At 32.1% G+C, this 72,089-nt stretch overlaps 4 protein-coding genes and 1 long non-coding RNA gene across 8 annotated transcripts; 2 read left to right on the top strand and 3 right to left on the bottom strand.

Annotated features, from left to right (window-relative positions):
* Nucleotides 1-3,282: 3,282 nt before the first annotated feature.
* Nucleotides 3,283-4,450, bottom strand: LOC8287284. The gene has a single exon (XM_048370292.1). It carries the CDS (start codon nt 3,997-3,999, stop codon nt 3,820-3,822), a length of 180 nt encoding a protein of 59 aa, XP_048226249.1. The 5' UTR covers nt 4,000-4,450; the 3' UTR covers nt 3,283-3,819.
* A 3,069-nt stretch (nt 4,451-7,519) lies between these two features.
* Nucleotides 7,520-12,119, bottom strand: LOC8276453 (nuclear transcription factor Y subunit B-6). Its single transcript, XM_048370291.1, has 2 exons — nt 11,904-12,119; nt 7,520-8,300 (listed from the first exon to the last, which is right to left on the bottom strand). Exons 1-2 carry the CDS (start codon nt 11,965-11,967, stop codon nt 7,699-7,701), a joined length of 666 nt encoding a protein of 221 aa, XP_048226248.1. The 5' UTR covers nt 11,968-12,119; the 3' UTR covers nt 7,520-7,698.
* Nucleotides 12,120-24,390: 12,271 nt separating this feature from the next.
* Nucleotides 24,391-27,046, bottom strand: LOC8261745 (tRNA (guanine(9)-N1)-methyltransferase). The gene is made up of 3 exons (XM_002533353.4): nt 26,409-27,046; nt 25,970-26,329; nt 24,391-24,778 (listed from the first exon to the last, which is right to left on the bottom strand). Exons 1-3 carry the CDS (start codon nt 26,835-26,837, stop codon nt 24,569-24,571), a joined length of 999 nt encoding a protein of 332 aa, XP_002533399.1. The 5' UTR covers nt 26,838-27,046; the 3' UTR covers nt 24,391-24,568.
* Nucleotides 27,047-48,784: 21,738 nt separating this feature from the next.
* On the top strand, nt 48,785-64,460 carry LOC8261747 (sister chromatid cohesion protein PDS5 homolog A). Of its 4 annotated transcripts, none has more exons than XM_015727915.2 (33): nt 48,785-49,185; nt 51,204-51,407; nt 51,520-51,701; nt 52,361-52,487; nt 52,627-52,845; nt 53,170-53,386; nt 53,463-53,608; nt 53,706-53,851; nt 54,038-54,187; nt 54,311-54,359; nt 54,445-54,636; nt 55,814-55,996; nt 56,316-56,470; nt 56,550-56,676; nt 56,780-56,929; nt 57,025-57,084; nt 57,792-57,928; nt 58,052-58,169; nt 58,289-58,423; nt 58,555-58,751; nt 58,893-59,049; nt 59,206-59,358; nt 59,602-59,682; nt 59,790-60,389; nt 60,496-60,591; nt 61,330-61,409; nt 61,900-61,951; nt 62,034-62,120; nt 62,232-62,269; nt 62,439-62,501; nt 62,583-62,710; nt 63,215-63,837; nt 63,944-64,460. In XM_015727915.2, the coding sequence occupies exons 1-33, from the start codon at nt 49,093-49,095 to the stop codon at nt 63,989-63,991; spliced, it is 5,193 nt and encodes a 1,730-aa protein (XP_015583401.1). In that variant the 5' UTR covers nt 48,785-49,092; the 3' UTR covers nt 63,992-64,460. The 4 variants fall into 4 exon arrangements, with proteins under 4 accessions (XP_015583401.1, XP_015583403.1, XP_015583400.1 ...); XM_015727917.3 differs by having other exon boundaries at nt 48,787-49,185; nt 59,206-59,349; XM_015727914.3 differs by having other exon boundaries at nt 48,788-49,185; nt 60,493-60,591.
* A 3,863-nt stretch (nt 64,461-68,323) lies between these two features.
* On the top strand, nt 68,324-70,326 carry LOC107262394. The gene is made up of 3 exons (XR_001536255.2): nt 68,324-68,788; nt 69,189-69,253; nt 70,073-70,326. It is a non-coding gene; the product is annotated as an uncharacterized LOC107262394 (long non-coding RNA).
* The last annotated feature ends 1,763 nt before the right edge of the window (nt 70,327-72,089 follow it).

Here is a 72,089-nt window from a genome sequence, read left to right as displayed (position 1 = left end):
CATGATGACCTCTGGACCTAAATAGAAATAGCTTAGCCTGCATTATAAAAAGAAATAACTTTTAGCTGTCTACAAAATCCATCATTGAAGTAAGAAAATATATCGTTAAAGGCCATTAGCGACGGATCAATGACGAAACATGTCTTCGCTAAAATGATCCTTGCAAATGCTTTAGTAATGATGTTTGCAATGACCTTTTATATTTAGTAATGGATGCAAGAGTCCCTCCATAAGCTAGGGACTTTCCTCATTCATGACAAATTAGCAATGAATGGTCCGAAAATCCCTTACTAAAATTATTAGTTTTAAGAAATACAAAATCTATTACTAAGTTATTGCTAAAAAAAATTCCTTTAAAAATATTTTAAAATAAATAAATTGTCATTTTCTTTATTTTTATGTTAATGTTCAATTAATTTTCATCAATATAATAATACAATGATAAAAGAGGAAAGAAGAAGAAGAAGAGATGGAAGACAGATGGAGAAAAAGTAAAAGTGAGAGCAAAAAAGAAACAATAGTAAGAAGTGAAATAGAGAAAGAGATGATAAAGAGTAAAATGAAAGGAGAGAAGAAAAAATAATTACAGTAAAAGAAAATGAAAATGAAATGAAAACAAAAAGGAATAATAAAAAAATGATAAAAAAATAAAATAAAAATATGATAAAGAAAAGGGTAACATACATTGATGGTATTCAAAATTTAACAAACAAGTGTTTCAACTAGTTCTATAATAATTAAGTATTTGAACCTATATATTATAGATCTTTTAGAGCTTTTTACTAAACCAAATTTTATAGAAGAAAAAGAAATAGATGTTATTGGTGATATATGTTTTTTGTGATAGACAATGTGTTAAAAAGAAGTTATAGAGAAATCGAAATTTAAGACATGTGAGAATGGTTCATGTGCATACTTCAGGTGGATTTGTGATAAAGCAAGACAAATAATTCCTAGGAGGATTAGAAAAATTAAAGGTGAAATACAGAGGAGCTGAAAAAGGGAGTACTGCCTGCATGCATGGGCAATTTTCTCATTATCTTTAAATGATGTCACTAATGGTTGTAGTGTGGAGCATTGATGATAATGATAATGTGGATTAGGGATTGTTATGACTTAGAATTTTAGTGCTAATATAGTTAGCAAGTACATATTTTAGTTGTAGTGTAATAAATTATGAATGAAAATTACGAAAGGTTTTTCTTTAATTAAATTTGACTAAAGTTTCTTCTATATATTAGATACTATATGTTTAATAGAATGCACAAGTGAAGGATAGTTGCAAGAAAACTAGTTTGTAATGTAGGATACTGGTAAAAACTTGAGACCATTATGAGTATCTTATAAACATTGAACAATAACTGAAAAAAGTATTGCATTGTTAAGCATACACACATGGATACAAATAGTAGAAAATGCATAAAATCTTCAATCAAAATAAGCTTTCAATTTTACATTAGGACAAAATTACCTAAGCTATTTAGCAGACAAGCAAATTGTTCCATGTCCCTTCACAATGGACATAACTGTTACACAAAATGCATCTAATTTGAAACAAGACAGCGATTAATAAGTTTTTCACTGCAGCTTTCATGACATTAGGCAAAGCAGTCGGACCTAGACTAGGCAAAATAGATATAGTGATCAAAGTATGGGCAAATCCAAAATCAACCAAATATAGTAAAGAATATAGCTTTTCGGGACAATAATATAAATAGTAATTTAAATTTGCACTTAGTTTTATTTTGGTCGTAAAATTTTAATTTATTTTATTTCAATCATTTAATTTTAATTTTTGTTGCAATTTAGTCATATTGCCAGTAAGAAGTTGACGTGTCACATTTTTCTTTTTTTATTATTCTTATCTTATTAGTTGTTTTCGCCACGTGTCAATCTTTTATTTACAAAGTAAATAAATTGAAATAAAATTAAAGTTGGATAATGAAAATGAAATAAATTAAAGTTTTGTGACTAAAATGTAACTAAATGCAAAGTTCAGTGACCATTTATATCATTATCCCAATTTTTTCCTTGATGAAGTTCGGTCATTGTAGATTCTTGAGTTAGAATTGGAACTTTTGAATTGCTTGAAGTGGTTCCACCGTTTTTGCTCTTGTTCCCTTTTTCTTTTCTTTTCTCATCACCATTTGAGGAGGGTCTGTTTCTCTTTGTCCTCTAATTGAACTCAATTTTGCAACTGAAATTGTCCATCTCTCAACTCTATTCCAGCTGCAAACTGTTGTTTCCTTTTACATTTGGAGATCCTTTATTCAGTTGTCTAAATGTAGATTGTAATAATAAATAGTATTGTACATTAAAAATTATGGTTAATCATATTTTATTGAATAAATGGAGATTGGGATAATAAATATGATTACCTGTAATTGCCTTTTTGTTATGAAATTTTTACTCCTTGAAGTTCCCTTTCTTTTACTTATGAAAGAAGGTTGAAGTTCATTCTTAGTTCTCCTCTAAATCCATCACTAAAAATATAACAAGCGAGTGAGAAAAGAGAATCAATATGGAAAAAGAAATTAACATTAGCGACGGACAATTCCATTACTAATTTGTATTTAAGTGGAAAAATAAAAAATTAGATAAAAAAAAAAAGACAAAAGATGCGTTAGTGTTGTATTAAGTGGGAAAAGAGAAAAAAGGATGGGAAAATTTTTTAAAATTAGCAGAAAAATAAAAAAAATGGAGAAAAATAAGCAACAGATTAAAAAATTTCATTGCCAAAATGGAAAATATTAAAAAGTTTATGTTAAATTTTGCTATGAAATTTGAAATCTATCACTAAACTCAACATATACTAAAAAGATTATTTGAATTTAGTGATAAAATTTGAAATATGTTGCTAATTAGTGATAAATATGCTTTCTATTGCAAATTAGTGATGGATATACTTCTGTTACTAAATTAATATATACCGAAAATATTTTATGTTAAATTGAGTAACATAATTTGAAATTCCTCGCTAATTAGCAACAAATATATTTTTCATAGCTTAGCAACGGACAATCATATCTATTGCTAAATTCAATATATACCAGAAAATGATATTAAGTCTAGCGACAAAAGATTTAACCTGTTGCTAATTATCAACAAGAATATTTGTCGCCAATCTTAGCGTGTATCACATGCCAAATTATAGCAACAAATAACTTCCATGACAAAAGTCAATTCAAAGAATTGGCACATGTGACAGAGATGAAATCTGTCCATTTTCAATTTTCCGTCATCTTCCATTACGAATCTGTTACTAAATTGCAATGATTTTTATAATGTGTCATTTCATCGCAATTTCGTCATTAAAATTGTCCTTCACTGCTATTCTGATGATATTTTTTTAATGTAAATAGTAGTGTTGTAGTTCTTACTCCTTATTGTTGAGAATAATATATTACACATAAATATTACTGCTGGCTTATCATATTTATATGTTAATATTCCAACATATTAGAAGGGGGGGATACAACCCTGCCAATATACAAAAACATTATATACAATTTACTTGGCTAGCCAATCTGCAATGTGGTTACAGGGTTCCTCCTAGCAAAGTTGAAGAACTAAGTGCAGCAGAATGCATACAAATAAATGTAAACAGGAACCAAAATGGGTATATTACCAATATAATCATAGAAAAAGTAAACAAAAAAAAAAACATCATTTATAAAGAAACAACAGTAGTTCTGACAGTAGCCCCACTTTGTTAATATATAGAACAACAATAACCCCAAAAAAAAAGGAAAAGAAAAGAAAGAAAGAAAAAGAAAGAATTTGTAATTGAAAACATATACATATTACAAATGCATGTATTTACTTAGAGGCTTGATGGAGGAAGTAGAAGAGAGCGACCAGCGTGACAGGGAAGAATAACAACAAAAGAGCAGGCGGTGGCTGCAATGGCCCCATTCCTAAAGGAGCAAACAGCAGAATCAAAGCAACCAGCACAAGTGCAATGGTTGAACCAGTGCCCCATCCATATTCTTCTTCCATTTCTTCTTCTTCTTCTTCTTCTTCTTTTTCTTCTTCTTTTAGTTTTATATTCTCTAAGATTTGATGGTTTGATGTGTGCTGTTGTGGCGATAGACAATGTTTGGATGTCAGGGTGGTTTATATATGTATATATACAGTTGCATGGTGACTCTTCATGAACATAACAACGGTTTATTGGGTTGTGTATCTAAATCATTTGATTATTTTCCTTTTTCTTTTCTACTTTAATGGCAAAAAAGGTCCTAATATGTTAACTGACTAATTGAAATTTTGGCAAGAAATAGCTTTGGTTTTTTCAAGGAAAAATAACTGTAGTTTTTTGCTAATATGCCCGAAGTACTTTCGCTTGCGTGCATGAAAAATCTTTTGGTTTTTGAAGTATTTATTATTTTCTCTTCTTAATCATCTGTCACTATTATTACTATCTTGAGATGCATAGAAATTGACTTAATTTCCGGATAATGTGGGTACTACCAAGTGTTAATTTAGTGTTAGATACTTTAATAATATCTCATATTTAAATTTCCCGCTCTCAATTAGAAAAGAGAAAAAAAAAAAACTCTTTCCCTTTTATATATATATTATTCTTTTTAGATATTTTAAAAATATATATTAATTATTTGACTTATTATTATATAATAAAATAAAATAATATATTTTAAATTTTAATATTATAATTATACAGATTATTATTCTCATATAGTATCTCTTTATATTTATTATTGACGTATGTTATTTTAATTATTTATTTATTACATCGATATAAAATTAAATATAAAATTAGTATTTAAAATATAATTAATATAATATTTTTTAGAAATAGAAATTATTCTATAGCTAAAAATTAATTTATATACTTAACATATATTTTTTTTAGAATTATAATGTTTATTGATTAAAATCCTAAAAGGTTGAACTTTTAAAATTAGATTTGTACTAAAAAAATTAAATTACATTAATAAATGACTAAATTAACCTAATTAATTAAAAAATTTATCTATCTTCCTCTTTTCATATAAACTTGAAATAATCTATTAATCATAACATATATAGAAGTGTGAAGAAAGAAAGATAGAGACAAATGAATTTATTTATAAGATCTCATTAATTTGTATAATTAGATTAATTTAATCTTTTATTATATAGTAAATAGAAAATACTCGATGTTCATAAAAAGAATCATATTATTTCTTTTTAATAATTTTTATAGTAATAATTTTTATTTGTACAAAATTAGTTTAGATAAAAATATAGCCGGGAGATTTTAACTAACTTAGAATTAATTATTAATTAATCACAATTTCATATGTGATTAATTTAATTTTCTAATCTCATTATAATTAATAAATAATTAAAATAATTCATCCTAATCCTATTATAATTTTTATATATAATTAACTTAATTTAGTATATTTTTAAATTTCATAAGTAATTAATAATTGTAATATTACACTATATATAAGACGGGTTCGAATGTTCAATTTCGTAACGATTAAAGATATAAAATAACAGAAAGATAATAATTTATTAATTTCATTATATTAATGTATTAAATCAATATATTCATAATACTTATTTTTTATTATAATACTTATTGATAGGATAAATGAATTATTTAATATGATCAAATTTTTATATATTAAATCAATTATCATTACATTATACATGTATAAAAGTTGAGTTTTACTATTATGTCTTATTATAAATTTAATTTATAAAATATGCAGACAAAATTTTAAGATATTTTAAATTAAAAAAAAAATTATTTATATTTTGTTATTAGTAAACCCAAGCTAATATGTCAAGCTATGTAGAAGAAAAAATCATCTCATTTTTTAATGTTATCATTTATTTAATATTTTATGTTTATTTTACTCTTTTATCGTGATGATTTAAAAATATCTTTTATTACTGTATTCATTATTTTTATCCAAAATTCATATATTTTTACATTCTTTTTTTTCTTGATATCTTATTCTTAAAGTATAAGATTTTATTTTTATTTAAATATGGAAATTTAGTATTAAATGTATTATTATTATTATTATTATTATTATTATAAAATTTTAAATTTATAAGATTGTTGAAATAAAAGTAATAAACGTGTTTCATATTTTTTATTTTTCAGAATTTATTAAATATATCTAAAAATACAACAAATATTCATTTAAAAATAATATATTTTTCATAAATAATACAGAATTCTAATAGTATTAACAACATATCAATAAAAAAAAGCAAAGAATTAAATATTTAACTTTTATAAAATTAATTCTAAAATATAACAACAGGATGCTATTATACGGAAAAGAAATACACATAAAACAATTAAATTTGAGTAATAAAATATAATATTATATAATAATATTATAATTTTTATAACGTGAATAATAATGACAAGCAAAATAATATATATATAACCTTTTTGGTGCAAATGAGGTGATTTCATTTTCTAAAAGCAGTAATTACTAATTACCTTCTAATTTTTATTTTAATGCATGAATTGCTATTTGTATCTTTTCTATTATATTAAAAGCTTTACTATATTCTAAAAATAATTACTATTCTTATATCTAAAGTCAATATAATCAAAAAGAACTAATTAATAAATAAAATTTTAATTCTTAATTTTTACTTTTTTTACCAAGTATGAAACTCATTCAAAATTGATATTTTTATCATAAAAAAAAATATTAATTTTAATGGGGTAATAATTAGTTTTACAACATATCAATTCTATTATCTAATAAAATGACTAATTCTTTTACTTACTTCAGTTTTTTGCATAATTTAAACTTAAAGATTTAAATATTTCAAAAATATTTATTTTTAGAACAAATATTATCTTTTATTATTATTTTGTTAGATAGTAGAATTAAACTATGCTAGAATTAAATATTATATCTAATTTAATAAAAATAATTAATAATTTTAAACAAATCTAATATTTTATAAAAAGATTCAGGATCAATTTTATTTTATTTTATTAATTTAGCCTTTGACCTTATTGACTTTGAATAAAAGAAATTAATATTTAAATTTTATATAAATATAAAAACGATGTAATATAATAAAACAATAAAGCAGTATTAAGCCAAAAATCAAATAGTTTTCCCAAAATTTAAAAGAAAAAATCAAGCAGTAAAATAATTATCCCTTTCCAAAAACAAAAATAAATGTAGTGTATATATTGTTGAATGGAATTTATACATGCTGAAATGAACTGATGATATACAATAATATGTAAAATTTGTACCATATTAATTTTATATTAGTCAAAAACAATAACTGTAATAATTTATTTATTTATTTCAAAAGATTTGGCTTGGGCTCAATTCATCAAAATTGAGTCCAAGACGAGCCCACCCATTTCAGTCTTTATTTTATCTTTTATAGCTAAGTTTTACTTGTCTTTTTTTTGTTCTTAGGTTAGTATATATAATCTATGGGTTTGTAAATCTATCAGGATATTCAACAATGGGAGAGAATTAAGAGGATGGAAAAATGCGAAAAGGATCACTAAAATAAACAGTCATAAAGCTACCCGAGAGCATCTGATTAGGGAAGACCTTGATGTTTTGGTACAGTGCCAACCAAACAGAAACAAGTGCTAGGTTCTTCCATTACACGACTCACAATAAACACTAACCTACGTTAGCAATACATCTGGTTAGTGTAGCGTTCTTCGTTATATATACCTCATTTTGGATGCGGGAATGCTTCGGTATTGGCCATTGCAGCTTGGGAAGAGCTCGCATTGGAACCATCCCTCATGTATCCTCCCACAGCAGCTCCACCGAAAAACCCGTGCGGGTGCCCCATGGGATATAACCCTGGTGCATATGCAGCTGTTACCCCCAACGTACCGAATTCCACACTCCTCTTCACCAACGGCTCGCTTCTTATCGAGTTACGGTCACCTTCCAGCTCACGGTAACGGTGAAGATACACAGTCAGTGGTTCAATGTAGTCATCAAACCCTAGCTTGCTCATTGCATAAAGAACGTCCTCAGCAGTGATGGTCTTGCGCTGCTCGCGCTGGCAGCGTTCATTGGCTTCGCTAGTGATGAAGCTGATGTACTCTGAGACACATTCTTGGATTGTTTCTTTGGCGTCGTCGGAGATTTTGGCATGCGGAGGAAGTATCCTTCGCATGATCCTGATAACGTTCGCAATTGGCATGAACCTGTCTTGCTCCCTCACAGTGCATTCATTGTCGTCAGCAGTATTATGATTGTTATTGGTGTGGTTACTATGATTGATCTCATCTAGTCTCATGTTCATCTCGGATAACTTCAACCCTGAAACAAATTCGTAAGTAACTAAATCTAAGAAATAGTCAATATCAGGATTAATAAAATCCTGCTCATTTAGCTAGTTCCACTTGTTAAGTGAGAGGGAGGATGTAATATTACTTTAGGCCTAGGCCATTTTTTCCTGACTGCCTCCGGATATTGTGTTTGGAAAACCTGAAGACCAAGCCAAAACCTAAATGTCTAACGAAGACTAGAGCAGCAGTAACAAGGCTACACGCACAACACCAGAACTGGTCAATTAAGCATACTTACTAAAATTTTCACCCACTTTCATTGTAGTTACAAGGCTCCAATTCATTTCAATTTCGTCATTTTCAAGTTTCTTGCAAATTCGGTGGCACCATATTTTCATTGATTCAATGATTAAACTGTGATAAATCAAGTTTTTAGCTCAAGCTCAGAGACGTACTTGAAGCTTGAACCCTGGTTCTATACCCATTACCAGAAGTAACAAATTTAGTAAATACAAAATGTGAAGAAAGAAAAATAACAAATATCAATGATATATCATCATAATGATATAGTATACCAATTGACCATAAGAACAAGGCCTTGCCACATATTTATTAATATTAAATTATTAATTGCGCTTTGAATATCTAATATAAAAATATAAAATAATTGTATATGTATTATTATTCACCTGTGAGTTAGGTATGGCTATGATTGAAATTGTCCAGACTTGGTTAATATGAAAATGTAGTGACTTCTGTTAAATCCTCTACCAGCTAGCAAAATACACTTATATACGGTGCTCAACTCCACCATACAACAGTTGCATACCATGAAATTAAAAAGCTTAGGGCTTTGATTGTTTAAATTTATTATTTCATAATTGGAAAAGTCTAAGTTTTAGAAATAATTAAAAAAATAAATAGTTTTCGTTTTTCATTATTAATATTACTTCGCCTTAAATAATCATTTTGTAAATAAGTTTAGTATACATAATGGTCTATTTGGTTCATGAATTTATAATCCTTATGATTAGACTTAGTCCTAGACTTAGTTAAATCATAGAATTTATTTATATTAAACTTTATTTCATACAAATATTCTAAACCATAGCGTTATTAATTCTTTTTTATAGTCTCATGTTTGGTAGAATATTTTAACTAACGAGATATATTATTAAAATGACTATATAACCTCACTTTGGTACATATATGAAATATATCTCTCTAATTTCTTATTTTTATTTTTTTCAAAAAGTCTTTAAGTCATCTAGTATTAATTAATTTTTATAATATTTTTATGTTAGTTATTCTTGCATGTTCTATTGGATAAATTTTAGTGAATTTTTTTATTGAAACTTAATAAATCAATCATAATTCAAATCTATTGTATAAATAAAATAAAATAAAAAATTTATTACGAACTATTTTAAAAAAACTTGTAATATAAGTGCAACAAAATAAATTTTAAAATTGAACCACTATAGCCACGTTAGCGGTAAAAGATTTCATATAAGTTTTGGTGAATAAATCAATTTAATTTAGCTTTAACTTAGCTTTTCAACTAAAACGTAAAAAGGAAAAAGTGAAATTTGTAAAATTATATTAAGAAAGTGAAATTTGTAAAATTATATTCAGTAAAAAAAATAAAAAATATAAGGCTAATTTAGAAATTAAAATCTTATTATTTGTAAAATTAATAATCCCATTAGAAATGAGTTACTGAAAATATAAAAAACTTAGTATTAGATAAAACTGATCTCATAAATTAGCTAAAACTCTTGAAATTATTAAAATAATTTATATTATATTTTTTATTAATATTATAGCTTAGTTAAATAATTTCTTGAATTAAATATACTATAGTATTTTTATTCTAAAAAACAAATGCTATGGAACTACTAATTAGCCAGACAAATGGTTTAGTTAAAAATTCAATTTTATCAATTAACATTGTGCATACACTTCAATACGCAATATTTTTTTTATATCCTAAAATATTAGAACGTGATAATTAAAACACATCAATTATTAATTTTTTAATATATATATATATATATATATATATATATATATATATATATATATATATATATATATATATATATATATATATATATATATATATATATATATATATATGATTTAGAGCGTGTCAACTCTTACAAATAGCAAAAATATTCTCTTAAAAGTTTTAATGTTTAAACTTAAAATCTTAATTAAATTAAAAAAAAAATTTTATCATCTTATCTATACACTTTATCATTTATTAAACATAAGCTCACATGTTAATGTTAAATAATCATGGACAAATAATTATATTTATATCACTTTAATATGATTTGGGACTTGCAAAATAGATTAAAAAGTTGCATTAATCTGATCAATGGCGGCCAGAGCATGTAAAACTTAATATGAAAGGCAATTTTAGGAGGTTATTTATAGGAGTGCAATTAAGGTAATACAAATGCTGAATCATAAGAATATATATATATATATATATATATATAAGAAAGAAAAAAAAAAATAGACAGGAAATTCTCAGATTGGTAAAGACCAGGAAATTCTTTTTCTTAGAAAAAGAAGAATTTCCTGAAGAAAGGAAGTGGTAAAATAGATCACGTTTGAATTGATTTCAAATGACTGTTACTCTTGTTGGTAATCCAATTTCAAACAGAGGAAAAGGACAAAATTGCAAAGGTAACAGCAGATTGGAAATAGGCGACGAGTCACTCGAATAGACGACAAAGGAAAAGTGAGTCCTTTTTGAAGGCCCAAAATGCATGGATGCCACCTGGTACTGTGGGGTCCTATGTTGCATGGACAGTACATACCACGTGTAATCAAAAGTTTGTGTGTGTTTGTGTGTTGTTTCTTTTTTTCTCTCACTTTTCAGGTCTTGACAAGAACACTGGACTTTTTTATTCAACAAATGCACATTAATAATAATTTGAAATATTTTAAAAGAACATTTAAACATGTAAACGACAAGGACTGCGGTCTCGTTTGGTATTGTATTTGAGATGGGTAAAAGAAAAGCCATTTTAAGAACAGAAAAGACAAGACCGGTTTACGTTTAAAAGCAGATTTAAGAAAGAAACAATCCCAAACACATTTGAGTTAGAGCATTTATTTTTTATTATCAGAGATTTTGAGTTGAAATCCTATCCTTGTTATTACGAAGAAGAAGCTAACCCTCGTTAGGTAAGTTTTCGGCTCTACCAGAGGAACGTGCTTATCCTTGTTAAAACAAGTAGTTCAAGGCTTGAAAAGAAGAAAATATAAATGCATCGCTCGACTTGAAAAGAAGAAAACATGAGCATTTGTTAATGAAATATTTCGAATTCCCTTCGGGTAAACAAGAAAAATACAAGAGATTTGACAAGAAAGGAATTCAAGAATAAGGGTCAGTAATCTTGCAGCTAATTGCTTGGCATATAGAAATGGAAGAAACGTAACAATATAAATGAGAGAGAGACACGCACATATAAGGATGGAATCGTTTGCATGCAAGGGAAGATGATGTGATTTTAACGAGAAAGAAACCAGTTGCATTTTTGTTTTCTTTTATTTTCATATGCAAGAGGCAGCACGCAAACAAATTCATCAAATGTCATAAATAATTAACCGACATTACCTGCAGAGGAGCTTGTGGTGGTGGGCAGCTTGCGGTAGCCATGGAAGCCTCCTCCACGTTCCATCTTCTTCTCTTTCTCTTTCTTCCTCTTTGGGCTCAGAAGTGAAAACTGATCAATCAAGAAGGAAGGAAGGGTGTGAAGATGCTGAAAATAATAAGTAGAGAGCAAGTGTACACATTTCTATAGTCTGCTGATATATATATATATATATAAATACTCGCAGACATATTACAGAAAAAGAAAAAATAAATAAATAAGAGAGAAGAGGGAGCACGTGGCATGAGGCGACGTCAACGAGGATATATTAATTCAACCAGCCATCCTGTGGTTGATTAGGATTCCAACAGAAAATAAATAAAAGGATGGGTTCTTTTCTTTTGTAATGGCTTCTCCGTTTCACACTATCAGTAAAATCCTCTCCGCTTCCACCATTGGTTCGGCCATACGGTGGCAGTCAGTAATCTAGCCACTTATTGCTGCTGGGAGCCAAAACGAGCCTATACGATTTCAAGCATTTCATTGTTTTTGTTTGGTTACGTGAAGTTATATTAATTTTTAAAAACTCGACTTTAATTTGAAATATTATAATTTTTCGTAAAATATGTATTTAAAATTAAATAAAATTTATAATTATAAAGAATAATTTAATAGATATTTATAAATTAAATTATTTTTTAAAATTTAATATTTAATTTTAAAATAATATAATATAAATTAAAAATAAAATATGTTAATATTTTTCTATCATATAAATAAAATAGATGAGATAAAATGATATTATAGTAAGATAAAATATAATATAATATTTTTTTTAAATTTATATATATGAATATTAGTATATAAAAGAATTTTTTAAGTAAGATTTAAAATATTTATGACGAATTACAATAAAGAGTTTATATCTATTTATAACCGATTCAAATTGAAATCATAATTTTTTATTATTACATAAAAATTATTTCTATATAAAATATTACTATATAAAAGTTACTATGTAGTTATTTTACATATTTTTAAATTTAAATATAAAAATATTATTATATAGAGGAACATTGTTTTTAAAAAAATTTATAACTTATTATGATAGTTATTCCTATTAATAACTGACCCAAATTGAAATCATAATTATTTATCATTATATAGATATTATTTTTATATATAGAATATCACTATATGGAAATTACTGTGGTTTTTTTTTATATATATTATAATGTATAAAAGTCAAATAAATTTTTTCTAGAATTAAGATAAATTTTATTAATATTATCATTAATTGGAAAGAAAATTTTAAAAGATAAAATCATATTTCAAAATGATTTAAACAAAGTCTTAAAAATGTAGAGAAAAGAATATTAACATTTTCTAATATTATCAGCAGTGTATTCTTTTTATTTCTCAGTTTATTAAAGCTCACATATGAGTCTATCTAATATTAGACACAAAATTCATGATTTTTCATTTAAAAAATCATTTAACTTTATTTATAAGAAAAATTATTTAACTTTATCTTTAATTAATAGATAAAATCTATATTTATATGAAAGCAGTTTTCTAACATGTTTTTTCTTTCTTATTTAGCAATTTATATAAACTAGTTTTTTATTTAGGTGCTTAGCATGTGAATATTAATTTCTTGACTCATTATCATTAAAAATAAAATTATATTTTATATATATATATATATAAAAATTTAACATCATAAATATTTTTAGCATTAAAATATTGAAAAAGAATTTATTTATTATAGTAACTTCATCTAATAGTTAACCTATTTATAACTTATAAAATTTGTGCTCATTACTTTTATAACTAATAGTAAATAAATTTAACATATATTGTTAAAAATTCAAGATTTATAAATACTATAATATCTATTCAATAAAGAAATTATATCCTGATAATTTTATTTTATTTTAATAAAGTAAAATATAGAAAGCACTTTATAGTATGAACTATATTTCTCTACTTTAGAAAGTTATAAAATTAAACATGTTAATTCTAAGATTTTATTTAAATTTAGATATTTAAAATACATTTACGATAAATATAATTAAATTGAAACTTGATAATTTACTTTCAAGATTTTTGAAATGTAGCAAAAGATTATCAAAATTACTATTTATATTTTATAAGACTTTTATGTTTACAATATATTAATTAATTTGAAATTATTATTAATAATCTAATGATAGAATCGTTAAATTGAAGATCCTATATGCTATGTATAACTTATATTATATATTAATAAAAATATATTAATACATAAAACTCTTACAATATACATATTTTATTAAGATAAAATAAACATGCTTACATTTTATTAAAATAATAACTTAATGCCATATATAAATACACTTTACATGCTACTACAATTTTTTTCTTAATTTGTAATAATAATCTTGATATATAAATATAAATATAAACATAACATATTTTACATTTAAATATAATACTTACTAATTTTAATGTTAGTAAGCTAAATTGACTCATTGTAAAATTTTAAAAATTATTATTGAAAAGTGTTGTTGAAATTAAATTGGAAGTATAAATATTTATTTTAAAATTTTAAAACAATTAGATAAAATTATGTGTAAAGTTCATGATTTAATTAGAAATTAGACCTTTATTGTATTATCTCAACATACTTGTTCTTTCTACTTTTAATGACCTATTAAAAATCGTGCATATTATTTCCTTCATATAATATCCTTTTTATTTATTATTATTACTATTTAGTATGTTATTTTAATTATTTACTTATTATATTAATATTAGATTAAATATATACTTAATATTGAAAATTTAGTTACATGCTATTCTTTTTGGATTCTAATTCTAGAAGTATTGTAGTATTTTTGTACTTAACCTGTTATATTTTATAAGTTAAATAATTAAAATGTATACATATGTTTTTTCTTTATTATAACAAACTAATTTTACCAATTTAAAAGAATCGATTATCATTGTTATTATTATTATTATTATTATTATTATTATTATTATTAGAGTTAATGTAATATCCAGAATTTTTATATATTTAATAATGAGTATTTTCATTTAAAATTAATTTAATTTAATTTTTACTTGGTTTAGTTGGAATAATTCAAATGCAAATTTTGAATTTTAATATTAGACTAATAAAGGAGTCATTCTTTCTATATCCTATTAGTTTGAATTTTTAAGAAATTAATTAAGTAAATTAATTGAGAAATAATTATATTTTTAAATTTTCTCCAAATGCATATTTATATAAATAAAATTATATATTGAAAAATTATGGAGAAATTGTAAAGGGTGTTTTTATAAAAGGAATTTAGAAAAAATAGATATTTTAATTAATTAGTGGTATTAAATTTTAAGTTGAAAAATATTTAGCAAATTGATTATTTAAATTAATTGTGTTAATACTAAATAGAAAATTTATTTTTGGATGAGGATTTAAAAGTGTAATTTCATCAATATGGGGTTTTAATGGAAATTTGGATGTTTGGTATTTTTATAAATAAATATGTCGGCAGGGGTATTTATGTAATTGTGTATTTTCAATAATTCTAATTTGGCCTAAATTAATTAGCTAGGGGCTTAATTGAAAGGCTAAAGAAAAGTTTAAGGGTTAATTGGAAATTCTGCATGATGAAATTGTAAGTAATTAAGAAAGTTGAGGGACCAAATTGTAATAAGGAAACGTTCAGGGGTCAAATGCCGGTATTGAAAGGAAAGGAATCGGGGAAGAAGGAAAAGGAGAGAGAGAGGTGTCGGGGAGAGAGAGAATCGTGCGGGGATGAGAAGATCGCTGAGAGTGGCTGGTGTGGCAGCGGTGTCGGCGGAAGGCAAGAAGGGGCGGCCGACTTTCAAGAAAGCTTCCTTTTGGCGGTAGCGGCGTCGGTTTTGGTGGCCGAAGGAGGGAGTTCCGGCGAAGTAGGTGGCGGCTGCATTTTTTGATTTTTTTGGCGAGCTCCGACGGAGAATGGACGATCAGAGGACGTATCCCGACTCTCCTCAGCTCAAGCTTTGCAATGACACCGGTTTCGTGGCGATCGAACTTCGTTTGCGAATCGACGGCTAAGATCGTCCAAAAATCTCTCTGGATGATCGGGTGTCAAATCGGAAAATCAGAAGCAAGGATCATTGTCAATGCATCATTTCGAGTCCGATGGTGTGTTCAGATCGTTGATCGGACTTCGGCGGCTAGAGGCGAGTCGACCGAGCAATCAAGCGTCTCAGTAATTTTCTCTAGCCCGTTAATTTTAGAATTCTTGGTGTAATTGTATGCCTATTAATTGTGTTGAGTATTTAGATGATATTTGTGAGTCAAAAATAATTGTCTGTTAGTTTGCCTGCCTCGTGTTTTGTGCTGTGTAGCGGAGTCAGAAAAAATAGTGAAGTTTGGGGACTCGACTCCCGTTGTTTGGATTGTTAGATATTTGAAGTGTTTTTCTGGCAGGTCTTGGACTCGTTTTACGGAGGGTAAATGTTCGTGTTGTAGGGGAGGTTCTGCCGAATTTTCGGTAGAATTTACCGAGTCGAGATTCTTAGACAGGTAGTCATAGAAATCTAGACCTAGGGTCAATTGAAATTGTTCAACATATTTGATAAATCATTTTCCGTGATTAGATGATCTGTCTGTTCGGCTCGCTCCAATCGAGGCACCAGAGCAGAGCTAGGAGGTCGCCCAATTCTATGAGTTAAAGTCATTTAATCATTGCACTATTGCTAAGTCTGATTTTAATATGTTATTTTAGAATTTATGCTTAATATGATTATTAGTATCGCAATATAAATGATTTTACTTGATTATTAATTATTGAAAATAATATAAATATTATTATTAGTAATGTTATAATAATACAAACGTTATTATTTTTCCTCACGAATTGCACGTTGCTTTACCTTAAATTTTTAATCTTTATTTCAATATGTATTGAATGATTTCATTAGACAATGATATTTATTAAATGTGATGATTGCGATTTGGGAATGTGGCTTTCGTAGAACATGCCACCTAATGGGTTACATCAGGACCGCGTGCGCACCGGTAATGATTATGGACAGGTAATAAGATTATTATGAGTTTTGCCCTGGTCGAGCATGGCTTTCTGGGCTGATTTGAGTAAATTGCCGGAGGTAAGGTCCCTAGTCGAGCATTGCTCTCTGGGCACCAGCTTATTTGGATACTTAAGTGACCAGACTAGAGGTAAGGTCCCTGGTCGAGCATTGCTCTCTGGGCTCCAGTCTTATTGGAATAAGAGAGCTGAAAGGCTTAGGCAGATAGTGAATATTAAGTGACCAAACTGGAGTTAAGGATCTTGGTCGAGTTTCGCTCTCTAGGCGTCGGTCCTATTGGAATGAGATGCCGGAGTAAAGGTCCCTGGTCGAGCATTGCTTTGTGGGCGCTTGCTTATTTGGATACTTAAATGACCAGACTGGAGGTAAGGTCCCGAGTCGAGCATTGCTCTCTAGGCATTAGTCTTATTGGATTAAGAGAGCCAAAAGGCTACTAGAATTTGGGGTTAGGGTTCTACTGAGCCACTCGTCCCATAAAAGTAAAAATATATTTTTATTTATTTATTTATTTTTCTATTATGGTATGATGATATTATGATTTGTGTTTATATTCGGGATTTGATATATTGATTCGAATAACTAATATTTTCTGTGAAGACTGCAATAGTCTTTAGATTATTTGATTTTAACTCACTCTTGAGACTGACAGTCTCCATTTACTGTTTTTCAGATTCTTGATTGTTAGTCTTCCCACGACTCTTACTCAGTAACCCGACTTCTTCATCATCGGGTGGTGTTTGATTTGGTATGTCAAATTGTAAAAATCTTAGATTCTCCGCAGTAGTAATAGTAGAGGTATCAGTGGTAATTTTCTGAGTTTCGGGCTCGCCTAATTTTTCTAACAGACCGAAGTAATTATGTAAAATGTAACTATTAAGATAATTTTTGGCTTTAATAATATTAATTTGAGATGAGATTTGATTGAGTTAATGAGTGTCATGCTTACTACGGGATTCGGTGGCCTTAAGCCTACCCATTCCCTAATGTCGGTTACGGGTCCACAGAGTGAGTCGTGATAGTTAAATTTCTAAAATTATACTTGTACTAATTGAATTATTAATTAAAACTATTAAATATTATAAATTAAATTAATGCCAAAATAACCTGATTAACTAAAAAATTAATAAAAGTCTATTAATAAATTTATCGGTTCCTTTTTCACATTTTATACATAGTAATAATATAAAAATTAAAAATATTACCGTGGAACACTTATTAATAGTTAATTATTAAAAAAACTATTAAACTAATTGATATTTATTTGTTAGTACGTGAATCTAATTGTAATTTCTTCCAGCAACTAAATTTTATACTTATATAACAAATTAATTATATGAATAGTTGTTTATTAAATATAAGCAATCAGACTTTAGGTTGTCATTAATTTTTATGCGGTTAGACTTCTCATTTTCATTGATTTTTATACAAGTACATCTATTGCACTAAGACTAACATTATTTTCTTAATCCAAATTAATATAGTTTAATTAAAATAATTATTAAATTAAATTAATAAAAAATAAAATAAAATATATTAATTAAAAGGAATAGCAAGGTCTTTTACTAAATTTATATATACTTCCTCTCTTCGAACTTTTAGATATGTTATGATTTGAGTTCTATTTATTTAATTATGAGATATTTTTAATTTTATGGAACATAACAAGAGCATCATATACATTAATAAATTTATTAAAGTGCTACAACATATTTAAGTTGGAACCTTTCAACTAACATAAAATATTTAAGCTATTAAAATTAAATTAATATTCATTATTTACTATTCATAATTTTTTTTAAAATAATTAATGCTCAAGATACTTTAAATATAATTTTTTTTACTTCCACACTTATTTTTTCCTTTTTTTCTTTTTTTTTTCAGATTTTTAACCATTAGTAATGACATTAATAGCGGATTGTAGATTGTACATAAAAGCTATAAATTTTTAATCAATTTTCTTTTTACTTGTTGAGTTTGATGTCATAATTGATTTTTCTACACTTGGTTCAAGAGACAGGCACTGTATTTAGGTAAGCCACATCTAATTTAAATGATTTATCTACGAAAATAGAAGAGATACTTATTAAGGTCGCTTACTAACATTTCTATTATGCTGCAATAAGGTTTAAAAATTTGACTTTTGTAGTTTGAATACTTTCGTTTTCTATTTAAATTTCATTTAAGATTGCTTTTAAGGGTGCAAATGAGACAAACTGAGCCGAGCTTTTTAATATTCAGGCTCGGCTCGCAAATATTTAATTGAGCTCTAGCTCGGCTGGAGCTCGATACTTTTTTATATTTTAAGACTCGAATTCAGCTATTGTAATTTTGATATGTTCTAGCTCGTCTCGTAGTTGGTTCAATAGTACATATAAATGAGCCGAACTCGAGTTCGACTTGTTATAAACGAGCTAAACTCGGGCTCGGCTTGATTTCAAACTCGTTAAGCAAGTTCGATTTTACCAAATATGTAACTGTAAATTTTGCAATTATAAATAAATTCTACATAAAAGCAAAATATGCATATAAAAAACTAAAATAATTAAATCAAGTCCTTGATAAAAAAAAAAAAAAAGAAGAAAGAGTTCAACAAATTCCATAGAATTCCATCTTAAACTCATTTAAAATCCATTTATAAGATTTCAAGCTCGATTTTAAGCTCATTAAACAAGCACATTAAGCAAGTTCGATTTTACCAAATATGTAACTATAAATTTTGCGATTATTTATAAATTATACATAAAAGCAAAATATGCATATAAATTCAAAAGCTAAAATAATTAAATCAAATTTTTTATTAAAAAAGAGTTCAAAAAACCCCATAGAATCTTATCCCAAACTCGTTCCAATTTCATTTATAATTTAGTCAAGACTAGTGATGCAAACGAGTTCCTAGGACTAGGGATGCAAATGAGTCGAGTCTAGCTTCATAAGCTTCGCATTAAGCATATTACAAAAATTTACTCATGTTAATTTATAATAATTCTTACTCCAGTACATTTTCTTTATCAGTTAGACTATAATACCTTTTATGTTAATTTATAAAATTCTTACTCTATTTACAAGCTTCACATTAAGCATAGTGTAAAAATATTTACTCATGTTTCGTTAATTTATAAATTTTATAGACTATAATTTTTAAATACCTTTAAGCAATTACATAATATATGCTTGTTTATTTGATGCTAAAACTGTCACGACCCCACCCGTGGGCCCGTGACCGGCACTAGGAAATGGGTAGGCGTAAGGCCATCGAAACCCGTAGTAAGCCTGACACTCACTGACTTAAACAAATCTCATCTCAAATTAATATTATTAAAGCCACAATTTATCTTAACAGCTACATTCTACATAAATACTTTGGTCTGCCAGAAAAACTAGGCGAGACCTGAAACTCAGAAAATTTACAACTGATACATCTACTATTATTACTGCGGAGAATCTAAGATTTTACAACTTAACATACCAAATCAAATACATCACCCGATGATGAAGGAGTCGGGTTACTAAATAAGAGTCGCGAGAGGACTAACAGTCACGAATCTGAAAAACAGTAAAAATGAGACTGTCAGTCTCGAGAGTGAGTTAAAATCAAATAATCTGGGAACTATTGCATTCTTCTCAGAAAACATAGATTGTTCAAATCAGTATATCAAACCATGCACATAAATACCAATCATACCATAATCATACCCTATTACTTTCTTCACAGAAAATATTAATCATTCGAATCAATATATCAACCATGCACGTAAATACAATCCATATTATAATCATACCATAATAAATAAATAAATGAATAAATAAAAATATATTTCTAATTTTACGGGACGAGTGGCTCAGTAGAACCCTAACCCCAAATTCTAACAGCCATTTTGTCTCTCTTAATCCAATAAGACTGGCGCCCCGAGAGCAAAGCTCGACCAGGGACCTTACTTCCAGTCTGGTCACTTAAGTATCCAAATAAGCCGGCGCCCCGAGAGCAATGCTCGACCAGGGACCTTACCTCCGGCAATTTACACAAATCAGCCTAGAGAGCCATGCTCGACCAGGGCAAACCCATAAAAATCTGATTACATGTCCATGATCATTACCGGTGCGCATGCGGTCCTGATGTAACCCATCAGGCGGCATGTTCTATGAAAGCCACATCCCCAAATCGAAATCATCACATATAATAAATATCATTGTATAATGAAATCATTCAACCATATCAAAATAACAATTAACAATTAAGAGTAAGACATCAGGCAACTCATGTGGAAAACTGATAATATTTGGTATTATCATAACATTACTATAATAATACTTATATTACCTTTAATAATTAATAATTCAGTGAAATTATTTACGTTGCGATACTAATAACCATATTAAGCATGAACTTTCAAAATAGCATATTAAAATCAAACTTAGCAATAGCGCAATGATTAAATGACTTTAACTCACAGAATTGGGCGACCTCCTAGGTTGGAGCAATCTAGTCACGACTTAGCAATCGGTTGGAGCGAGCCGAACAAACGAACAATCTAGTCACGGAAAACAATTTATCAAAACGCTGAAACAATCGATCTTTAATCCTAGGTCTAGACTCCTAGGACTGACTGTCTAAGAATCTCGACTTAGGAGAATTCTACCGAAAATCCGGCAGAACCTCCCCAACAACACGAACATTACCCCCCGTAAAAATGGGTCCAGGACCTGCCAGAAGAACACTTCAAATATCCAACAATTTAAACAACGGGAGTCGGGTCCCCAAACTTCACTATTTCCCGACTCCGCCACACAACACAAAATACGAGGCAGACAAACTGACAGACAATTATTTTTGACTCACAAATATCATCAAATACTCAATATAATCCAATAAACACAAATTTAAAATCAAAGGATTTCCAAGATCAACGGCCAGAGAAAATTATCGAGACGACCGCTTCTGGCCGGAGTCCGATCGATGATCCGGACACACCATCGGACTCACAATGACGCTACCGATGACGATCCCCGCCCGATTTTTCAATCGACACCGATCATCTGGAGAAATTTCATCGACGATCACGGTAGCCGATTTGCAAACGGAGCCCGATCGCCACCAAACCGTTGCCATTTCAAGGCTTGAGCCGAGGAGAGTCGGATACGTCCTCCGATCGTCCATCCTTCACCGGAGCTCGCCGGAAAAACCAGAAAACACGGCTGCCACCACTTCGCCAGATCTCTCCTCCCGGCCACCAAGCCGCCAAAAGGAAGCTCTCCAAGGGAGAGCCGATCGCCACCGAGATCGGCCGGAAGGCCACGGAACGGCCTTGGCCGCCACACGTCGCGCGATTCCTCACGCTTGCCGCCGGACGCCGGCGCTCCCGCCCGGAGCTCGACGCCTGCAGCGTCCCTCTTCTGCGCGCGACGCCCACTCTCTCTCTCTCTCTTCCTCTCTTCTTCCCCGATTTTCTTTCCTTTCAATATCGACATTAGGCCCCCGAACTTTTCCTTATTACAATTTAGTCCCTCAACTTTCTTAATTACTTACAATTCCATCCATCAAAATTCCAATTTAACCCCATAAAAATAACATTATACTTTCAATCCTTATTCCAAAATAAATTTCCAATTTAGTCCTAACACACAATTAAATTAAATAATCAATTTCCAACTTAAAATTTAATACTACTAATCAATTATAATACCAATTTTCCCAAAATTCTTTTATAAAAACATCCTTTATAATTTCTTCCAAATTTTTTCAATATATAATTTTACTTATATAAATATGCATTTGGGAAAATTTTGAATAACCAAAATATAATCATTTCTCAAATAATTTACTTGAATAATTTCTTAAAATTTCAAACTAATTGGGTATAGAAAATAACTCATTTATTAAATATATAAAAATTCGGGGTATTACAAAAACTATGTAGTTTAATAGTAATATCTTTAAGTATTTGCATAATACTTATTTATTTAATAATAAAGCTACGTAGTTTAACAGTAAAACAACATTATTTATGTTAATTTAAGTTAACTATATTATACCAAAAACTATATTATTGTTTTCATATATAGTTTTTATTTTATATTCTACTTAAATTAATTTTTGACAAAAAAATAAATTGGCAAGACATTAATAATAATTAAATGCCAACTTAATTAACAATGTTATTAAAGTAGCACTTACTTAAGTAACACTAAAATTATTCAATTAGAATATTTATAATTAAAATCTAATATGTTGATATATATTGTCATTATAACGTAATAAAAGTTGAGTTCTTATGATCTTTTTATTTATTTATTTATTTTTCAATTAGAATATGTTATTTATTTATTAAACTAATGTACGAGCCAACTCGCGAGCTCAAACAAGTCGAGCACTACTAAGCTTGAACTAGGCTCATTTAATAAACAAACTCGAAAATGAAGCTCGAACTCGACTCGTTTATCTTAATGAACGAACTCGAACGAGCTTTAATTGAACCGAGCTTTAAGTAGCTCGACTCATTTGCAACTCTAATTGCTCTCTATATGCTTGATAATTTAAAAAGCGAGGACCATTAATTTTATGCTAGAATATTATCATTTTCTATATTGCAATTTAGTTGAATAAAGCTATTTATTCTAATTTTGAATTTATAATTATCTAAACTTTGAGACTTATTTTATGACATTTTTCAAATAAAATTAAATATTTTATAGTTTTTTAGTATATAGAACTGTTATTTATTAAATATATATAAAACTTAATTGCTTAATATTAAAGGACTCATTACTAAAAAAACAACGGTTTTCATAGAAAATAACTTTAATTTATTTTTTTCTAGTTAATGGAGTTAAAAAGCTGATCATATTTTGATAAAATAATTTAAGAATATCGTATATATAATAGTTATAAATATTTCAAAAATTATTAATCAACAATATAAAATTATTGAGATTTATCTAAAAAACAAAAAATATTACATAATATTTTAAAATAATCTAATTAGAAGTTAATTTTATTGTAAAATATTTTTATTTTATTTTATTTTAAGAGATTTTATTTTGAGAATAAATATGAATATTCTATTAATGAAAACTGATAAATGCATCTTAATATGAAATATAAATATAAACATCAAAGATCAAGAGATACATGTAAAAAAATTTACTTCTAACATTCATAAGTCATGTTAATGAAACAGTAAATTGCAATTATGCAAAAAGAATACTCCATTTGGTAGCATTAAGTCACATATCGACGATTGGTTGAATGTCAGATTTGATATTTTTCTTTTACTTCACCACTCGCATAGAAGAAGAATTCAACACTCCTGTAATGGAAAACCATAAAACTCCTAGAAGACCATAAATCTCTTCAAGAAAAACACGAATATTTATCTATAAAAATTAATTAATAACAAAAAAAGAAAAAAGAAACCACCGCTGATCTAAAAATGATAGACGATGAGCCAAAAATAAATTTCTTAAAAAATAAATTTTTGATAAAGAAAAAATAATAAAAGAGAAAAAACAAGGGACGACTAAAGTTTTTTTTATCCCATTCAAAAATGTTACAGACTACGCACTTCAATCGTTGACAGAAAGTTCTAGGTTGTAAGTTCTTCTCTTAGCTGCAAGGAACCTCGAGGCATTTCTTTTTCTTCTCATATGGCTCATCCTTATTCTCCTCACACTCTTCGCCATCTATTTCTTGATCTCCTGTTGAACCAGTGTCGTATCTTTTCCTTTGAGGAATTACTTGAAAGAATGAAGCCTTCCAATCTCTTGTTTCCAAGAACTTGAGCAGTATCTCTATCACTTGATTTACTGTAAGGACCTGCAATGCCAGAAAAATATGCAGAATTAAGAAGAAAATCCAGAGATCATTTCAATTCCATTAGTAATGAGGATTCGGAATATCACACAATCATCCAATAAGATTTCTATCTTGAACAAAAATCGCAATTTTGATATATTTCATAAAGCCAGTGAGACTTGAGGATTTTTGCTTTGCTTTCATTTTTCTTTCCGCCTGATAAGAGATTTGAGGAGTTTTAACTCATTTGGTTTATAAGAAAAACTGTTGCAAAGAATTTGACAATAAAAAGGTGTCATTTAGTAATATTAGCAAATCTAGCTTTGAAATGGAAACCGAATAGATAGAGAGAGAGAGACAAACATTATCAAATTTTTTCTGTAAAATGAGCCTGGGTTGGTTCTTCAGTTACAAGAGCATCAAAATTTATATCATGAAATCACAGTTCTCTTAACATAGCCTTCTTACTTCTATCCCTAAAGAGTAAGGACAGTGGACTAGGACAAAGCAGAATATTGCTTGCAAATTAGATGCTAGTAGACTAGCCAGTGTGAACTTCACAGAGAAAACTTGCTATACAGCCTCTTTATGACTAAATAGCTCTTAGATGTTCGTTCATCTCAAATCTGAATTACACAAAATGTGGGCATGGAAATCGTAAGGGACTGGCACCACATGCTAATACCTAATGTAGTGGATGAAGACATCAAGAATATAAAGTAAAGCAGCAGCACTTGGGGCAGTTTGGTTTGTTGCTCTAGAAAAGCATGAATCAACTAATATGGAACAGAATGATCGTGCAGAACAGAACAGAACAGCTTTCTAAGGGTGAAAAAAATCCCAGTAACAGATGAAGCCTAACAAGACCTTTCCAAAGTCTTATTTCTTTTCATCCAGATATTTTAGTGGAAAGATTATAGTAATTTCTTCTTCTTCTTTTATAATGAAAGGTACAGAAAGCATTTTCATTGTTTTAAGCATCAGCAAACAAAATTCCAGGTTTTTCTTCTTCCTAATAAAACATATGGCAATCCCCTAATTTTTTTTTTGAAAAAAAAATACTGTTTCACTACTGGTTTCCAATTTGCCTAAAAGATTATAGAATATATCCAATCAATGAATACGTGAAATAGAAGCAAGATTTATAAAGCACGACGTAATGACACATAAAACATGAATTCAATAAGTAAAATTGAAATGAAATATTAGCACCTGAGAAGATGACATCTTCATGTAACTCCCTATAGGTAATTTTGCAGTTTGTATTCCTTGCTCTTGTGCTTTTTTCATAGTTAACCCTTTCCAACGATTCCTATCGACTAACCCACCAACAATATACACTTTTTTCAAATCAAGTTCATCAAGCACAGTCTCAGCATCCGCAGTAAGATAAACCAAACTCTCTTTATGATCTTGCAACGCTTCCATATACGATCGACTCTCTTTCTCAATCATCCATTTATCAAACCCCGGCAGCCTTCCCAATTGATTCTCCATTTCTCCATTGCATCCCGTCAACCAAAGGTGACAAGGCAACGCACATCTTCCATTCACCGCATAACAATACATTATCTGTAATAATCAAGTTAATTCATACAAATGCATACTTATTAATTAATTGACAGTACAATTTGAAGATTATTTAAGAGACCTGTTGAACGAGGCTGTGAATCTCAGAGGAGGTCATGAGATGAGAGAATTCGAGATCGACGACGATTTTTTGACCGTTAGATTTGGCTTCTGTAAGTCTTTGGATTTTGTTTTCTCTTTCCTCTGACCGTTTCTCCATTCTTTCCTTCCTCAGTTGTTGTCTCGACTCTATCAGTTTGGTTCTCTCTTCTTCGGAGACGGTGGCTAGGGTTTCTTGCCATTCTTTTCGCTTTCTTTCGGCTTCTTTTTTCTTATGTTCTTTTTCTAATGCCTTCTTCTCTGCTTTCTTTGCCTCGTATCTTTGCTGCTTTAATAGCTTCTTTTGGGCGTTTTTGGACAATGGAGGTTGTTGCTGATCTTGTGGCGGAGGATTCGGGTGGTTCTCGAGGGCGGATTGGTCGATTTGAGTAGCGTCGTCTTCTTCTACCATTTCTATGGTTGCAGTTGCAGGTATTATACAGATTTCTAAAACAGTGTTTGTGCAGAAGAGGGTTTAGGGTTTCTCCATTTCTTCAGTTCAGACACGGTTGCGAATTGGAATCCATAATCGTTTTGAAACGACGACGCATGAGGATTCCCTTTTTTTTTTTTTTTCCTTCCTGTATAGAATTGGCAAATGAATAGGAGAAAAAACATATTTATGAAATTTTTAATATCCTCTCGAGCAATTATCTAAATTATTTAGTGCTTTTCTGGCTAAATTGTTGCCGGCAGCTGAAAGTCGATATCTGTTGGGCAACTGATAATTGAACACTAGGTATCTCATATACGAATATACAGTGATCGGGACTATTGTCACAACACTTAACATCGAAAGTGTTGTCCTGACTTTTTTCCCAAATTTTAATTTATCTCTTAATGATCCTTACTTGTCCACTGTACTCAAAGTCCAAGTTCAAATCAATGGAGCTAACCAAGTGATTGATGCTCTCTCCGCAACCCTGCACCACCAAATTGTCTATAGACTCCAAGATTATGTCTTCAATTTACAAATCTCAGGCTTCCAAGCCACTTCTGATGTCTTATTTATCATGGCAGATTCTGGCCAAGTCCCTACAATACTTCAAGTCCCAAGGCAGCTGGAAAGAGAAGATCTACAGAAGCTAATTCTAACTGAATGGGTGACAAATTACGAGAAACTCCATGCATCTCAAGCCAAGCCTGTTCAGGCTACTGATCCTCTTTTTGTCACACAAAAGGATGGTACTATGAAATTTTTTTTACAAAAACAGAAAAATCTTCTTCTGCTCCCTCTATTTTCCAGACTTCGATGACTCAACCTGTGTCCAGACCTAGAGAGAAGATCCTCATTCATTCTTTCCAATCATCTTGTCATCATATCTACATAGCAATGATTAAGGGACATTTCATCTGAGATATTGACCCAGAAATGTGTGAACCAGGCTGCACCTGTAAAGATGACCTTGATTTTGTTGAACCATGTTCTCAACACCCCAGGAAAACCTCAAGAGCCATGTCTCTAGAGACTCCGCATTCAGTTAAGAAACCCAAGCAAGATGACCGAGATCCAGACGGTCCTTGGATTGGCATCCACAAAAAACAGCAAAAAAGAAAAAGCAGGATAAATCTTCTCTTCCTATGTATAAGGAAGCTTTGGAACTTCTTGCAAAAGAAGGAAAGGCCATCCTTGACATTACCTATGATGAGATGAAGATATTTTTGGCTCAAAAAGGAATTGTCTTTGGACAGAAGTCTTCTACTACTTGCAGACAGGAGATTTACTCTGATTTGCCAGCAGTCCAGGCACCCCAAATAATTCAAAACTGTTTCATGTTCCAGCCTGAAGATTTCCTTCATTTAGGGAAGTCAGAAAATAAAAGATCTGAGATCACCCCCTCAAAGGTTACTTCATCAGGAACTTTAGAGCCTCTTACTCCGCCAGAAGAAGTACTGAATTGGCAGACTTCTAATTCAATAGTCCAGAACTCTTATTTAAAGAAAATTAATGAAAAATTAGATCAAGCTCTCCATTTGGTTCACAAGATAGATCAAAAGCTTGATAGTTATTCAACGGAAGTCTTCCAATTGTATTCTTCTCTGCAAAACAGATACCAGGCTTTAGATAAGGAATTGAGAACTCCTCAGTCGATGTCATCAGCCTTCCGACAAAATGAAAAAGAGATCATGAACCTTAAACGTCAGATAGAGAAGATTGAGTATGATCTAAAGATAAGGTCTCCAGAAATTCCTATATTTTCATCTGCAGCCTCATCATCCTCAACTGTGACTCCTCCCTTCCGACAAGGTTTCTCTCTGTTCTCACCTTCACCATCAAAACCAGTAACCAAGTTACCTTTTGAGACTTTCCACCATCTAAGTGCAAAACCATAAACTTCTGCCCAGAAAACCCAGGCTCCAGATAAGAGCAAAGCACCACAACAGTTGATGATTGGAGCTTATGACTCTAACACTTCAGAAGATTTTGAAATGGCTGATATTTCAAAAATCTTAATGAATACTCAGCAATCACAACCTGAACCTGTCGTTGAAGATCCTCCTGATGATTATTCTCCTTTTATGCTTACATCGACTCCCAAACCTAGTGCCTCCTCAGGACCATGGTTCACATTGGATGATATTCCACCTTCCAAATGGAAGGATAGGATATCAGAATTTCTAGCATGGATTGACTTACAAATGTCCTACAAAAATGCTAGCCTCAAAAAGGTCCTTACTGAGTTTACCACCAGGTTTAATGGAAGTATTAGAGATTAGTTCCAGAACCAATCTGAGTATGTGCAGATGCAGTTCATTACTATGCCTTCAGCAGCGACAGCAATCGTATTACTTCACAACCAATTTCTTAGAGATGTTGATCTGATTATCAAGCAGCAGAAGCAGGAGTACTTTGATCGAATGTGCTGTTCTTTGAAGAAAAAGGATCTAGAAAAGCATTATATGGCAATGTCAAAGCTGTATTATGCGATTAGTGAAAATGAAAGTGATGATACTTTAAAGTATTCTTTTATTTCGTCCCTTCCAGAAGAACTTCAGCCTGAAATTCATTCCTCCATCAATGCAACTAAAAGAGCAGTAAATGCTATAACTTTTGGAGAAATATGGCAATTTACAAGACTCAAAAGCTATAAGAATTCTTCAAGTCATCATAGCCCCAAAGTACTCAGACAGAGGCATGTAATAGAGATCATCTAAAAATCAAGTGTAAATCTTCAAATTGTACATGTTCAAGGTGTTCCAGTACGAAAAAGTAAAAATCCTCTTCCAAACATTATAAAGAAAGCAAGAAGAGGAACAAGACTCATTCTAAAAAGTTCTGTTACTTTAGAAAAAAGAAAGATAAAAGCACCAAGTCCTACAGATGCTACATTTGTAAAAAGAAAGGACATTTTGCAAAAAAATTATCCTAAAAACCCAGATAAGGCAGCTAAGATGGTCCAACATGTAAGCATGATATTGTCATTGCCAGAAGATTTCAAAGAAGATATTGAGTCTCTCCTCTCTGAAATTCCAGTTCTAATGATGGATTTACAGGTGGAAAGTATTGATAACATCCTAACGGATGTAATGTAATATCCATTATCTCCCAGCTTGGCTCCTGAGTCTACCCAATTTGCAGCTCAACCAGAGCCTCCCATTCCTTATGTGCCTGTTCAGGTCTTGCCTTCAAAATATGCCAAGCTAGTGACAATAATTGCTTTCTTTGACACTGGGGTACAAAAAAGCATGATAAATCCGTCTATTCTTCCACAAGAATGTTGGCGATACCAAGAGAATAGATTTAAGGTAGCTAATGGAGAGATTTTTAGGACAACCCTGATTACAAGACAACGGATAGGTATACGATTTTTCTCAAATTGTGTTATCTGGACACATGTTATTGGATCAGAATTGCCAAACAAGGACCTCTTGATCGGATTTGACATTTATCATCAGGCTGCAAAGTTACAAATCCTCCCTACAAGTATTAAATTCAAGAGGCAATTCCGTCCATATACAGATACCAGTAATTTGTTTGCTATCTCAGATGTAGAAGGACCTTTCCTAGAATACAGGGAAAAGTTCTTATCGTTTTGTCCTGAATCACATGCTCATTTTCAGCATCCTCAGCCACTCTGGAAAAACCCACAATTTTTCATTAAGCTACCTTTCAAACTTAATGAAGATGTGAATCCTACGAGGGCGACCTATCCTGGAATATCTCCATAAGATTTAGCTCTTGCCAGGTCAGAATGCTTAGCGCTTCTTCAGCAAGGTCTCATTGAACCCACAACATCTCAGTGGGCTTGCCAGGCATTTTATGTTGAAAAAAGATCGAAAAAACTTAGAGGAATAAAACGGTTTGTTATTGATTACAAGCCTCTAAACTATTTTCTGCAGGATAACAAATTTCCTCTTCCAAGGATCTCAAACCTCAAAGTCCACATCCAGAAAGCCTGATACTATTCAAAGTTTGATTTAAAGGCAGGCTTCTGGCAATTGGGCATAAACCCATTTAACAGGCATAAAACAACATTATGCATTCCGAATGCCCAATATCAGTGGACGGTCATACCATTTGGGCTCAAAATAGCCCCATCACTATTCCAAAAGACCATGGAGCAAGTATTTCAACCCATTTACATTCGGCCCTGATTTATATTGATGACATACTATTATTCTCAGAAACAGAGGATGCTCATCATGAACTTCTACAGCATTTTTTGGCAATTGTCCAAAAATATGGAATCATACTTTCTAAAAAGAAGAGCATTATTGGACAAAAGGAAATTGAATTTCTTGGCATGCATTTCAAAGATGGACAATACACTTATGGTCCCCATCTCACTGAAGAATTGAAAAATTTTCCTGACGAGAATCTTTCAGTAAAGCAGATCCAGAATTTCTCGGGATTCTTAACTATGTCAGAGATGTCCTGCCCCATTTGTCCAAATATACATATCATCTCTCAAAAATGCTAAAGAAGAATCATCCTCCATGGTTTGTAGAGCAAACTATAGCTGTCAAGAAATTAAAAGAACTGGCCCGGGATCCGCCTGCACTGACGATACCCTCAACAGGAAAATTAATACTCTAAATAGATGCATCTGACTATGCATGGGGAGCAATATTGCTCGAGAATCTTGACGGAAAGGAAAGGTTGTGTGGATAGGGATCATGAACCTTTTCTAAAGCAGAGACATATTACCATTCAACGTACAAGGAGATTCTTGCAGACAAATACGGCATAAAAAAGTTTGAATTCTTTCTCATCAGCCAATATTTCACTGTAAGGATGGACAACTCCTTTTATCCAAAGATTCTTGAATTCAATCAGAAAACTATTCCTGAAGCACAGTTGCCAAGATTGAAGTCCTGGTTCAGCAAATATGACTTTGAAGTCCAGCATATAAAAGGGACAAAGAATATGATTCCGGATTTCTTATCCAGACTCTGTAAGCCTAGTCCCCAACCAGTGATTCACCTGACGTCCACTTTTGATCTTCCAATCATCTTCATGGCCTCACTCAAAATAAAGGATCATCTTCATCCATGCCAACTCAGCCACCATCTCCTCCAACCCTACCTCCAGGACTGATTTCAAAACAAGTCAGTAATTTTGCCAGAAATATGATGTTCCATTACCTCTCCGTCATTCAACAAACTTTCAAAATCCCAATGAGTCCACATTTCTTTTACCCTGACCATCCATGGAGATTGATTTATCACCTCACCCCCTCACATCCTCAGATACAAGAAGAACTTTGGTTCTTATGGTGCATCTCTACCCTTTATTATCATGCAAAAGAAGTTCCTCTTATGGACCTCCTGTACTTTCTTAATCTTGACACCAATAACATAATATTGCCTTGGTAATATCTTACCTGGTTTCATACTGAATATCAGTGGAAGGTTGACCTGTTAAAATTAATCCACGAAAATAAACTTTTCACTGATAACAATGCTCGAGCATCAGAATATCGAGTAATTTTCATTATCCACAGGCCCTATTTCCAGGTCATTGAAGGAGCATATGCCACTCAAAATATATGTTACCATTGGAAAACCATTGATCGGCCTCTGCATAAGGCACCTCAGGTTATGGCGGAACTGGATCTTGCACTCAGAGTTAGGAACCAGCAGGAAGACATGGTCATTTCCACTCCACTCATCTACATACAGCAATGGATGAATGTTGTGCCACGATCTCCCACATTGCCGACCCTGGGATGACCCCACACTCTCTCAAGAGCAGCAGGATGCATTAATGCAAGATTCCCAGCCACTGGATGATAATGAAGAGCTAGACAACATCAGCACTGGTCCATGGTACATACATCTTTATGGTGATATCAATAATGAAGACTGGCAGAATCTGAACCTCTCTCCCTCTCACTCTATGTAATACATTAAGTGTTGTCGTGTCTCAGTTATAACTATCAAAAGTTGGGGTAAAATTATGTATTGTCATAGTCTTTATGTATTGTCATAGTCTTTATATATTGTCATATCCTAGAAGCCAATCACGTGGTGTGAACAGTTAGGCTATTGTCATAGTCTTTATGTATTGTCATGTCCTGGAAGTCAATCACGTGGTGTGAACAGTTAGGCTTCCTTGAAATGTGTAATGTACAAGCCCTGTCACTTAGTGTCTTGGGTGAGCCTCAAGTCCCTATATAAAGAGGCCCTGGTTGTAATGAGGAGGCAAGCTTCCTTCCCTCTTCTGATAAATAAAATCTCTATGTTCTAATACTTATGGCTTTCTGAGCTCTCTCTCTCTTTTCTGATCCTTTGGCAATGGTTCCTTAGCTAAGCTACGATCTGTTTATTCTTGAATACAAAAGGGCTAGCTCGGCTCATCGGGATTTAAAGAACAAAGGATCCCCAGGCTAGGTGTGCTATCTTGGTCGTAGTTTGCGATCCTTATCCAGCCTCGAGCTTACAGCATGAGTATCTGGGAATAAGCAGCTCTCGGCTTGTTTTGGTATTTAATAAACTTATTTATAATTATTGTTGCTTATATATTCAATGACCAATAATTCTTATTAATTTAAGATTTTTTATTTTTATTAAAATCCCATATTTATTTTTTTAAGAGACTTTTATTAAAGGAAGAATAAAAATATTTGATTTCAGTATTAAATTAGTATTTTTAAAAGATATAAGAAATAGTTTAAATTATTATTTATTTGTAAAGGAATTTAAATTAAATTATTATAAATTAAAATCAAAAGAATATAAAATAAATAATAAAAAGATTAATTCACTCTATTCATTTAAAATAAAAAAAATTGTTGGTAAGAAGCTTTAAATTAGCGTTGTTGTGAATAGGGATGATAGTCGGGCCGGTATTTTTGAGTATCCGACACGCCTAAACCCTCACAAAACAGATTCAAATAATAATAAATAAGTTTGGAATGGATTTGGAATTTGATTTTACTAGCCGTGTTGGGTTGATTTGAACCCATTATCCAAACCCGATATGTTAAATTTTATTATATTATATTATAATTTTACTATTTAAATTATTATTTTAAATTTTACTAAATCTATGCTTGGATTATATTAATATATTGAATATTTAATGTGAATATTTGAATTCAATTAGTCTATATTTCGTATTTTTTATTAATATATTATAGAATTTAATTATTGTAAATAGATTTAGTAAATGAGTACTTATTTAATTATCTGAATATTTATACAAATGAATAGGGTACCTGCTACCCATTTAAATATCTATAAATATATTTAATAGTTATTTAATCTAACAAATTATAATCGGGTTCAAGTAATATGCAGGTATTTCTATTTGGATTTGGGATGGATTCGAATAACAAAAATAATTTCTTAAATGGATTTTGGATGGATTCTGATAGGTGTCTTTTAATCTGGTTTGAGTTTGGGAATCCTTAAATTGGGCGGTGTTGTATCTGTTGCCATTTCTAATTATAAACTGAAGCTGTTGGATGTCCAAATAGCTGCTAATTGTTGTTCAAAAAGATTAACCAAATACTTTGATATAGTTGTTGGGAACTAAAAAGCTATCATACCCCTCCTAATTTTTCACACATATAACTTACGTTAATTCTAATAATGTCCAAATGCATATGCAGCCTCTTCAACTTGTTACTTTCAGTGAGTTGGCGTCCTAAACTAATGTATTAACTATTTTAACACTCATGATTAAAAAAGGAACTACTTTAACACTTATATTAACAATATTTTATCATTTAATAACTCATTTTGCTTCCCAAGCACTTGATTAAAAAAAGAACAATTTTAATACCTATACTAACAATATTTTATTATTTAATAACTTATAGCTCCCAAGCCAATGCTTGGGATATATTCTCGTTGCAAATCTTTTATGGAGTTCCAATTTTTACAAATATATTTTGATCCTTATAAATTTTCACCGACTCAACTTATGGACCCGTGACGAGCACTAGAGAATTGGTAGACATAAAGCCTCTAAAATTTGAAGCAAGCCTAACTTTAACATAATCCCAAACATATATAATTATTCATAAAATTCATAACACTAAATCCACAACTAATAATCATAGGTAAATATTAAACTCCTAATATCTAGAGTCACGCTACAAATATTAATATCTCAAATCATCTTAACGCATGCATGCTTAATATTGTTTGCTAGACGACTAATGCTAGTTGCAGAGTATCTAGATTGCAAATACAATTAAATATAAAGTAAGATATTTTACATTAAAGCCCTATGATGAAGGAAGAAGAGCTGACAATATATGGATGTTGGAAATTCTATCTGTCACCCAAATAAATAATTTGAGTTTGTCAGTCTCGAAAATGAATTCAAATCATATAATTAATAATAATATACCGATAAAAATTCATATAAATATACACACATCATATTATTTATATAGAAATGTTCTTAAACTAGAATAAGGACAAAAATAGTAGCATAACTCTAAATTCTAAATTTACTAGCCAATAGACTCTCTTATTCCGATTTGACCGTTGCTCAAAAAGCAAGGCTTGACCAAAGACCTTAAATCCAATCAGGTCATTTATTTATAATACAGCCAACACCTAGATAACTAAGCTCGACCAGTGACCTTTATCCGGCAACTATCAGTCCTTATAAGCCCAGAAAGCTCTACTCGGCAATAACATCTCATAATTACCATATTCTACTTGTCTCAAATTTTCATCGCTGCGCATACGGTCCTAATATAACTCATCGATGGTAGATTCTACTGAAGCTTTCATCCTATTGCACAATCACATTTCATTGATAAAAATAACAATTCAAATAATAAAAACAATTATGAAAAATAGTAGCATATCAACATCAACACAGTAATGAACATTACTAATAATAATAATAATAATAGAAAAAAATAATATAATAAAGACATGACATGAAATGTAATATTATTAACTATATGACTTTAACTCACCGATATGACGTCCTTTTGTATGCTGCTTACGCGTCTAGTGTAGCTGCTAGATGGAACGAAGAATCTAGAAATCCATAAATATTAATTAATTTTTATTTTATATAAAATAATCCACTTAAATTTAGACTCTCTAAAAAATTTGGATTATCCCCTACTGAAATTTCATCTAACCCGTGTCAGTAGAGTTTCACTCAAAGTTTGGATTAGGATCAACTACTATAATTCTGCAATCTCTAATATATTCTAGAATCACTAATCTCAATCATTATACAAGCATAATTATTATTATTTAGTGAGTCCAAACTAATCTCGATATTATTTTCTTAGTCCAAACTAAAGTTTTTAAAAATAATACATTGACTTGATAACTTAATTATCAAACTGTAATTAACCATAATTAGCAACAAACTAATAATTAATTCTAAAATCAATAAATCAACTAACTAAAATAAACTAACTAATAAAATTATAATTTCTCAATTAATCTTTATTAGTCTAGATGATTTATCATAAGGCTAAAGTCCCTAATTTTGATCTTGACACTTAAATTGAATCTTGAACTAATAAATTTTTTTGCATAGCAAAGATCATTGTCACGACCCGACCTGTGGGCCCGTGACCAGCACTAGGGAATGGGTAGGCGTAAGGCCACCGAATCCCGTAGTAAGCCTGACCATTCACTAACTTAATTAAATCTCAACTAATAACACTGATGTCACAATTTGTCTTAATCATTAAATTCTACATATTTAATTCGGTCTGCCAACATAATTAGGCAAGACCCGAAACTACATAAAATTACAACTGATAAGTCTAAAATTTCTACTGCGGAGAATCTAAATTTTTTACAAGTCAAACGTACCAAAATCAAATACATCAACTTGATGATGAAGGAGTAGATAAGAACAAAGACTAACAATCACCGAAAAGAAAGCGGTCTAGAGTGAGTTAAAATCATATATACAAAAACAAATTCAAACACTTCAATAACACATTTATTTAATTTGAAATAAAGTCATGCAAAAACATGCGTGACATGCCATGCTTAAATAAAGATAACTTTCACATACTACGGGACAAAGTATTTCAGTAGAACCCTAAATCCAACACTAACATCACGACTCTCTCATTCTAACAAAACTAGCGCCTAGAGAGCGAAGCTCGACCAGGGTCCTTAACTCCAGTCTGGTCACTTAGGTTTTCAAATAAGCTGGCGCCCAGAGAGCAATGCTCGACTAGGGACCTTTACTTCGACAAACGCACTCTACTCAGCCCAGAGAGCAATGCTCGACCAAGGCAAATCCTAAAATTTATCTTTTTAAATTTACCCTTTTTGCCCTTCTATTATCAGTCTCGAATTCATACCGGTGCAACTCAGTAAATAGCATGTTCTACTGTCGTTCTATCCCGAGTCATCGTACAATAATAAATTCAATGATGAAGAACATGATATATATGATTAGTAATTAAATGAATAATTTAAATTTATAATTAATTAATCATAATCACTATTTAAAATCTGCGCATGACACGTGCATAAGATATATATGACTTTAATTCAGCTTTGACGATCTCCTAGCTCTGCTCCAATGCCTCAGGTGGAGCGAGCCGAACTAACGGAATATCTAATCACGGAAAATAACTTAATCAGTAACATTAAAACGTTTGACAATTAATCCTAGGACTGACTGTCTACGAATCTCGACTCGGAAGAATTCTCAACATTCTAGAATCTCCCTAAATTAAGTCTAGGACGCGAAAATACCTCAAATCTCCAACAATTTATTTTTAACGGGAGTCGAATCTCCAAGACTTCATTATTTTTTCTGACTCCGCCACACATCACAAATCACGACCAATGGCAGACAGTCCAACAAACAATTATTTTAAGTCACAATATTTCTAAGGCTCAACTCATATCAATAAACACATAAATTTACCAAAGAATTCTAAAATCAACGGGCCAGAGAATTACCGAGACGCTTGATCGCTCGGTCGACTCGCCTCCAGCCGCCGGAGTCCGCTCGACGATCTGAATACACCAACGGACTCAATATGACAAGCTGATGATGATCCCCACTTTTGATCTTCCGATCCGACCTCCGATCATCTAGAGAGATTTACGGACGATCTCGGCCATCGATTTCCAAATGGAGTCCGATCGCCACAAAACCGGTGCCATTGGAAAGATTGAGTTGAGGGGAGTCTGGATATGTCCTCTGATCAGCCAAAGCTCGCCGAAGCTCGTCGGGAAAACCAGAAAACGCCGGCTGCCACCCATTTTCTCTCTCCACCGCGAACTTCCAACTCCGACCACCATTTAGCCAAAATGAAGCCGGGGAGTCGATCGCCATCCGACGTCGGAACGCCTGAATGACGTCCGAAAGTCGCTGCCACCCGTGTTTCCTTCCCTCTCTCTCTCTCCCCGATCTCCTTCTCATTTTCTTCTTCTTTCTTTTCCTTATCGCCATTAGGTCCCTGAACTTTTCTCCTTTACCATTTAGTCCCTTAACTTTTTAATTATTAACAATTTCATTCTGTAAAATTTTCAATTAACTCTTAAACTTTTTTTTAGCTTTTCAATTAAGCCCCTAACTATTTAATTTGGGCCAAATTAGAATTATTGAAAATATACAATTACATATTTACCCTTGCTTTCAAATATAAAATTACCAAAAAGCTCTTGCCAACATATTTAATTATAAAAATACCAAAATACAAATTTTCATTAAAACCGCATATTGATAAAATTATACTTTTAATCCTTATTACAAATTAAATTTTCAATTTAATCCTAACACTTAATTAATTTAATTAATCAATTTACTAACTATTTTTCAATTAAAATCAACACCATTAGCTAATTAAAATTCATCATTCCTAAATAAGTTCTTTTATAAAATATTAATTATTAATTTTTTCATAACTCTCAAATATAGAATTTAATTCATATATTCATATGGGGGAAAAATTGAATGACCGAAAATATAATTTATTTTCCAAGGAATTTACTTAATTAATTTCTTAAAAATCAAACTAATTGGATATAGAAAATAATTCCTTTATTTGTCTAGCATTAAAATTCCATTTAAATCATTCCAATTAAACCAAATAAAAATAAAGTAAAATTAATTTAAATAAAAACTTATTTATTAATTATTATTTACATTATCATTATTAAAGGAAAATTTCAGGTATTACAATCATAGTTCAAAATCCAAGTCTATATGAAAATTGTGACCGTACTTCTCAAAGTGCAACCACGAAAAGCTCAAGTTTAAATACAAATGCTTGTGGAGTTTTCAGAATGAAGATTGCGACTACACCCATAGAAGTGTGATTGTAAAAATGAAGATTTCTTAAGCAGAGGCTATTGGCTTTTCGAGAGTAAAAATTACAACCGCTATCCTTAAAGGTGCAAATGCGAAATTCATGAAGGGCCAAGTTATTATATATATCATGAGCGATACGGAAATGGAACGAGTAATCTCTTGCTTTATCGAAGAAAAGGTCTTTCTAGTTTGCATGGTCCAATCATTGATCCTGAAAATTTCTACAATAAAATTAGGTGGGTCGCTAGTATAGTTCCGAAATTTTTTGGTTGCAACCGCCAATGGTTACATTTGAAGCAGCCAATGTCATTATGCCACATCAGATAGTCAAGATTTTTAAGATTCACGATCATGATGCAAGAAGCATGACCACAATTTGCATTTTGACATTGCATTTAATATATTGTCTTAAAGCAAAAGATTATGTGTTTTTAGGAATTTATATATAATGGCTCTTTGAGGTTTTCATGCTATAAAAACAACCTCTAAAGGCTTTAAATAGTTGATCAATTAAAGACTACCATTATTGTGCATTAACTTTCTTACTTCTTGCAACCAATTTCTATAATCTTTAATTATTGTAAGAGCTTGAATGCTTTTGTATGGTTTGAGTGTTAGCCTAAACAATTAGGATTGGATTTAATAGTTAGCCTAGGTAAAACTCTTGTAAGGATTGTTTTTGAGCCATAAAATACAAGTGTAAAAGGTTCAGTGTGAGCCCTAAATAATAAGTTTGGAGTGAGCTTAGGAAACTCTTTTGTAATTGATTGAGTGTATAGTAAATATCCAATTGGAGATTAGGGAACGGATGTAGGATTGGTTAATATTCGAACCACTATAAATTGTCTGTTGTTATTACTTCTCTACTTCTTCCTTTTTAGCTCAAAAGCAAGAGTTAAAAGATCAAGACATGCAATGAAGGAATAGACCACCTTAGACCATATTTCGATGGGTCTGATTATGCCTATTGAAAGTACAAGATGGAGATTTATTTAGATTGTGATATGGTGGATGTATAAGATTGTGTGAGAAAGGAATGAAGATCACCAACCAAGCAAGAAGATGGTATAGATTCTCCTTTAGATAGAGATAAATGGGTAGATGCTCCTAGAAGAGACAATGGAAAAAATAAAAGGGTCATGCTCATCCCCTTTAATTCAATATCTAGAGAGGAACGTGAAAGAGTTCAACATCTTTCTATTGCCTATAAGATTTGAAAAACCTTGGAGAATTATCACGAGGGTACCAAGCAAGTCAAATCTAATAAAATCTAACTCTTGGTGATGGAGTATGAGCTCTTCAAGATGGAGCCAAATGAGAGCATCACTGACATGACCAATTAACTTCTCACCATCATCTACAATCTAAGGAAGTTAGGTAAGCACTAGAACTTATTGATATCAATAACAAGATCCTCAAGGCTTTACCACTCAACGACTAGTTTAAGAGTGGCAAGTACTGAAGAGGCAAATAAAGAGCTTATTGGCAAGCTCGTTACCCATGAAATGGCTCTTAAGAAAGAGGAAAAGCAAGAAAAAGAAAGAAAAGTAAAGAGGAAACTCGTGGCTCTCAAGAGCACCACAAGGCAATAATAGAGTGAAAGCTCTAGTGAATCCTAGTGTAGTGAAGATGAGGATAAAGAATTAGCTATACTTTCAAGAAGAATCAATAAGATAATGAAGAATATAAAGAAGGAGAAGAGGCCCTTCAAGAAGTCATATTCCAATCTCTAACTCAAGCTTCAAGGAAAGCAAGCAAAAGAAAAATAATCTCACTTGCTATAGGTGTGGGAAACAAAAGCACATCAAGGTTGATTACTTCAAGAATAAAAATAATAAAAAATTTAAAAAGGAGGAGGAAATGAAAGTATTTAAAGCTACATGAGATGACTCTTCATCAAGTGAAGATGACGATGAAAAAGTGGTCAAATTATGCTTTATGACATAAGAGGATGACTCCAACGAGATATGTTACACATCCCACTCTTGAGATGGCATTGATTGTGAAAATGATATTCATTGTGTGGATGATGATAAGTTACTTGAGGCCATAAATTTAAAATTAAAAAAAATATCATTGAAAATAAAGGTTTACAAAGAAAAATGCTCGAAGTTTGAGCAAGATTTAAATAAGCTTTAAAAATAAATTTCTCTTTTAACTTCATTAAATGATAACTTGAAGAAATCCTTGAATGAACTTTCATCTCAAATTCCTTCTTTAAAATCTCTTTCAAATGAGAATGATTCTTCAAAAATAGAGGTTAAGGAGTTGAGAAGCTCCATTTTAAAATTTCATAAAGGAAAGAAAGTGTCACGACCCGATATGTGGGCCCATAATCAGCGCTAGAAATTAGGTAGGCGTAAGACCACCAAAATTCATAGCAAGCATGACTAAATAATACCTTAATTAAAATATAATTTTATCCAATATATTAATATTTCATCCACACAATTACAACATAATTTATACCGGTTCATCAACAATAATAAAATTAATACATCATGTTGTTCATCATGTTGAATAGAAATAATAAGTCTGAATGTAAATACTGCACAGTATTTAAAACCATACATAATTAGAAATACAAGAAAAATAGTTATGTTAAGCCCGATGAAGGAAAAAGTCAAGCTGCCAAACTGGCTGAACCGTCAGATTATTGAGCCAAGAATCTAAAGTTCTGCGCATCTGGAAAACATAGGGGTCCAAAAGCCAGTACAATCAATGATATCAGAGTTTGAATTCGAAGGTGCCTACATGATGCTTGGGATGCATGGAGTCCAAATACACAAAGATTGCAGCTTAATTCTCACCAAAAAATGCCAGATCGAGATGGAGAAGCATTTGCCCCGCTGTGGCTTGGATGAGCTGGATGTGACTGTTCGATGGCGAAGAGGGGTTGTCTTAAGGTTTTGAGGGTGGGGAGTCCAAATCCAGCGTCATTTTGGCTAGAAAATGCCGCAAGAGGCTGAAACAACAGAGGCATCAAGTAACATTCTCCTTCTCCTTTGCTCCAACGATATTCCAATAAGAAAATGAAGTGGGGTCGGCAGTGAGAAGAGAGAGGGGCAGTTGGTTGGTGATATAGGCGGCAAAAATGGAGAAAAATAGTGATGTGAGACTGTCATGCGGGTGGAATAAGAAGAAGGAGAGAGGAATGGTTGATTGGATAATTTTTAAAGAAAAAATTACTCTTTTAGCCCCTCAACTAAGCCTAACTAGAGATAAGTCCTCCAATTTAAGTAGTTGCATATTTTCTCCCTTATTTGTTTGTATAGATACACATAAACATGTACTTTTATACTTATTTATTCATATGAGCCTATGCCCAAGCACCTATTGGAATAAGAACATAACACAATTATTTAATGAAAATAAGATTAAATTTACTTTTAAATTACAAGTTAAAGTTATAAAATTATCAAATTCAAGCTAACATAATTTATTTATTAAATTTAAAATTTAGTAGTTATTAAGATAATTAGTTAGTAAATAAATAAATAAATAATTGTTCAAATTTGATACCGAAAATACTTATTTTCTAAAATTCTAGTAGAAGAAACTAATGAAATTAAAATCTAAAAATTCAAAGTATTATAGAAAGTGTTGGATACACTAATTATATCTCAAGAGCCTCCTTTGATTAAATATGGGTTAGATTTTAATGGTGCATCATTATGTTCCTCTTCTCCTTCTATATCTACATATGTAAAGGCCTTAACCTTACAAGCCTCTTCAATTAAGGGAGTTGAAAGGAAGGACAAGGCACACACTAAAACTCCTATTTCTAGAAAGAAGAAAAGAGCTCCACATGTTTCAAAGGCTAAGCCTAGAGGAACCAATCGTGCGTATATGTATAAGAAGCATGCTCTTAATTACACACCTAAAACATATTCTTGTGTGCATGATAAGGTAAAAATTGTGATGAGACTTAAATCTTCAAGCAAAGAGGCATATGAAGAAAAGAAAATTCAAGTTGAATATTTAATGTCACTATTGCATGAAGTTCAAACACGTAAATATATTTTGCCATGTTAAGAAGGCACATCTCTAATTAGGGGAGACCTTCATGACTAACCCTCAAGAACCCAAAATGGTTTGGATACCTAAAAGAATAGATAATTAATTTTACTCTTGTCAGTATGCTTCAAAGCAAGCTTGAAAAAGGATGATTGGCATATGGATAATGGATGTTCAAGGCATGTGATTGGAAATATCAATATCTTTTCACACTTGAAGAAAATTGATGAAAGAAAGGAAACTTTTGAAAATAATACTAAATGTAAGATTGTATGCATTAGTTCTATTTTTAAGAAAGACTCTCCTTTTGTTGATAATATTTTTTCAGTTGATGGCTTGAAACATAACCTTGTGAGTGCAAGTCAATTGTATGACAGGTAATAAAGTTATATTTGATTCTAAGGGTTGCCAAGTTACTTCCTTAGGGAGTGACAAGGAAATCCTTAGAGGAAAGAGGTTTGAAAATACTTACACAATTAATTTTCATAAAATTGCTAATGAATCTTTTGAGTGTCTTATATTTCTTAGTTAGGAGTCATGGTTGTAACATAGGAGACTTGGACATACAAATATGGAACTTCTTCATAGCCTCAAGAAGGATGAATTGGACATACAAACATGGAAGTTCATAAAGGATAAGACTTGTGGACCTTGTCAAATGGGAAAGTGACATAAAGTATCCTTCAGAGCTAAAAATGTTGTAAGTACTTCTAGATCTCTTCTACTAATTCACATGGATTTATTTGGTCCTACTAGAGTTGCTAGCTTAAATTATTATTAATTTAAATTCAAGCTTAAGCCCATAAACAAACTTGCTCACGAGGCTACTTGTCGAGCTTATAAACAAGCATGTTCACGAACTTTATAAACGAGCCAAATTGCAAGCTTATTCGCAAACTTTATAAATAAACCTAGTTCGAGCTCGAGCCCACAAGCCTATTTGCAAACCTGTTTGCGAACTAGTGAAGGAGCAGGTTCACGAGCTAATGAACCAAACTTAATCAAGCTCGAGTTCGGGTTGATAAGATTATCAAGCTCAAAATTGAGCTTGAGCTCGAGCTCGGCTCATTTAAGTTAACGAACGACCTCGAACGAACTTTTTCTCGATCCGAACTTCGAATAGCTTGTAAGACATTTAGTTCATTTACAACTATGAATATAATAATAAATTGCACTCACAACATCTGCAAAAGGGATTCCAGTTAAATCCCAATGTCTTACAAGTATAAGACCTATCTCTCTTATCTATAACATACTGCCTGGGTCCTACAACTTGATTTTTATTCCCCTTGGCCATTCAATTTTATACCAAGTACTTTCTTCTATAGACTTATAAAGTTTCTTATAAATCTTTTGAAAAAAACTCAGTTGCTACCCTCAACATAGCATCTCTCTTCTTGTGTATTTTTTTCATAAACTTTGTCCTAATAATTTTGTTTATCTTTATGACACCTTTTGCCCTAGCTTCAAGTATAAAGCTATTAAGACACTCACATAAATTATTCAATAACATGTCATACTTAGGAGTTGTTCTAAAATATGATATACTCCAATGATGGTATACAATGTTACTCAAATAATCATGTACACCCCTAGACTCCTTTTTGATTGTCTCCATCATCTTTTTGGACATAGGTATATAATTAGACTGCGCATCAGTAAATACTAGTGGTTTTATATCTAAATTATGAAACTTCCTTCTAAAATTAATGTAAATATACCTGATATAGAACCTGCATTATGCATCAAGAAAGAATCCTTTAATTGTAGGAATTAATCTTTGAACATCAATACCAATTACTATATCAATATATTTAATATGAAAAACAAAAATAGAAATAGGAAATAAGTTCAAACCTTTTTTTTTTCTATTAGACATGACAGCCCAATATCTGTTGTAACCAATACCCACATCCTCTACCAATAATTTTAGTAACTACTTCCAATTTTCTTTATTTTTCTTTTGAACCACAACCCAAGCAATTGGATAGATGCGGTCATTAGCATCTATTCAAACTGTTGTTAATAGTTGCCTACAAAATATACCCTTTAACCATGTCCCATCAGTGGAAATCAATAACCTGCATCTCTTGAAATCTTCTCTTAATGCAACTAGACAAACATACATTGATTTAAAGACCCCTACATCCAAGTCAAAAACAATTGTAGAACATGGGTTGCTCCTTAACAACTTAAGCTTGTAGTCATGCAACCTTGCTAATTACTCTTTCTCATCCTTACCTATAAATCTCACCGCCCTTTTTTCTTGCTCTCCATGCTAGTAAGCTAGATATTTTAGCAAAAAAGTCCCTTTGAACAGCTGAAATTATACCCTCTTTTCCAAGTAAGATTTGCCCTAAAACTTTTCAAATAGTATTTAACTATAAACTTGTATTTACATGCCTGTTATAATTCTCTTTCTTGAAGGTGCTGTTGCACTCTTAATTTGCACAACTTTCTTATTAGGTATGGTCAATATGTCCAGATGTAAAAACCACAACCTTTCTTATATTTAACCTTGCATTTGGTTTTGGTATTAGGACCAGAGATCACTTGATTTCTAGTTCTTATAGCTGAGTTCTTTGTAGCTTCCTTAAATTGCCTAAATGAAGTAAACAACATGCCTATTTTAAACTTAGGATTGTACATGTCAGTTTCTTCATTAAAAACTTCCTACCTAAGTTTTTTTGAACCCCCATCACTTTCATCATCACTTAATGAGCAAGATCCCAACTCATTAGAAGGAGCATACATAGTTTCATCAGAATCATCTCCTGAATCATTATTATTACTGTCTCTAATTGTCCCATTTCTTTCTATCTCCTTGTCCACAAAATGTTCAAGTAGCACATCATCATTGTCTATATCAGATTCTCTCAAATCATAATCCGAGTCTACAAAATCACTCTGTCCTTTTGTCATTATTCTCCTCGCTACTATATGCTTCATTATTGGCACTAACATCACCTACATTTGTATTTTCTACATTTAGTCTTGATGCATTATGTCCCACAACATTTATCTCAACAGAATCCACTTCATCTATTATCTTATATCTACAATACACATGCATAATTTTTGGCTCATTAATAAACAATGACATTTTAATAACATCAGAATTAGTGTCTAAATTACTACACCCACCGTAAATTGTCTTCTTTGGATGCTTCTATATAATTTTGAAATTTTCAGGCCTCAAACCTAGTTTTGTAAGCATTCTATCAATCTCTAACCTAGATATTTTATCCAATGAACAATAATCAATCCACCTAAAATCAACACCTATTCCTAACATCTATTATATGCCACTGAATTGAGAAATATTTAGGATCATCTAAAGGAAAAAGAAGCTTTCATAGTAAATAAAAAATAATTTACACAATAGAGCATCCAAAACACAGCAGATAAGAATGAAATGCATGCCATTTATAATCATCAAGATAATGCATGTCACTTTTTATGTGCATAAGCAAAAAGGAAGAAGCTTGAAAGAAAAAAGGAAGAAGGATTCAAGAACTTACTACTTGTGGGTGGTTCACCATCCCTTTTTTGCCAATCAAAAGATATTGTTCGCTCCAAAGGAAGTAAGCTTTAGATAAGCAAAATGGAAGATGATGAAAGTGTCAGTCGTATAAGCTGAGAATGGAGTTTGAAGAAAATTTTAAATTGAGCTAAAGGGAAAATGTTGGGAGCTGAAGAACTAAAGAGAACTTAGTAACTTAGTCATTTTAGAGGCTGTGAAAAAGGGAGAGAGGTTAAGGTAATAGGCAAATTAGATTACGTTAGGTGAAATTTAAGGAGGGGGGGGGGGGGGGGGGAGGGGTGAATTTAGGAAAAAATGAAATTAGGTTTTTTAGTTTTATTAGGATAAATCTTATCCACGTCATCTGTGATGTGGCATATAATACCAAAATCAGGCTATCACATCAGCAAATTATTATTGGAAACCGTTGCTTAAATTATTAATATAGATGTTAGGTACTATTAATTTTGATTATGGACTTGTGGTACCAACCTGATATATTGGGCATAACTCAAGTACCATTGATGCACTTTACCTAGTTGAAGTTAAAGGATTATTAATAGCCAGGTAAAACTTAAAAATAGTAGGACTAAGATAACCTAAAGGTAAGAAAGATATTGTTAAGTGCCAAACTAAGGTTAGGGATTGAGATTATAGGGTAAATACTTTCCCTCAATTCTGGATTACATATCATAATTATCCTTAAATTTTAATTGGTATCACTATTAAACTCTTTAAATTTTAATTAGAGTATCACTAAACTCCCTACCGTCTATTTCTATTTAATTGATGGATAGAAAGTTGACGTGGCATAATCTATTTGTAATTGAAAAAAAGAAATACAACTCAAATTAAACTTTACACCTCAACTCCTTCCATATTTCAAGCCACTTTTAGCAACAGTAACACCACCACCGCAGCTAACGACCATCTCATTTAGGGATTAAAAAAACAAAGATTGAACAAAAAAGAAGAACAAAAATTGAGAAATTCTTCAAATTTAGCGAATTAAAATTCTTTCTAATCAATTTCCTAAAAGTTTGAATAAATTTAATCTCTACTAATCTAACTTCTTCTTTTGAGCAAAGAATCTAATCTTTACAAATCTATTACTGTCGCCTCGTTATTGCCATCACCTCATCTCTATTCAGAAGAAGAATAGAAAGCAATAGAAAGGTTAAAGAAAGGAGAGCGATAAAAAAAGAGTAGAAAGAAAGTTGTTTTTTTTCCTCGGTTGCAGTTGATTGGGCTTTAAAAGGAGAAGATACGGTCATCATTATTCTAATACTTTACATGATTATTCTGGTATAATAACTTCTGCAAATCATGGTTCTGCAACTTTCATTCCATCCCTTAACATATGCAAGCTCATGAATGTTTGTCAAATATATCTGAAAATGTGTGTTGTAATTTTCTAGTGGTGGTAGTGGTGTTGTTATTGTTGCGTTTCTGATGGAGATGTTGATGGCAGCGATGGTAATATTCTTCAGATTTACTTTTTTAATTTTGTAATACAATTTTCTATTTTAATAGAGAGAAAAGGAAAATAAAAAAAAATAAGACCCACTTATGTGTGAATTGATGAATAATATGGCCAAAATAGTATAGATAGCATGTCGCCTAGTATTTCTATTTGTCTTTTAACTAGAGATTGATGGTAGGGGATTAAGGGACACTCCAATTAAAATTTAAGAAATTTTATAATATAAATTAAAATTTAAGGACGCTCGTAATACATTGCTCAAAATTGAGAAACCGTCAATATAATTACGTGAGATTGTAGGATTATAGAAAAGAATTACACGTAAACAAGTACTACCAAAGTATAGCTCAAAAACAATATCGGGGATGAGCCCAAGACCCATTATAAGGTTACACGTTGCTTAAGCAACTGGCATATTAAAAAAGGGAGAGAATGGAGCCAAAATTTATATAATTTGTGTGTTACAACTTTTCCCTTGAGAAAAATAAAATTATGAGCTAACTCCGTAAATCAACTAAAATAAAGAGCAACAATCCATAGCTGAAAAAAAGAGAAAACAGAAAGACCCTCAAACTCCACGCGCGCACCCACTCACGCTCTCATAATCTCAGAAGTCAAAATAGGAAGGCATTTAAAGTGGATTTCACTCGCATTTGGAGTTCATTTCGCGGCGTTGTTCGAAAACCCAACCCACACCTGTTTTGTTCACACACATTACATTATATTATAAAAACTGAAAATTAAAATAAAATAAAATAAAAAAAAAAAACAAAAACAAAGACGAAACAAAACCCAGCTTCTTCTTCTATCTTACTACACTAGCTTTCGCTTTTAATTAACCTTATAGATACCCGGAAAGAAAAAAAAAAGAAGAAAAAAAAAAAATCCATGAGCGGATAAAGTAGCGAAGAGACGACGTCGGATTAATGGCACTAAAGCTTGAAGAACAGCTCAAGGAGGTGGGATCGAAGCTCGAGAACCCTCCTTCTACCAAAGATGCTCTTGTTAAGCTCTTAAAGGTACGCATTTTTTACTTCTTTGCTTCAAATTCTTAACCTTTCTTCTTGAATTTTCTTGCTTGCTTGTTTTTTGTCTGTGTTTTTGCTGTTGCTATAAGTTGAAGCTGAATTGTTAGTTTTTAAGCTTGAAAGGATGGAAATTTGATGTTTCGGTTTGGTTTTTAGGGTCAAAACATGATGTTTGGAGAAGCTAGTTGCTTTTTGGAGGTTATATTGTTTATAATTAATGAAATTTGATTAAATTAGGGTTTCTTTTGTAATACTTAATGTTCTTTCTAGGGTTTGTAGATAAAAGGGATAAATGGAACGGAGTCAAATGGATTTATGGAGTACAATTAGGTTAATTTTTGAAATCCTGTTAAGATAAACTAATACTCTGTCAAGATTCAAAATTTTGAAGTATTAGCTGCTTTCATTCATTTTTCTTTTTTCAAAGAAAAATACTTTCTTCTTTTGGGGTGGATTTGATGTTGGGGAAGGACATCCATAGTGGTGAACTTATACAATTTTAAAAGACATGAATTTTTACTACTTGTGTGTAGTTCTTAGGGTTCTAGGAGGCAATGTAGGGCTTTAAGTGAAAAGGTAGGGTTTCATTAGGCCTGGGATGGGGTGGCCTTGGAGGCGTTTAATGGTTTATATTGGGGGAAAAGTTCTGAAATAAAAGAAAATGGAGTTTAGAGACATTGAACTTATTTTTTACTGTACAATCACTTTATCTCTTTGTGGAGACCTATAATTAAACAGAATCTTCATTGCAATTACTCAATGTGATATTAGTAGATACTTTGTTAGCAACTGGGTGTAGAAAAATTTGACTGTTGTTGTTCATCACAGGTAAATATCATCCATGGCGACTCAGCTTAGCATTTAACTTTAAGCATAGTAGCATAAATCCAATTCTTGCATAAAATCACCAAATCTAAAATTTTGTTTGTATATTGAGGTCGGTTCTGCTTCTAGTTGTTCGCAGTTTAAAGGGTGATCTGCCAAAACATCTATCAATGGCCTGTAATCTAGAGTTAAAAAAAAAAAGTAAAGAAAAAGCACTTATTTTGTTTTTGGGGTCCAGTTTGCATGTCTTACAATAAAATAGCTTTCATAGACTGCCTCGTTAGAATTCAGGAAAGATTCTGCCTGGCTTGTGTTGTTGTTTAAATTTATTAAAAGATATCTATAAATTTTTACTAAAATTTGGAATCTATAAGTTTTGTATTTTTGTGCCACATATTGAGTATATACTAGTTGCTGCATTAAAAAAAAAAAATTAAGTGCTAAGTTTGAGGTATGTGAGTAAAATTTATTCTCAACCATTGTGTTAAAAGATTAGTATTTATTGGCTCGAAGCTGGTTGGTTCTCAAAGCAATGCATGTATACTTACTTTTATGAGTGAACAGTAACCATGGTCAAAGAGCCACCTAATGATTACATCTCCTTTCTTGTGCCTTATGCTATATTTCTTCCATGTGACTTAAATGGCTACATCTGTTGAAACTAAGTCTTTATGCATAGTGTCCCTCCCTCCTTTCATCTATTCCAACAAATTAATCTTGCTAAGCTGCATAAGATTTAGGCTACGTTTATTTTCACTCATATCTTTTTGCAACTGAAATAACCTGAATTTACCAGTTAAATGAACATTAGTTTTGTTTCTCTATGTCCCAAAGCTGCTGGGACTGAAACCAGGCTTCTTTTTTATTTTCACTCATCCCATCTTTAATATCTGATATTCATATTTTTGTCGTCTAGGACCATTTTTTCCTTTTTATTATTTTTATTTTTTTATCTTTAGGTAATTGTCTGTTGTGAATTTTTCTACATTTCGTGATTATGTGTCTTATTGGGTCTGTGGTCACGACACTGTTTTGCTGTACTCATTATCATAGGTGGGCTAAGAGTAATACTTCATGATAGTTGCAATATTGTTGATGCTTGTGCTTGAATTTCTAGAATTAAGGTGCAATATTGGGTATGTTGTTCTTGTTTATATACTTGCTAAATTTTTCTTTGCCTGCAGCAAGCTGCTGCATGTCTTCCTGAGATGGATCAATCGCCATCAGCTACAGTGTTGGAGTCAATGCAGCCATTTCTTAATGCAATTGTGAAACCAGAACTGCTGAAGCATCAAGATAGGGATGTTAAGCTTCTAGTTGCAACGTGTATTTGTGAGATAACCCGCATTACTGCACCTGAAGCTCCTTACAGTGACGATATTTTAAAGGTGCATATTTATATACGAGGCTCAACTGATTAATGGAGCTCATTTGATGTACTTTTATATGATATCAAATTTACTACTTTATTCTACCTGATTGGGCTATATCTTTCTGCAGGATATTTTTCACTTGATTGTAGGAACTTTTAGCGGGTTAAGTGATACTAGCGGTCCATCATTTGGTAGGAGAGTTGTTATTTTGGAGACTCTTGCCAAGTATAGGTCATGTGTTGTGATGTTGGATCTGGAATGTGATGATCTGGTGAATACAATGTTCAGTACATTTTTTACTGTTGCCAGGTTTGTTTTATATTGCAATTTACTTCTATGTTGTTGTTAACGTAATTGTAGCAATGGTACCTTACCCTCTTGTTTTTGCAACACCTATCTGAGCATCTCATGCTATTTTTGGTTCTCTTTCTAAGCTGTAAAATCTTTTGGTCTAGGCTTGGATAATTTTCTAAATGAGCCAAACTAAACCAACTGCAACAATGTTGAAATTTGGCTCATTTAAAAATCAAGTTGAACATTATCATTTATATTGTTATTGTCATTAAATTTCTGGAGGGTGTGTATATCAAATCATAATGTAATTGATTCACATATTTGTTATTTGGGTTGGCAGAGAGGATAGATCTAGATTGAAAACCCAAACAGTTATTAAATTGAACTCCATCTATCTCTTTTACTAAACACAGATATAGACACACACACACTCTCTCAGCATAGACATGCATGCACATGTCATGACTGGTTGGCTTTATGTTTGGTTTCCCTATTTCTAGTTATGCAATATATGGATTCTGAAAATTCCTTCATACAGCCACTTATAATTGGAAAACAAAAATACTAATACAGCTGTTTGTTTTATGTTATTTTTGTTTATGGTTTTTTTCCTGAATATACTAATTTCTTTTACAGCTTAATTACTATTAATTTAAAAATTTCCATTTGTGCAGTGATGATCACCAGGACAGTGTATTGTCATCAATGAAAACAATAATGGCTGTTCTCATAGAAGAAAGTGAGGATGTCCGGGAAGATCTTCTATTTATTGTTTTGTCTGTATTAGGTCGAGATAGAAGCGTAAGTACCTCTCTTTTTGTTATTCTATGCAATTTTTTGTTCTCTGTGTTTATTAGCACTTTCCCCCTGCTGTCTTGTTAATGTAGCTGTTATTGTATTGCTCTAGAAGTAGCTGATTTTGTGAACCCTAAAATTCCAGGATATTTCTTCAGCTGCACGGAGACTTGCCATGAATGTGATAGAGCAGGGTGCTGGAAAACTTGAACCTGGAATAAAACAGTTCCTTGTATCATCAATCTCAGGAGATAACAGGTCGGCTAATAGTCAAATTGACCATCATGAAGTCATATATGATGTCTACCGTTGCGCTCCTCAGATCTTATCAGGAGTCATACCATACCTCACAGGAGAACTATTGGTAATTGCAGATTCAATGTCCCACAGTTCTGTATTTGACTTTGCATCTAGCCAATATTAATCTGGTTCTTAGTCTCTTAAATATTTTGATATTTTCTGCCAAAATGAGTTTGTCAGCATCTCATGCGAGCATTAGTTTATTATGCCTTTTTTAGATTATAACATATGGATTAACATTTCAAATTTTTTTGGGCTTCATTCGCTGAAGTAGGATAATGTCATTTGCATACTTACTTTAGTCTTATGTGGTTCTTACTACTGTATAAGTTTATGATGTTGATGTACAATGAATTGTTTCTTAGAATATAAATTTTTCTAATTGCAGACAGATCAGCTGGATATTCGCTTAAAAGCTGTGCGGCTAGTTGGAGATCTGTTTTCTCTGCCGGGCTCTGCCATCCACGAAGCCTTTCAGCCAATCTTTTCTGAGTTTTTGAAAAGGTTGACTGATAGAGGAGTAGAGGTCCGAATGTCTGCTGTGGAACGTGTCAAAAGTTGTCTGCTGTCAAATCCTTATCGAGCTGAGGCTTCTCAAATCATCTGTAAGCATGTTGAATGATTTTTACAAATTTTTATATGTGATCTATCTTTGTCATGATCTAGTTTGTTGTTATCCAGCTGCCCTATGCGACCGATTATTGGACTATGACGAAAATGTCCGAAAACAAGTTGTTGATGTGATCTGTGACGTGGCATGTCATGCCCTGGATTCCATCCCAGTTGAAACTATAAAATTAGTTGTGGAACGCCTTCGAGACAAATCTGTATGTATGCTTTTTCTCTTAGTTGAAGTGTGGAAAATTGTTCCTTAGTTATCTGCTAGATGCCATACATAATTTTCAATGTATATCTTTTTTTTAGCTACTTGTTAAGAGATATACCATGGAGAGACTGGCAGAGGTATTCAGGATCTATTGTATAAAGTCTTCTGGAGGCTCAATCAGTGCAGGTGATTTTGATTGGATTCCTGGGAAGATTTTGAGATGTTTTTATGATAGAGATTTCAGGTAAGACATCTTGGTTTGCTAGCTGTTATTCATTTATTCTTTTCAAATGAAACTTACTGGCAGTATGTATCGGTGCATCAGCAGAATTGTTGAGATCAGTTAATACAAATTGGGCCCGAGAAAATATTTAATCTTTTCTCTACATATTGGTTGAACATGTTCCTAATATGTCAATCTGCTCTGCAGATCAGACACAATTGAATCTGTTCTCTGTGGGTCAATGTTCCCAATGGAGTTCTCAGTCAATGATAGAGTTAAACTTTGGGTCAGAGTGTTCTCTGTATTTGACAAAGTTGAGGTAAAAGCTCTCGAGAGGATACTGGAGCAGAAGCAAAGGTATATTGGAAATGATCAATTGACATCAGGCAACTGTTTCTGACAGTTGATCGCCCTCCTTTCAATTTTATATATTTGATGGATTATGCACTCATTTTCAGGGGTCTTCCTCTTGGTTTGCAGGTTACAACAAGAGATGCAGAGATATATATTCCTAAGGCAGATGCATCAGGTGGAGATGAAATTATTCGAATGAGGTAAAAAGAGTTGAGTTAAGGATATCAAAACTAAAATACATATTTCATGTCTGAATACAGGATGGAGATGCTCCTGAGATCCAAAAAAAAGTTCTGTTTTGTTTTCGGATCATGTCTCGCTCATTTGCTGAGCCTGCTAAGGCTGAGGAGAATTTTCTGATACTTGATCAGTTGAAAGATATCAATATCTGGAAGATATTAACAAATCTCCTTGACGCAAATACTAATTTCCATCAAGCTTGCACTAGTCGGGTAAGCGATAAGATTTTGAGTGGTGCAAATGTTTCTTTGAATACGTACATAGAAGTGTAGATGAAAACCTCATGCACAGTTTTGAATGATTCTTGTATTTGGGGTGTGAATATATTTTAGTTCTTGTATTTTGGGGTGTAAGTCTGAAAGTTATCTTATCATATTGGCAATGAGAATTGGATCTTATGGAATTGAAGGCCTAAATTTTCTGGACTGTGTTATTGTATGTTTCGCACCCAAGATGATCACGTCCATGTTGGCTCTCCTCAAATCCCTTACCCACTATAACTGCCATTATGATGGTTATATCTGGAGGAAGCACCACCCCGTCTTCTGTGATTTAGTATCACCTTTTTTTTATGCTAACACATCTAGGCTTTTCCCCTATTAATATGATCCATACTTCACCAGCAACCCATTATTGTTATCATAAAGGCATCATCTCTCATGATCATAGCTGCATTACTATTGTCGACATCAGCTGCACAATCCCTTATAGAACTATTAACATCAAACCATTACCTTGAGCAACTCATTGGTAATGCCTCAGATGGTTCAATTACTGCTACCCTCTCTATATCTCAATACTCTTTAAAAAATAGAGATAATGTTTCTACATTTCTTTTTCAATTAATTTATGTTTAAATTATTTAGGTAGTCTAGTTAAATTGGACTTGGTATACATTGTTTTTTTTTTATCCTTTCTTATATATTTATACCATAGGTAGCTATACATAAACATATACGTTAACAGTATCTAACAATTCTATGTTCTACAAGTTAATTATTGTAGACTACTGCAACTAGGTGGTTTGATCACTGTCCCAATAGATACAGCAGTTTGTCACTAGTATGTTTATAGGTGAATATGTATTTTTTTTTAACTCTGAATGAAATTGTGTTTCTTTGGTATTGACAAGAATCCAAAATCATTTATCAAATCCCATAGAAGGGAGAAAAGAGAATTGAAATGAGTATTTGCCTCAACTGAATGCTGTTGTCTTTATAGTGGGCCAAGGATATGCAGACATCATGAACTTAATTTGATGATTGAAAGACTGATTGAATTTTTAAATCAAGCTTGCTCATGCTTTTGTAGTGTGTTGGTGATGAAACTGCATACTGCATTTCCCTTTCATGGAAATTTTTTTCAACATAAAAATCTTTCTCTCTGCAGGAGGATTTGCTGAAAATACTTGGTGAGAAACACCGGCTTTATGACTTTCTAAGCAATTTCTCCGTGAAGTGCTCTTATTTACTTTTCAACAAGGAGCATGTGAAAGAAATTCTGGCAGAGGCTGCTACACATAAATCTACTGGAAATACACAATTAATTCAGTCTTGCATGGATATTCTGGTGGTAAGAACTTGTTGTCCTTACTCCCTGCATTTCATTTACGATGCAAATATTGATCAGTGACTATGCCCCATGTTGCCTGGTCTTTGATATATTCCTATGAGGTCGGTTTGTAATTGCATCATTTGTGTTGTGAACTTTTACTCTACTACTGTGTATGCATTCTTTTTTCACGCGTGTTTCATGTATTTATTATTTATTATTTTCTAAATGGAAGCTCTAGTATATGTTGTCACCATAAACTTGGACTATATGTAGTATTATCTGATTTTTTTCAATCTTTTCTTTAAATAATTGCAAATCCACGCCTGTAAATGTTCAGCTTCTTGCACGATTCAGTCCAATGCTACTTAGTGGGGCTGAAGAAGAATTAGTGAGTTTTCTGAAAGATGATAATGAGATAATAAAAGAAGGCGCTTTGCACATTTTGGCAAAAGCTGGTGGTACCATCCGAGAACAGCTTGCAGTGTCATCAAGGTGCAGCTCTTGATATTTTGACACTTTATAGTCAGTTCTTTGTAAACTTGCTCATACTCTTCTTATTGCTTGCCTGCAGTTCGATTGACCTTATATTAGAAAGGCTCTGCTTGGAAGGTAGTCGAAGACAGGCCAAATATGCTGTGCATGCCCTAGCAGCAATTACAAAGGACGATGGGCTAAAGTCCCTTTCTGTTTTGTATAAGGTTATTTTAGTCCTTGTATTTTATCCTTCTATGCATGATCATCATTGGAAATATTAAGTTTTGTGGCTTTGCAGATGCTTGATGTTTATTGCTTGATTTTCAGAGACTTGTAGACATGCTGGAGGAGAAGAGACATTTACCTGCTGTACTTCAATCTCTAGGATGCATAGCAGAGACTGCAATGGCAGTGTTTGAAACTAGAGAAGGTGAAATTGAAGAGTTCATAAAAAGCAAGATTCTTAAATCTAGCAGTGTATGCCTTCAAAGATCCTTTTCTGTTGTGTAAATACTTCCCATATATGACCTGATGAAGTTAGTTTAGTAAGTAACTCTGCTTCTTTGTTGCAGAAAGCAGAAGAAAGTACAAAAGCAAACTGGGATGGTAGAAGTGAACTATGTTTATTGAAGGTTGGTTATTAAGGGGAAGTCTGTTTATTCTTAATCGTATTAAGAATTAGTCTGTTTATTCTTAATTGTATTAAAACTTAGTGTGTTTATTCTTAATCATATTAAAACTTAGTCTGTTTATTCTTAATCGTATTAAATCTTAGACATGAAGTATCAATATTCTTTTTTGACACTGTACTCCTAGATCTTTTATATGCTGCATGATGTAGAGGATAAGGAAAGTGGCGTTAGCACTTAACTTTCTTTGGGAGATGGATGAGAAAAGGAGGAGAAGTTCCTACCTTAATTTTCCTTCAAAACCCTGACAATCCTTAGCCTCCAGTTGTGTAGGGGAGCTAAATTAAGTTGGGCTTTAATGAAATGTGTTAATTTATCTAATGTTTAACTGATTGCTGCCTTGTTTTCAATTTGAAAATCTGAGATACCCTTTCTCTAAAAAATAACAATTTTCTTTCTGAACTTCTCCTTCGAGGCTATAGTTGTCACGCCATAAAATTAGCATATTACGTTGCTTCTTTTCATTTTCTAACCAACCATGCAGTGTAAAGTGCCTTCTTTTGCATCCCTACCCTCTCTCACTAAGGCAAATTTATATAGGAGTACTAACACTTCACTATTCTTCTACCCATCTCTAGATGACTGTCCCTTCCTTTCCCTTTCACATTACCCAAACAGAAGTTAAACACTCTACTGATATTTACCTGCAGATATATGGGATTAAGACGCTGGTCAAGAGCTACTTGCCTGTTAAAGATGCACAACTTCGTCCTAATATTAAAGGCCTTCTGGATATATTAAGGAATGTGCTTCTGTTTGGAGAAATATCAGAAGATATAGAATCGAGGTCTTATGTTCATTGCTTTACTACTATCTTTTTTCTAATTTGTAAATTGCTTTTATTGCTATATTTTTGTATTGTTCTTTTATTGAGTTTGACATTTCACGTACAAGTTTGTCTTATCTACAGTTCAGTTGATAAGGCCCATATGAGGCTTGCTTCTGCAAAGGCAGTTCTCCGCCTATCAAAACACTGGGATCACAAAATTCCTATTGATGTCTTCCATTTAACTTTAAGGACACCAGAGGTGAAGTCCTTTAAAAATTGTCCTTAACCTAGTTTATACTTTTCTGGGACCATTAGCAAGTGAGTGTTTATTTTTGTTGTTAAGTAATCCTCTTCCAAAACTTTCTCTCCCTTTGGTAGATTGCTTTCCCCCAAGCTAGGAAACTATTCCTGAGCAAAGTTCATCAATATATAAAAGACCGGCTTTTGGATGTGAAGTATGCTTGTGCATTCTTATTTAATATAACTGCATTTAAGCTCCTCGACTTTGAAGAGGTATGTCCAGAAATGATTTCTTCAAACTTATTTATATCAATGGCTAAATCAAGTGCATATCATGCTTGCTCTGAAGGTGAAACTTACAGATTTCTTTTCTTGTGGAATTTGTATTTTGTTTCCAATGGCAGGAGAAACAGAATCTTGCTGATATTGTTCAAGTGCATTACCAAGCAAAGGCACGTCAACTCTCTGTACAAAGTGATGCAAATACCTCCGCAGCATATGCCGAAGACCTTCTGCCATATTTGGTCCATGCCCTTGCTCATCATTCATGTCCTAACATAGACGACTGCAAGGATGTTAAAGCATTTGAACCAGTTTATCGGTATAGCTAATTGCCCCTTTTAGGTGGTTTGGATTTGGTTTCTATGGTGTAGTTTCATTAGTTAAAGCTAATAAAATTGCATTGAGAAGAAAACAGAAATTAGCATAGGAAATAACACTGGTTCTATTGTGTATATTTTAGGCAATTGCACTTGATGCTTTCTGTTCTTGTGCATAAAGATGAAGATGTCAAGTCAGAATCTACCACAAATAAGGAGAAGGAGATAATATCTGCAATAGTTTCTATTTTTCAAAGTATCAAGTGTTCCGAAGACGTAGTTGATGCAGCAAAGTCGAAGGTTGTGAACAAGTCAACTTAGCATTTGTTCTTTTATTCAGACATAATTATGTGGAAGTTGAAGAGAACCATGCCAACAAAATAAGAAAAAAATCGACACACTTCTTAACGAAATGAATATCACCAAGCTTATGTCTGTATTGATTGTTATTCACAGAACTCACATGCAATATCTGAACTTGGGCTGTCAATCACCAAGCGGTTAGCTCAAAAGGAAGACATACAAATTTTGGCTTCATCAGCTCCCTTGCCTCCAATTCTTTACAAATCATATGAGAAGAAAGAAGGGGATGACTCTCTGGTATTTTTGGTTTGGCCTGAACTTCCTCTCTTCTATTAAATGTAAATGGTATCAAAATCATGGTGTAGAAATTCTCAAGTATCTGCTATAGATCTGGTAGACTGGCTAATTTTGTTATGGTGCTGTCTGTTTTTTATTTTCACATCATCTAGCTTTACTGTTACTGTTAGTCACATATCTTATAGTTTTGTATGTTGCCTATCTTTAGTTGAATATTGTGTATATTAGTGCTATTGCATGTGTTCTTGATAGGAAACTGGAGAAAAAACATGGCTGGGTGATGAGAATATCTTGACCCAATTGGAATCACTCAAGGTGGAAACTGATGGAAAAGTATGCGGACTCCTCCTGACTCATTTAGCAATGCAAAATTATTTTGTGATTATTGTGCCACTTGCATATTTCACTAACTTAATGAATCCTCTCCGGAATGACATCAGATTAGTTCAGATATTGGTGATGATGAGGTTCTGCAAGATATTGAAAAAGAAGCAAATGAGGTGCCTCTTGGGAAAATAATAAAGCAGATAAAATCACAGGGCACCAAGAGTGGGAAAGGTACAAAGAACAAGCTTTTATCAGCTAAAACCAAAAATGCTGGCAGTGATGTCGATATATTGAAGATGGTGAGGGAGATCAATTTGGATAATATGGAGCTACCTAGCAAGTTTGAGTCGAGCAATGGTCACAGACATTTTGCAAGTGAGAAAGCAGAGTCAGAACCAGAGGATCAAAAAGTTAAAAAAAGAAAGCCTACTGATGTAGAATCTGTTCCAGTACCTAAACGACGAAGATCATCTACTCATAGATTGTCCTCAAGCAGTTTAACAGCTCCTTTTAGTGCTTTAGCTGATGATTCAAGCCCTGATTCAAAGGGCAAAAAGGCTACCCCAACACGAACAGTGCAAAGCAACAAGTCTGACTTGTTGGCGTCGTGTATTGGAAAGAAGTTAGTTTTCACGTCAAAAATTAAAGGTAGAAGCTCTGATCTGGGTCACAATGGTAAAGATCTAACTGAAGAAAATGATGATAATTTAGAGGTATGCTATTCTATTCGTCTTTTGCTTAGAGGCAGTCATTCATTTATCACCTTGTGGTTGTTAATTGTCTGAATATTTCACCTCCTTATTACTTCTGCTGTAGAAGTCTACTATCTTAGGGGACACTGATAAGAATGACTTCAAGTTGTCAACTGGAAGCATGAAGAAGCGAAAAAGAAGAAGCATTTCTGGATTGGCAAAGGTTAACATCTTCACACGGTTTTTTAATTGACATTATCTGGCTTTCTCATTATATATGGCTGTGTATTTTTCCTGAGACCCCTTTTCATTTTTCATGCTACAACCACACAACTTTCTGATGTTATCTCGTGTGGACAATAACATACTTTTTACATTTGCATTCTGTTTATTTGTATACTTGAAGCGGTTTTGAAATTTGGATTAGTTTCTGGTTGCCAAAAACTATTTTACTTTGCAGCAAAATAACATGCAGTTGACGCTTTCTTCTTTTCTTTTTCACTTTCAAAAGAACAATAATTTAACTTTATTGTTTTGTGATTATATTGTTTAGTTCCAAATTTATTTCAACAGCCATGGCCCATTTGTTGTTTCTTGTTACTTTTCCTGATGACTATCTGCTTTTAGTATAATTCTGGTGAAACTTGTTTGAGTAGGCTGAATATATTGGGATTGCAATTAATAGTCCCTTATTTGTTTTGGAGGTAGTTGAGCTCTTATAACTGGTTTTGAACAGTCTTGAATGTTCCCAGCTATTTTTTTCTTTTTTCTTGTTTTATGGTGTAAATTAATCTCCTGTTCTACTTCATTCATAAGCGTGGTTATTTCAATGTCTTTTTGCCATATTTAATGTTTTCCTTTTCATTTTTTTATAGCTGTTTTTCTTCATTGATTACACACTGATGCTCTGCATAGTTGCCTTGCTAACATATGATTTTTCCTGCTTCATTTTCATTTCCAGTGCACAACCAAGAAAAGTGGAGTTGATATTGAAGAATTAATTGGTTATAAGATAAAAGTCTGGTGGCCCATGGATAAGCAGTGAGCATTCTCTTGATCTTCCCTCTTCTCTTCTTCGGCTCAAGCTTATGATGACAAAAACTTCGCTTTCCTTTCGCGCCTTTGTTTCTTTTGGTTATGCACTTCAGTTGATGTGCCAGTCTTTTTTATTTTTGATCTCTGCTTTGTGCTTATGAAACTGTACTCTTTCTTTGAATGGCTTAGAGCTTTGCTCCGTTCCTGTAGATCCTTTTAATTCAATTGCTCTTTGTCAAGGTGCTTAAATTTGCTAATATTTGTCTGTACAACTAAGAAGATGCTCAAATTCCAGATATATGTGGTGGGGTTGGTTTGATGTGGGTTTGTGCTGTTGCTAAGTTTAAATACTACTAAAGTTGTCTCCTCAAAAAAAAAAAGAAAAAAAACCTAAACTGTTGAAAACATTTACATTTGCTATTTTATTAACAAAAATCTTAAAGTTCATTTCTCCCCATTTAGAATAATTGCCTCATTATCTTTTTTCTGTTAACAGGTTTTATGAAGGCACAGTCAAGTCTTATGATCCTATCAAAAGGAAACATGTGGTATACTGCTCTTTTCTGTCTGTTTCTCTCTGTACTTGATTAGTGTTTTTCAATTTTGAGCAACTTTTGCTACATAGTGCAGATATTATATGATGATGGAGACATAGAAGTACTTCGTTTAGAAAAAGAACGCTGGGAGCTCGCTGACAATGGTCGCAAACCAATGAAGGTATAGTTTTTTTTTTTTTTCTGAAGTATTTTTCCGTTAAACAATTGAATACTTCATTTCTGTTTAAGCCAACCAGCAGTGACATTTCATTTTTCATTTTGCTCATTTCAGAAGTCTAAATCATTGAAGCATTCCCAGTCAACAAAAGCGTAAGTATTGCTTTCTAATGAAGAATTTAAATCATACTACTGAAATTGAAAATCTGCTGTGATGCTATGTTTCTCCATCGGATAATCTCTTTACTATGGTAGAATGGTTGCTATTTCTCTCTAAATTCCTTTAGTTCTTGCATAATTTTTTTTGTCCTACTGTTTGCAGATCACCTGCACCAAAAAATAGAAGTTCTGATAATTTGAGTCGGAGTAAGAAATCAGAAAAGATGTGAGTAGGAAACGTTTTCATCTACTTGTACCTGTGGTTCTCAATGACACTTTTGGTTGATCGTTCCTTTTTCCTCCCCAGTGTTAAAGGGAAAAGAACTCCTAAGAAAAACTTAAAACGCGGACAGAAAGAACTGGAGGATAAAGATGATTCCGATGTGTCAAATCCTGAAACTGCTGAGGATTTTAAAGGAGATGACAAAAAACTAGGTAAAGTGTCCTTTTAGTTCTGAAATTAGTATCAGATGTTACAAACTGTTAATATTTGAAGTTTCTGCTTTTTGTGCAATACTAAATAAATTTCACAGATTCTTATTTTCTTACTAAAGATCTAAATACAACTATACAAGACTTATCTGAGTTGATGTTGAAATTATATTTATCAATGTAAACCCCTACACCCACTATAAAGTGTAGTTTTGACCTTAGATCTTAGTGAAAATCTGGCTGTTAAATGGAGTGGAGAACAGAATCATATAGTCAGCATCAACATGTTTGGATAAAGGCTTAGTTGGGCGAATTATATCATTGAACTTGTGTTTGTTAGTTGTTATACATTCTGCTTCAAAAAGGAGCGCAAGATAGTGGTTGTTTCCTTTTCGTTTGGGATACAAGTTCTCGCATTTTGCTCTGGATGTTCAAACTCGCACATGCATCACATGAGCATAATTATGTTTTATTGTTGGTTCTTTGTACTGATCTCTCTATTTCCAGGTGATTCTCAAGAAGAAGATTCCGAGAGGGTTACAGAAAACGTGACAATTATGGATGATTCTGATAAGGAAGTAACATCAGCTTCTGGAGGAATACAATTAGGAGATGCACTGAACAACCAAAATCAATCAGAAGAATCTGATGGGGAAAAGAAATCCAATTCTGACGGCAGAGTTTTTGCAGATGCTGATACTAGATTGGAAGATGCTCAAAAAGATGATGCAGTGGAGAGATCTCATTTAGAAGAACGAGAAGAAGATGAATCAAATGAAGCCTTACGGGAGGAAGTTAATAAACACAAATCAGACTCTGAAGGGGATCAAGATGCAGAGGAAGTTTATGAAAAAGATAAATCAAACTCTGAAGGGCATCAAGATGCGGAGGAAGTTAATAGAGACAAATCTGACTCTCAAGGGGATCAAGATGCAGACGGAGTTGATAAAGACAAATCAGACTCTCCAGGGGATCAGGATGCGGAGGGGGTTGATAAAACCAAATCAGACTCTAAAGGGGATCAAGATGCAGACGCCAATGGGCCTACTCCTAAAAATTTGAAGAAACCTCGAACGAAATCAAATTCTTCCTATGCAGGCGATGCTGAATTATCGGATGATGAGCCTCTTGTACTTGCCTCTTACCTTGCACTTTGTTTATGTATTATGTATTATGTGTTGATGATCTGTGTTGAGGAAATATATCATATTTTGATTCTACTCTTACCAAATGCAGAGCCAATGGAAGCATAAAGTACGAAAATCAGCATCTAGGCGAGCATGATAAGCGGTTTAAGGCTGCAGACTGCTTACCATTCTAGAGGAAGAAGATGCAAAGCTGTTGTTCTTTTTCACATTCTAATCCTTTTTGTTTGTTGGTATAGCTGGCAGAGGGTGGAAGGAAGGAAAAAAGCCATTTAATGTTGTATACATGCTAATAAATATGGGAAGCAGTTGACGTGGGTCACTTATGAATGTAAAGTAACATTAGGGACTTCCATATGCTTACGTAGGAATGTTAATGTTAATCTCGGTATCATGTAATTGCCTCGGACTAGCGGTTGAAGAAACATTTGGTGTAGTGGTTCGTTTGTCGGGGATGTAGTTAGTGTAGTCCATCTTTCTAACCACCAAGGTTGATAAATAGATAGGTGACATGTACAGTTATAGCTGGGGAAAGTGTTGTATGTTTAGCATATTCATGTTTGATTTTTGACACTCATCATTGATAAAGATTGACTCTAGCTTGCTTATGTCTTTTTGTGTATTTTCTGCATTCTTCTTTCTCTCTCTGTTGGTGCAGACAATTTCACACCTTCCTCCACCTGAAGGCTGTCGAGGGCTTTTTAAAGCACTGAAATCTGCAACGCTGATGGCAGTTTTCTGGCCTCGTCAATGCGGATTTATTTCCCTCAAGCATATCTGAGTTTCATGTACCGAGTCCATCCTCTCTTTTTCTGGATTTGATGTGATCTGATTTTTATTTTAACATTTTGCTGTTGTTATGGGTTAATTTGGTCAGAATCAGATTGCTTTCAAGTTTGACAGTCAATTTTTGAGCCAAAGCTTTTTGGCAAGATTTCAGGTTTATAAAACACCTCAGCAATGTTAAATGACTGCCATTCATATATATAATATATATAAATACATTTCAAAAAGATATCTTGTCAGTGGATTTTCTTTTCCTTTAGTTGGTATTTTGGTAAGGTGGGAAGTCTACTAATTGGTTTAATGTACCTTTCTGGTTCTATCAAAGTAGGCGATCAGCATTAGAACTTGGAATAATTTGCCAAAAGAACATTGATTAATTATTGGTTTCAAACTTCCCTCGTGTTTTGTTTTAAACAAAGAAATGAAGATGCTAAATAAACTTGATATCTTTGACTAAATTGGAAAGAACTAACTGAAATCTTTGATTGAATTGACAAGAATTGTTAGGGTTAGATACTATTTAAGTTGAGGTTTAGTCTAATATGCAAGTTGCTCCATGTGAACGCATTTAGAACCACCTTTAGTTCTTGTACAATTAATTACTACGGATTAAATTGAAAATTGAAAATTAACAACTTAAATTTTAAACTTGTTATTCTGTATCAAATTCATCTTCAATTTATTTTTGAGATTTTTACATAAATGCCGCAAACACATTAAATATAAAAATACACTCCAACAAATTCTGACAACAAAACTGTCTTAAAACTGAATTTTTATTTACAAAAACACTTCATCTTGTTTTCTTTAAAAAAAATCAAGAAGAAAACACAAAGTTAAGTAAGTAAAAAATGGAAGATTCTAAGATTAAATACCAAAAACAAATTGTGGTGATTGATTAACACAAGAAACCGACCAATAGGGTTGATTTCAGAAGTGATTCAACATCAAAAACATCATTTTTAGCAAACAAATATTAAAAAAGATAAATTTTGAATTTTCTTTTAAATTCCAAATTCAACAATGTGAAATTAGCTTTTGTGAAATATTGTGCATTCGGTTGATTTTGAGATAACAAAGGTGAATAAATATAAATCTAAAAATTATTTTACTAATTTAAGCATTTAAATATGTGTTTTAAATATCAGATCTGAAAAAGAAAAAAAATTTCGATAAGATGAAGAAAGGTATTTATTGGATATACTTTAAAACCATATGTATATGTTCGATATACTCTTGACAGATACAAACTCTGAAATATATTAATTTTTATGAAATATTATTGTATTTTGTTTGATTTTGTGATATTAGTAATCAATCAATAATAAATAATTTAAGAAGTAATTTGTTGATTTAAGAATTTGGAGATATATTGAGAATATCATAGACTAATTGCTAGAAGGTGAAAAGGAAAAGTATATGTTGGGTATATATTGAAAAAAAATGTATACACCTAGTATACTTTTGGCATACACTAAAATAAAGTATTTAATTATGTTTATATTTAAATACTAGTGATATGAAATATCAATTTCTTTCAATATTAAAATTTAAATGAATAATTTGGTCAAGATTATAGTGTTTGCAACTATTTTAAAAATTTTAAAATAATGCTAAATATTTATAAAATAAAAAAATAATAGCAAAAGGTATATGTTTAATAAAAAAAAAAGTATATATTAAATATATATTAGGTATCTCAACCTTTTTCAAAATGAAATAAATACAAACTCAAAAAATTAGGTTCAATTTATCATCTTTTTAACCTAATGGATTACAGATTTCATGCTAAAGTCCAATTTTAGACCTAAATCTATGTGAGTTATTTTTAGTTAATAATCACCCATCAAGCAGTTATTTGTCACTACTTTACAAATTACATATGTACAAAACCAAAAAGCAAAAAGTAAGAAAATGACAAAATTACATCCTAAAACTAAAAAATAAGTATAAAAAGAAGGCTAGCTAAAAATGGTCAAAAACTATTGAAATTGCGCAAAATGGGCGAGTAAATTATGAACAACCGACGGTTGTACCTTAAGCCGATCGGCTCTGTGGCTCATTCGGGCTATAGATTCGATTCTCTAGTGATTTGTTTTCGAATTTTTCAGCAAAACTGAGTCCAATAATGCCCTAAACAACAATCATAATATAAAAGAGGACAAAAAAATCAATTAGAGAGGGGTCAAAATAGATGAAATAGACAAACAAACAATAGAATAAGGGATTTGGGTCTAAACATGAGAAAGCAGATATTTCAGATGATAGTTACTGTAACTTAAACAAAAGCAAGAACATATGTGAAATCCATTGAATTATCACGCCATATAAATAATAAAAAATATAAAAAATTTGATAAGCCCTAAACATACTAGATATTAAATAAAGATTGGCAGATTCATCAGCTCGTCCATAATTTATCATATTCTTGGCAAATTATATTTTAATAGAACAATGGTTTTAATTTATCATCTTTATGGCAAATCTTTTAAACAATCATCATAGCATGTAAATCTAAGCAATTAGTCTAAAAGTTTTTAGATTTAAAATCCTAAACAAGCATATTAATTCTAAGTAAGAATGATGTAATCATGGCAAAAGCATAAGATCCATTATGGCTCCTTTAGGCTACAAGTTCAATCCTTTGGTGATTTTTTTGGATTTTTTAGCAAAACTGAGTCTGATTACGCTCCAACCAATGATTATACATGTAAAAAAGGACAAAAATCAATTAGAGAGGGGTTAAAATAAATGAAATAGACAAACAAATGATAGAATAGTGGATTCAAGTTTAAACATGAGAAAGCGGATATTTCAGGCAATAGTTACTATAACTTTGTAATACTCAGAATTTTTCTCTTAATAATGATTATATTAATAATGATTAATAATGAGTTTTTATTTAAATTAATTTTATTTTATTTTATTTTTATTTGGTTTAGTTGGAATGAATTAAATGGAATTTTAATGCTAGATAAATAAGGAGTTATTTTCTATATCCTATTAGTTTGAATTTTTAAGAAATTAATTAAGGAAATTATTTGAGAAATAATTATATTTTGGTTATTCAAATTTTTTCCAAATATATATATAGTATATATATAAATAAAATTATATATATTGGAAAATCATGGAAGAATTTTGTAAAGGATGTTTCTTTAAAAGAATTTTTGGGAAAAATGGATATTTTAATTAGCTAGTGGTATTAAATTTTAAGTTGGAAAAAATTAATTAATTAAATTAATTGTGTTAAGACTAAATTGGAAATTTATTTTGGAATGAGGATTAAAAGAATATTTTTATTATTATGGGGGTTTAATAGAAATTTGTATGTTTGTTATTTTTGTAAATAAATGTGTCGGCAAGGGTATATATGTAATTATATATTTTTAATAATTCTAATTTAGCCCAAATTAATCAGTTAGAGGCTTAATTGAAAGGCTAAAGAAAAGTTTAGGAGTTAATTAGAAATTTTACAGGGTAAAATTGTTATAATTAAAAAAGTTGAGGGACCAAAAGGTAAGAAAGATAACTTTAGGGACTAAATATCGATATGGAGAAGAAGAAAAGAAAAGAAGAATCGGGGAGAGAGAAAGAAGTACGGGAAGAGGAAGAAGATGGTGTCCGTCGTCCGGTAGGTGGCCGATCGTCGGGGCGCTGATGCTATACTGGCGTACAACGCGAGGAGGAAGGCAGCTGAAACTTCCTTGCCGCCATGCGTGTGATTCCAGCGACGGTAGCCGCTGATTCTGGTGGCAATCTGCTCCTCTTGGCGAGAGCTTCCTTTTGGCGGCAGCGGCTACGTGAATGGTGGCCGGAGATGGAAGTTCGCGGTGGAGAGAGAAAGTAGGTGGCAGCCGCGTTTTCAGGCTTTTCCGGCGAGCTCCGGCGGATGATGGATGATCGGAGGACATATCCCGACTCTCCTCAGCTCAAGCTTCACAGTGGCACCGGTTTCGTGGCGACCGGACTTCGTTTGCAAATCAACGGTCGAGATCGTCCGCAAAGCTCTCCGGATGATTGGGGTCGGATCAGAAAATTGGAAGCAGGGATCATCATCAGTGCGTCGTTTTGAGTTCATTGGTGTGTTCGGATCGTCGATCGGACTCTGGCGGCTGGGGGAGAGTCGACCGAGCGATCAAGCATCTCGGTAATTTTCTCTGGCCCGTTGATTTTGGAATTCTTTGATTTAATAATGTGTCTATTGAATTGTGTTGTGTATTAGAAAATATTTGTGTGTTAAAATAATTGTTTGTCAGACTGCCTGCCATAGTCGTGATTCTGTGCTGTGTGGGGGAGTCGGGAAAAATAGTGAAGTCTTAGGGACCCGACTCCTGTTATATTAAATTGTTGAATATTTGTAGTGTTTTTCTGGCAGGTCCTAGACCCGTTTTACAGGGGTAAACGTTTGTGTTTTAGAGGAGGTTCTGCCGGATTCTCGGTAGAATTCTTCCGAGTCGAGATTCTTAGACAGTCAGTCCTAGGAATCTAGACCTAGGGTTAATGATCAATTGTTTCAGCACTATTGATTAATTATTTTCCGTGATTAGATGATCTGTCAGTTCGGCTCGCTCCACCTGAAGCACCAGAGCAGAGCTAAGAGGTCGCCAAAGCTGTGAGTTAAAGTCATATATTTGTTATGCACGTGTCATGCACAATTTTAAATAGTTATCGTGATTAATTGATTGCAAGTTTAATTATTTAATTATTATTCATATGTATTATGCTTTTTAATTACTATTTATGTATGTTCTCCCTTATCATTGCATGATGGCTCGGGATGGGACGACAGTAGAACATAAGAATTTGATGAGTGTTCCGGTATAAATCCGAGAGTGATGAAAATGGGTAAATAGGTAAATTTAAAAAGAAAAGATTAGGACTTGCCCTGGTCGAGCATCGCTCTCTAGGCTTAGTAGAATGTGTTTGCCGGAGTAAAGGTCCCTGGTCGAGTATTGCTCTCTGGGCGCTGGCTTATTTGGATACCTAAATGACCAGACTGGAGGTAAGGTCTCTGGTCGAGCTTCGCTCTCTGGGCGCCAGTCTTATTGGAATAAGAGAGCCGAAAGGCTAAGGCTGATAGCGAACATTAAGTGACCGAACTTGAGTTAAGGACCCTGGTCGAGCTTCGCTCTCTAGGCGCTAGTCTTGTTGGAATGAGATTAGTCGGGATGTTAGAGTTGAGGCTAGTCGAGATGTCAATATTGAGATTGGTCGAGATGTTAGTATTGGGATTAGGGTTCTACTGAAGTATTCCGTCCCGTTGTGTGTGAAAATTATTTTATTCAAGCATGACATGACAAGTTTATTTTTGTATGACTTAGTATTTATTTCAAATTAAATAAATGTATTATTAAAGTGATTGCAACTGTTTTTAGATATATGATTTTAACTCACTCTCGATACTGACAGTCTCAATTTTACTGTTTTTCAGATCCGTGACTGTTAGTCTTCCCGTGACCCTTATCTAGTATCCCGACTCCTTCATCATCGGGTGGTGTATTTGATTTGGTATGTTAATTTGTAAAATCTTAGATTCTCCACAGTTGAAATAGTAAATGTATCAGTTGTAATGCTTTGTAGTTTTGAGTCTAGCCTAATTCTTCTAGCAGACCGAATTAATTGTGTATATTTAATGGTTGCGAAATTGTGGAATCGATAATATTAAATAAGATGAGATTTATTTAAGTCAGTGAGTGTTAGGCTCACTACGGGATTCGGTGGTCTTACGCCTACCCATTCCCTAGTGCCAGTCACGGGCCCACAGATGGGGTTGTGACAAACTTAAACAGAAGTAAGAATAAATGTGAAATCCATTGAATTATCATTGCCATATAAATAATAAAAAATAAAAAGAATTTGATAAGCCTTAAACATACTATATATTAAATAAATATTAGCAAATTCATCAGTTTGCCCACAATTTATCATCTTTATGGTAAATCCTCTAAACAACCACTATAGCATGCAAATCTAAGTAACTAGTCTAAAAGTTATCAGATTTAAAATCCTAAACAGGCAGATTAATACTGTAATAAAATGAAGATAGGAGTTTGTTGCTAGATATTTGACCAAATAGAATCGTCTAGTCCCTATAGAACCTATCACTAAAATACCCCTAAAGGAGGATAAGGCTAAGAGAAGCAAAAAGGGTAGATGGAAAATAAAAACTATTTCCTTCCTCATATCTTTCTATCTTGACTAGTTAGTTCAACTTCTCATTCCGCTCTACTGTCACTAACCATAGATTCTTAATAAGTCTAGAATTGATTCTTCCTGGGTCGATGCTCAGAGGAGCGAAAAGGGTTTTCCATGAGATAAGAATGAAAACTATTCACCTAGCAACAGTCAAACAAGTAGGGAATACTGGAGTGAACCAGAAAATTTTGGTGACTTGATGATAGGGGAGCAGGGAACCGAAGCCCTGATGAACGGCGGTCGTTCACCCCACACGAGGTTTGTGAATAAGTGATTATCTGATAATAAGCAAGGAATATTCATCTTTCTACTAAACAGGGTATATTAAACTCATAATTCATTTAGATACTTTTATGAATGTCAACTAAGTATCATAAATAAATTGCTCTCGGCTCTTCAATCACTTGATAACCAGAGTTATTCTTTGATAGATTATCACTATGAGTCAGACTCAATAATCCTTAGCCTGAAAGATATGCGGCCATGAAATATGGATTAAGTAGAATAGAATTGACTGGGTGGTAGAGTCGTGGAAACATTTGTTTCTTCCATATTTGGGCAAAGAACAATATAAGTAGAAGAGCCTAGATTACAAATGAACAAATTCAAACTTAAAAAAAAAATCTTTTTGATTCTAGAAGAATGAGGGGGCAAAGGGATTGATCGAGAAAGATCTCTTATTCTTATTATAAGATCGTGATTGGATCCGCATATGTTTGGTAAAAAGAAGAATCTTCTCCTTTGAGAATAATAAAAAAAGGAAAGTGTTCAATTGGAACATGAATTCTAAGTAAGATTCATGTTATTATGGCAAAAGCATAAGCATCAGATCTATGTCCAGACAATCAAAATTAGAGGAACAGATCCTAAGCATTGCACTAAGAGTAAAAAGACAAAAAGGAAGAAAAAAAAGATGATGAGATTATTTGAATTTAGAAAACCTTCAAGTTATCACCGTATTGTGCAGATCTTTGAGTCTAAGAAGTATAGAAAGAGGGTGATCCAAAAAAATGGATAGGGATCTAAGGTGTTTAGTGGGTTAATGTTTGCATTTTGACATATCAGTATTTTCAACAAAACTTACCAGTCGGTCTCTTGCTAAAAATTGTCAACCCCTTGGTCTATGATTTTCTTTTCTATTTAGAAAGAAGGTAGGAAAAACCTTAGAGGCTAAGATAATAATCTCTTTAATTATCGATAATTCTAAAAAATTATAGATAATTAAGGAGATCTATTAAAATCCCTTTTCAATC

This window comes from Ricinus communis, chromosome 10 (genome assembly GCF_019578655.1).
Source record: "Ricinus communis isolate WT05 ecotype wild-type chromosome 10, ASM1957865v1, whole genome shotgun sequence".
Classification (NCBI taxonomy): domain Eukaryota; kingdom Viridiplantae; phylum Streptophyta; class Magnoliopsida; order Malpighiales; family Euphorbiaceae; genus Ricinus; species Ricinus communis.
The sequence above is the reverse complement of the archived record's forward strand: the minus strand, read 5'-3'. Positions and strand labels throughout refer to the sequence as shown.

Bases quoted from the DNA above. Each gene is read 5' to 3' on its own strand.
- LOC8287284 (XM_048370292.1), bottom strand. From the start codon at position 3,999: ATGGAAGAAGAATATGGATGGGGCACTGGTTCAACCATTGCACTTGTG.
- LOC8276453 (XM_048370291.1), bottom strand. From the start codon at position 11,967: ATGGAACGTGGAGGAGGCTTCCATGGCTACCGCAAGCTGCCCACCACC. The intron at 8,301-11,903 runs GTAATGTCGGTT...AATTTGTTTCAG, and splicing joins CACCACAAGCTCCTCTGCAG to GGTTGAAGTTATCCGAGATG.
- LOC8261745 (XM_002533353.4), bottom strand. From the start codon at position 26,837: ATGGTAGAAGAAGACGACGCTACTCAAATCGACCAATCCGCCCTCGAG. The intron at 26,330-26,408 runs GTCTCTTAAATA...TGATTATTACAG, and splicing joins TTCACAGCCTCGTTCAACAG to ATAATGTATTGTTATGCGGT. The intron at 24,779-25,969 runs GTGCTAATATTT...CTGGCATTGCAG, and splicing joins TGAAGATGTCATCTTCTCAG to GTCCTTACAGTAAATCAAGT.
- LOC8261747 (XM_015727914.3), top strand. From the start codon at position 49,093: ATGGCACTAAAGCTTGAAGAACAGCTCAAGGAGGTGGGATCGAAGCTC. The intron at 52,488-52,626 runs GTAAGTACCTCT...CTAAAATTCCAG, and splicing joins TATTAGGTCGAGATAGAAGC to GATATTTCTTCAGCTGCACG. The intron at 53,852-54,037 runs GTAAGACATCTT...TCTGCTCTGCAG, and splicing joins TTTTATGATAGAGATTTCAG to ATCAGACACAATTGAATCTG.